Source organism: Gossypium hirsutum, chromosome A11 (genome assembly GCF_007990345.1).
Source record: "Gossypium hirsutum isolate 1008001.06 chromosome A11, Gossypium_hirsutum_v2.1, whole genome shotgun sequence".
Lineage (NCBI taxonomy): Eukaryota > Viridiplantae > Streptophyta > Magnoliopsida > Malvales > Malvaceae > Gossypium > Gossypium hirsutum.
This window is the reverse complement of record NC_053434.1, coordinates 110633242-110705330: the sequence shown is the minus strand read 5'-3', so window position 1 is coordinate 110705330 and position 72089 is coordinate 110633242. Positions and strand designations below refer to the sequence as shown.

General features: G+C 35.8%; 1 protein-coding gene and 1 pseudogene across 1 annotated transcript; both read left to right on the top strand.

Annotated features, from left to right (window-relative positions):
* Positions 1-25719: 25719 nt before the first annotated feature.
* Positions 25720-27137, top strand: LOC121209870 (uncharacterized). The gene is made up of 2 exons (XM_041081726.1): positions 25720-26210; positions 26328-27137. The coding sequence occupies exons 1-2, from the start codon at positions 25740-25742 to the stop codon at positions 26454-26456; spliced, it is 600 nt and encodes a 199-aa protein (XP_040937660.1). The 5' UTR covers positions 25720-25739; the 3' UTR covers positions 26457-27137.
* An 8684-nt stretch (positions 27138-35821) lies between these two features.
* LOC107904568 (protein argonaute 4-like) lies at positions 35822-36680 on the top strand (annotated as a pseudogene).
* Positions 36681-72089: the final 35409 nt, after the last annotated feature.

Sequence of the window (72089 nt, the reverse complement as noted above, 5' to 3'; positions counted from 1 at the left end):
ACTCCCCTGTTCTGATTTGTAAAAATCATTAAAAATTGTAAAAAAAATTAATTAGGAGTCATAATATATATGTATGGATTCCTTATTGAGTCTATTTTTAAGAGAAACAAACGTCTTGGTTATTTGAATTCTGTACATGGAGAAATTTGGTTCGTAGTACACAGAGGTTAGAGTAGCCGAACCCTGAAATAGGGGAGACTTCAACTAATAAAATGTACTAATTGGCCCAACCAAAAATTCTAGAAAAAAATTAGTAAGTAGATATATGAGCCTAGATTTGGGGAAAATTTACGGATTTGGATTTCGAGTTTTGTAACTCGAGATATGATTTTTTTTACATATGTAACGCAGTTGGACAGCTTGTCTGGAAAGTGTGATATAAATTGTTTAAATTTGTTTAAGTGCTCAAATAAGTTTAGTAATACCTCGTGCTCGACTCCAGCGACGGTCTCGGGTAAAGGGGCATTACATTTATTGGTATCAGAGCTTTGGTTTAGTCGATTCTCGGAACGAATTTGATGTGTAAAGTGTTTAAAAATACATGCCATATAAATCGTGATAGTGTGATGTGAATGATTCGATCTAATTACTAATTTTTGTTATAGATTGTAAAGATGTCTGATAGACTCGATGGTGCTAGTCAGGAAGAGGAAGTTAATAGTAGAATACAGACTTCTGAGCAGGGAACAAGTGGTAATGTCCCGATTTCTTTGATGAGAGAGGAAGAACTTAAAAATATGATTTACGGATTAATGAATCAGTGGTATCATGAAACAATACAAGGAAGAAGTCAGGCACAACAACCTCCTCCTCCCCCTACTGTACCACCAGTTACAACCCCGGTTGCTCCTCCTTTAATAGATGAATCTAGCAAAAGAACACCAATTGAAAAACTCAGAAAGTTTGGAGCTGAAGAATTTCGAGGGAGATCGGACGATGATCCGGTTAAAGCAGAGTATTGGGTAAAGAGTTTGGAGAGAGTTTTTAAACAGATGATGTGTTCTCCGGAGGACTATTTGGGATGTGCAGTTTTGCTATTGAAAGAAGAAGCGTATAATTGGTGGGAAACCATTGAGGCAGTGGTACCTGCAGATAAACTTACCTGGGAATTCTTCCAAAACAAATTTAAGAAGAAGTATGTGGGAAAGAGATATTTAGATAAGAAGAAGAGAGAATTTCTTGATCTTCGATAAGGGAATAAAACAGTGGCCGAATATGAAAGAGAATTTGTGTATCTCAGTAGATATGCTCGGGATATTGTACCGACAAAGGAAGAAATGTGCATTAGATTTGAAGAAGGGCTTAATGATGAAATCAGAATGATGATTGGAGGTACAGAGATTCGAGAATTTGTGATTCTGTCTGATCGAGCTCAAAAGATGGAAGAAGTGTATAACAGAAAGATGCAAAGAGAAAGAAGAGGTAAAGAGGTATACAAAAGAAGTTTCTCTAGACCAACTTTGACTTTTTCGGCCAAAAAGTTCAGAGATGATTCTAGTCGACCTGTTACAATCCCGGAACGATCGAACAAAAGATGTACTTGAGTTTGGACGTTGATGTTCAAAAGATGGAAGTCGAGAAAGAGAGGAAAGAAAAAAGAAAGATTGAGGAAGATCGAGATGATCTAAGGGAGCATTACAAAAGGGCACAAGTAGCCTTGAGGAGGGCGAGAGTAGGAGGATCTTTGAATCAGTGGCAGAAGGAGGTTCAAGAAGAAAAGGATAGAGCCGAGTACTGGGAGAGGAAATTCCAAGAAATGCAGGGGCAGAATTTGACATTAGAAGAAGAGAATAAAGGATTGAAGACCAATGTAATAGAACTTGGAAAATCCCTGCGTTGGCACCAAAACCATAATTCTATGGTCGAGTTAAAGGAGCTAAAAAGCAAGGTTGAAGATTTGGAGGTGGCATTGCATGACGGTGAACTCCGGGTTGAGCAGCTCAAGGCGCAAGAGGATTATCTGAGGGGAGAGCTACATCAGGCTAAAGAACAGGTCAGAAAAAGGGATCATGTCATTGGTGAAGCCATAGCTCAGATTCGAGAGGTTGCTGAGTATGTGCAAGACTTGGCAATTCGAGCTGACGTATTGAGTCTGATGTATTCATCATCGTCGGATGTAGGACGAAAGTTAGCCCTTTTATTAGATAGAGTTAAAGCTTGGGCCTTAGGGCGAAATCGTATTTGTAATCCTCTTATATGTAAAGATATTCTTTTTCTAAATAAAATTTTCTAAATGAAGTTGAACCAGAATCGATATTCTTTTGCATTCATGCATTTGCATCTCATAACATTTCATCACATCATTTGCATTCAAAATTATAGAAAGACCCTGATTAGTTAAAGTTTACTTTCCAGAGAGGTAGAAAAGAGAGAGGTAGAAAAGAAAATCTGGAAATCACACATCCTTACGGCACTCGTACTAAAACTAAGAACATGGATCAAAGGTTTGAGCAATTACAAAAAGATATGCAAGATCAAATGTAAGAGCAGTTGGCCAAAATACAGAATGAAATGAGGGAGCAAATGCTAGAGGCTCAGAGAAACATGATGGCTGAAATGGTTTAGCTGCTGAGAGCCACTGATAAAGGAAAAACTCCCATGGCGATCACTGAAGAGGATAATGAAGGTCCTCCTCCGGGTTTTACTCCGCCTCATGTGCCCCTACAAACCGAGGCACCTCCTAGAAGGCCATCTGTCACAGTAAGGCCTCAATATGGGCCAGTGGATGCTAGAATCCCCATAAATTTCCCATCTGGGTTGGGAAATAATTTGGGTGATAGCTCGATCAACCCTATTACTCCTGATCTGGATTTAATGGAGAAGGAAAGAATGGCCACTGAATCCTCAAAACAATTGGAAGATCGTTGCAGGTGGTTAGAGGAGAAGTTTAGGGTTTTAGAAAGCGCTGGCAATCATCATGGGATTGATGCCAAAGACTTAAGTTTGGTTCCAGATTTGGTGCTTCCTCATAAATTTAAGATGCTAGAGTTTGAAAAGTACAACGGGACTACTTGCCCAGAGGCACACATAACAATGTTTTGTAGAAGAATGACTGGTTATGTGAACAACGATCAACTATTGATCCATTGTTTTCAAGACAGCCTAGTGGGAGTGGCGGCTAGGTGGTACAATCAGTTGAGTCGTGCAAGAATCAATTCATGGAGAGATCTTGCACAGGCTTTCATGCAACAGTATAACCATGTGACTGATATGACGCCAGATAGGATCACGCTTCAAAACATGGAGAAAAAACCTAATGAAAGTTTTAGGCAATATGCACAACGATGGAGGGAGGTGGCAATGCAAGTACAACCACCATTGTTAGAAAAGGAAACCACTATGTTATTTATTAATACTTTGAAGGCGCCATTCATCACACATATGATTGGAAGTACCACAAAAAGTTTCGCAGATATAGTTATAGCGGGTGAGATGATTGAGAATGTCGTGAGAGGCGGTAAAATCGAGGGGGAAGTGGCTAAAAGATCGGCCCCAAAGAGAAAGGACAATGAGGTGAATAGTCTCAACTCGAGGGCAATCACAGTTGGTCAACCCAAAGCAGCTATTGTCGAACAACAAAATACCCAAAGACAGGAATCGGGCATAATACAAAATTCGGAAAGAATGCAATTTACGCCTATCCCTGTGACGTATCGTGAGCTTTATCAAAGCTTGTATGATGCACATGCCATTGCTCCATTTTACTTGAAACCACTACAGCCACCGTACCCCAGATGGTATGATGCAAATGCTAAGTGCGAATATCATGCGGGAATATCGGGGCATTCGATCAAAAACTGCACAGAATTCAAGAAGGCCGTAGAGAGGCTTATCAAGATGGGAGTTGGGAAATTTGACAGTACCCCTAATGCCAAAAATTCGTTACCGAATCATGGCAATCAAGGAGTGAATGCCATTGATGAAACAAAGAAAAGAAAAATCAAGGAAGACATTGCTGAGGTGAAGACACCTATGAAGGTAATATGGGAGGAGATGGTGAAGAGATGTATACTGACCTCTAGAAAAGGAGGAGAAGGAATAAAGAACCATTGTGAGTTCCATGGGGAAGTGGGTCATATGATCCAAAATTGTGAAGAGTTCAAGATCATGGTACAAGGCCTTATAGTTAACAAAGAGTTGCAGGTTTCTGAAGGTAGTTCTTATGAAAGACAAATATGTGTGCTGGAGAATGAACGACAAAGAACCAACCAACCAAGAATTATTATTTCCTTGCCAGGGAATAATGAGGAGGGGTCGCAAACTAGGCCCAAAATAGTCATCCATAAACCTAATCCTTTCTCTTATAAGGATGACAAGAGGGTGCCATGGAGCTATGACTGCAATATAACAAAACCTGAGGGGGAGAGTATAGCTAGCGCATCCAGGGGCACGCAAAATGAAGGTTCTCATACACGAAGTGAGAAATGTTATGACGGGGGAATATCATAGTAGAGCCCGCAAAGACAAAAGATGTCGAGGCTGAAAGGGAGAAGGAGACTGAAGTACTCATCAATGAGCTGGTAAAGGAGGAAGAGGCTAAGGAGTTTCTAAAATTCCTGAAACATAGCGAGTATAGCGTGGTCGAGCAGTTGCGCAAGCAGCCGGCGCGTATATCAGTGTTAGCCCTACTCTTGAATTCTGAGGTGCATCGAGATGCATTGTTAAAGGTGCTTAACGAAACATATGTTACCCATGACATATCCGTTAACAAGCTAGACCGGTTAGTAAACAACATTAGTTCTGACAATTTCATTTATTTTAATAATGATGAAATTCCACCTGGGGGCATAGGGTCAACCAAAGCCCTACACATCACTACTCGGTACAAAGGATACACACTTCTAAGTGTACTCGTGGATAATGGGTCTGCTTTGAACGTCCTACCGCTATCAACCCTGAACAGATTGCCCATTGACAATTCGCATATGAAAACGTGTCATAATGTGGTAAGAGTCTTTGATGGAACTGAAAGAAAAGTAATGGGACGAATTGACATCCCTCTGGAGATTGGGCCGAATACGTATGAAGTTGATTTCCTAGTAATGGATATCAAGCCCTCCTACAATTGTTTATTGGGGAGACCATGGATCCACTCGGCAGGAGCGGTGCCCTCTTTATTGCACCAAAAATTAAAGTTAGTGACAGATGGTCGCTTAATAACCATCAATGCGGAAGAGGACATCATAGCGGCAGTTACCAGTAAGGCCCCTTATGTTGAGGCAAATGAAGAGGCTATTGAATGTTCTTTCCACTCTTTAGAGGTCATTAATGCCACCTTCATTTTGGAAGGAAGCGAAGTGCCGGTACCCAAAATGTCTGGAGCCACAAGGATGGCCCTACGAATGATGATGGAGAAAGGAGCATTGCCCGAAAAAGGGCTAGGAAGACAGTTGCAAGGAGGGGTTCAAATCCCAAAACTGATTGAGAAGAAGGACCGCTTTGGCTTGGGCTTCAAGCCAGACCACAAGCACAAGAGGCAGGAAATAGAGAAGCGCCAAGCGAGAAGAAAGGTGCGTTTGAATGGAAGAGAAGTGGAGTGGGAACCGATGACATTCCCACTTATATCCAAATCCTTCAAATCAGGAGGACTGCTGATAAAGGAAAGTCATCAAGTTAATGCTGTGCACAATGAAGGATCGGAGCAAGGAAGCCTCGAAGGCATTCGTCCTTACAAACCGGGGAGCTCTCTAAATAATTGGACTGCGGAAGACCTTCCTGTAGTCTTTAGGAATTTTTTAGAGTAATTTTCAAAACATGTCTGTTACTCTAGAAATAGGCTTATGTTCATCTATAATTATTTAAATAAAACATAACTTTTTATCAATTTAAATGAGTATTGTTCTATTTTTATCGACCAATATTCCTTCAAATTCTAGCAATTCTTATTCTTTTATTCATAGCACATAAACAATCATTCTTCGATTCATTCATTCTTTGTATATTCTTTCATACCCCCACAGGTCTCTAGATATCAATGATATGAGCGCTGATACTACAGCTCCTAATTTCTCTAGCGAGTAAGACATGGGTTTAGAGGAACCTCAGGATTTTGAAGATGTTCAAGATTGTGACGTATCTTTCGATCTGTTAAGAATGGTTAAGCAGGAGGAGAAGCAAATCATGTCACATGAGAAAGAGGCAATAGAGAATATAGCCCTAGAGGAAGGGAAGGAGTTGAAAATCGGAACCCTAATTGGCGTGGACACAAGGCATTGTCTGATTGAGTTGCTTCGAGAGTTTAAAGATATCTTCGCCTGGTCATATCAGGATATGCTTGGATTGAGTACTGACATTGTGGTATAGCGTCTTCCGATAAGACAGGATTGTAAGCCAGTCCAACAGAAGTTGCGAAGAATGAGGCCAGATATCGTTTTGAAAATAAAGGACGAAATCAAGAAGCAGTTTGATACGAGATTCTTGCAAGAAGTAAAGTACTCCGAATGGGTAGCTAACATTGTGCCTGTTCCTAAGAAGGATGGAAAAGTATGAATGTGTGTTGATTACAGAGACTTGAATAAAGCAAGCCCAAAGGATAATTTTCCTTTACCCCACATTGACACTTTAGTAGATAACACAGCGGGATATTCATTATTCTCCTTTATGGATGGTTTCTCAGGATACAACCAGATAAAGATGCATCCAGAGGACATGGATAAAACCACCTTTATAACCTTGTGGGGCACCTTTTGCTATAAAGTAATGCCATTTGGACTAAAAAACGCAGGGGCAACGTACCAAAGGGCCATGGTTAACTTGTTCCATGACATGATGCATAAGGATATTGAGGTATACGTCGATGATATGATTGCCAAGTCGCGTACGGAAAAAGAGCATATTGAGGTCTTGAGAAGATTGTTTGTAAGGTTGAGAAAATTTCAGTTGAAGCTCAATCCAGCAAAGTGTACCTTTGGAGCCAGATCCGGAAAGTTGTTAGGCTTCGTAGTCAGTGAAAAAGGAAATGAAGTCGACTCAGACAAGGTCAGAGCCATACGAGAATTACCTCCACCACATACTCAAAAAGAAGTTCGAGGATTCCTAGGAAGGTTGAATTCCATTGCTCGGTTCATTTCACAACTAACCGAGAAATGTGATCCTATCTTTCGCCTCCTCAGAAAGCACAATCAAGGTATTTGGGATGGGGAATGCCAGAATGCTTTTGAAAAGGTCAAGCAATATTTGTTGAATGCTCCGGTATTGTCTCCACCCAACCCAGATAAACCATTAATACTGTACTTATCAGTGTTCAGTAATTCTATGGGATGTGTGCTTGGTCAGCATGATGAGTCAGGAAAAAAGGAGAAGGCAATCTATTATCTCAGTAAGAAATTCACTGACTGTGAGATGAGATATTCACCGATTGAAAAGTTATGTTGTGCTCTGATTTGGACAACTCGGAGATTAATACAGTACGTGCTATACCATACCACTTGGCTCATCTCAAAGCTTGATCCATTGAAATACATGATGGAGTCAACGGCTCTGAATGGAAGAATGGCGAGATTGCCAATTTTGCTTTCAGAATTTGATATAATCTACATAAGTCAGAAGGTTATAAAAGGAAGTGCGGTAGCAGATTTCTTGGCCAGTAGGGCTCTAGAGAATTATGAGCCATTGAACTTCGATTTTCCAAATGAGGAGTTGATGTGTATAGCAATGACTGAAAATTCTTCTTGGAGGCTCAATTTTGATGGAGCTTCTAATGCAGTCGGAAATGGAATTGGGGCAATCTTGGTATCTCCGAATGGCGATCATTATCCTTTTATGTGCAAGTTAGACTTTGATTGCACAAACAATATGGCTGAATATGAAGCATGCATCATGGGACTTCAAGCAGCTATAGAGCGAGGTATAAAAACCCTAGAAGTATATGGAGATTCGGCGTTGGTTGTTTATCATCTTAGAGGTGAATAGGAAACAAGGGACCCTAAATTGATTAATTATCGAAAGGTAGTCTTGGGGTTACTTGAGGAGTTTGATGACATCACCTTCAATTATCTCCCACGAGACGAAAATCAGATGGCAGATGCTTTAGCAACCTTGGCCTCAATGATTAAGGCGAATAAAGAATAAGAGATAAAACCAATTCAAATGAGTGTCTACGAGGCTCCAGCACATTGTTGCAACATTGAGAAGGAATAAGAGGATGATAACCCTTGGTATCAGGATATATTACGATATGTGAGGGATCGTAAATACCCTGAGTCGACCAATGAAAATGACAAACGAACGTTGAGAAGGCTAGCTTGCGACTATGTCTTGGACGGGGATATCCTGTACAAGAGAAGGAAAGACCAGGTACTTTTGAGATGTGTTGATGCTATGGAAGCTAAGCTAATTTTAGAAGAAGTTCATGAAGGCGTATGCGGGACACATGCAAATGGGTTCACAATGGCTAGACAAATCATGAGATTTGGATGTTATTGGTCTACCATGGAAGGGGATTGTATCAACTACGCCAAGAAATGTCATAAATGTCAGATTTATGGAGACAAGATACATGTACCACCTTCACCTTTACATGTTATGACTTCTCCATGGCCCTTTTCCATGTGGGGCATGGATGTCATTGGACCAATATCACCGAGAGCTTCGAATGGACATCGATTTATCTTTGTAGTAATTGACTACTTCATAAAATGGGTAGAGGCCACTTCTTACGCAAATGTTACTAAGTCGGCTGTGAGTTGATTTTTAAAGAAAGAGATCATTTATCGGTATGGGATGCTTGAAAGGATCATATCAGACAATGCATTGAACTTGAACAACAAAATGATAGCAGAAGTTTGCAACCAGTTCAAGATTAAGCATCACAATTCTTCCCCCTATCGTCCAAAAATGAATGGGGCAGTAGAAGCTGCCAACAAGAACATTAAGAAAATAGTGGGGAAGATGACTGAGACCTATAGAGATTGGCATGAGAAGTTACCGTTTGCACTCCTGGCCTATCGAACATCTGTCAGAACCTCTACTGGGGCAACTCCATTCTCGTTAGTTTACGGGATGGAAGCAGTATTACCTATTGAAGTAGAAATACCTTCTCTTCGAATTTTGACAGAAGTAAAGTTAGATGAAGCTGAGTGGGTTCAATCCCGGTATGACCAGTTAAACTTGATTGAAGAAAAGAGGCTAAAAGCCATTCGATATAGTCAGATGTATCATAAGCGAATGATGCGAGCTTATGACAAGAAAGTTCGACCAAGAGAATTCCATGAGGGAGACCTTGTACTGAAAAAGATCCTTCTTATTCAAAAGGATTTTGGAGGAAAATGGATGCCGAATTGGGAAGGGCCGTATGTCGTGAAGAAAGCTTTCTCCGATGGTGCATTGATCTTAGTAGAAATGGATGAGAAAAGTTTACCTAATCCAGTGAACTCGGACTCAGTTAAAAAATACTTTGTCTAAAGAAGAAGAGAATCTAAGGTGAAAACCCGCAAAGGGCGCCTTGAAAAAAAATCAAAAACGGAGAGGCCAAGGTGAAAACTCGCAAAGGGCACCTTGTGTCCAAAAGGGTTTTGAGTTGAAAACCTGTAAGGGCAGCTCAAATTTTGAAGAGTACACAGTGATCTTGTTGCAAAGAGCAAAGAATGCTACAAACTGGGGCATCAACAGAGTACTTGGGATCTTTTAAACACATTTTGAACTCAAGAAATACTTCATGGAGCTGGTGTATAGGCACTCAAGCGGTGATATCTGGAGGATCTAACTTCTATCTTATTTTCCATCTTTAGATTCTATTCCTTCCTAAAGATAAGCCTTCAGATTAATTTCCTTTGTATTCTTTCTTCTTAATTCATTCAAATCCAATTATTCTTAAAGATTTATTCATCTTCCATGTTGCATTGAAATAATGATAGATGAACTAAATATGTTTACAAACGAAGTTTTGTGCATTACTCTGAAATTTCTAGACAATACAAGAAACTAAAACAGGACAATTGTTTGAGAAATTCACGTAAGTAAAGGATGAAGGAACGTGAGGAATTTCTTTCATCCAGTCTAAAGGGAAAATGAACAAAATCAATGATTCAATTTTAAGAAAAGATTATTTTACAAACATCCTCAGTGGATCGTAGCATTGGAGGAAGGGTACATGCCTACAGGTTGAGCAAGAATAATGCTTTGAAAAAATAAATGAAGGAATGAGTGGTGATGTCTAGGATTGGGGTCATATTCATAAAATTTTGCATCATAACATGTTTAATTAGGAACATTCGACTCTTTTTGATCATGACATCCTAATTATCAGGCATAATCATTCTATAGGATGACGCGCCTTAATCCCTTAAGCAGTAGGGTAATAGGCCGCAGCATAACAGATCTGGCCTACAGATGTTATACTGAAGCAGATCCAAGATGGTTTGGCATCCTTGTGTTTACAAGGAGCAAATCGAAGACATAGCTGATTTGGCTTTCACGTGATTACGATGAAGCAAATCTAAGATGATTTGTCGTCTCTGTATTGTCAGAGAACAAATCGAAGTTTGGCATCTTCACTTTGATGGAGAGCAGACACATAGCATATCTCACCTTCAGATGATTCCACTAAAGCAGATCCAAGATGGTTTGGCATCCTTGTGTTTACAAGGAGCAAATCGAAGACATAGCTGATTTGGCTTTCACGTGATTACGATGAAGCAAATCTAAGATGATTTGTCGTCTCTGTATTGTCAGATAACAAATCGAAGTTTGGCATCTTCACTTTGATGGAGAGCAGACACATAGCAGATCCCACCTTCAGATGATTACACTGAAGCAGATCTAAGATGGTTTGGCATCCTTGTGTTTACAAGGAACAAATCGAAGACATAGCTGATTTGGCTTTCACGTGATTACGATGAAGCAACTCTAAGATGATTTGTCGTCTCTGTATTGTCAGAGAACGAATCGAAGTTTGGCATCTTCACTTTGATGGAGAGCAGACACATAGTAGATCTCGCCTTCAGATGATTTCACTGAAGCAGATCCAAGATGGTTTGGCATCCTTGTGCTTATAAGGAACAAATCGAAGACATAGCTGATTTGGCTTTCACGTGATTACGATGAAGCAAATCTAAGATGATTTGTAGTCTCTGTATTGTCAGAGAACAAATCGAAGTCTGGCATCTCCACTTCAATGGAGAGTAGATACATAGCAGATCTAACCTTCAGATGTTTATACTAAAGCAAGATCCAAGATGATTTGGCATCCTTGTGCTTACAAAGAACAAATCGAAAACATAGCAGATTTGACTTTCAGATGTTCCCACACCAAAGCAGATCCAAGATAATAGATCTGGCATCTCCATTTCGATGGAGAGCAGATACATAGCAGATCCAACCTTCAGATGATTTCATTGAAGCAGATCTAAGATGATTTGGCATCTCCGTATTGTCAGGGAACAAGTTAAAAACAGCAGATTTGGCATCCCTGTGCTTATAGGGAACAGATCGAAGATAGCAGATCTGACATTCCTGTGCTTATGGTGAAGCAGATCGAAAATTTCAGCATGGAATCCCTGTGCTTATAGGGAACAAGTTGAAGATAGCAGATTTGGCATCCCTGTGTTTATGGGGAACAGATCGAAGAAGCAGATCAAAAACTCAAGACTCGGCGAGCCCGGGCAAAATTGGTCCTTTTATAGTCTTTGCTCTATTCTTGTTACACAACAACAAGCAAAGAGGGGCAGCTGTATGGCCCAAATTTTGCCCGGGGCCCAATAAACCAAATAAATAAATACTAAACCCAAACCAAATACCTAACCCTAGCCCAATTAGCCCAATACCCAAAATAAAAAAAAACCCTGAATCACCTAATCCCATTACTCTAGTTACATTGATAGTGCAAATAGCACTTCTCCACCACTCCATACCTGCAAAAGAAGACAAAAAAGGGCAGCAAAGAAAAACAATAGAAAATGAAATTCTTTGTATTTTTTTTCTTTGGATTTTGGGCTATAAAAGAGCCCTATGTTCATTGTAACAAAGGGGGGGATTGGAGAGAGGAATCTATTGTATTTTGGAGAGAAGAGATTTTTTTTTTTGAGATTCAAGAAGAGATTTTTTTTTGAGATTCAAAAGGGGATTTTTCTTTTTTTGAGATTCAAGAACAAAAAATCAGTATATCAATAGCAATCAAAAAGGTTCAAAGGGTTTCATTATATTCACTCCAATCGTAGTAAGAAATAAGGGATAAAATCAAAGCTGCGCGTTTTGGGTCAAAGGGCTATTGTCCGTTTTAGTCCTTCCCGGTTATTTGCGTGTGCGAATGAATCCCCTCTTCTTTTATTTATTATGGATTTGCCCGAAAATATTGCTCTCAGATTCGATTATGTCCTTCCTATTATTTTTTTATTGTTTCTGTTTACCTTATTTATATTATTATGTTTGCATTTATCTCTTATTTCATTCTAATACTAGTATTATTAGCACTTCTATTGTTTTTACTATTAATTAATGTATGTTTATTATATATGTACGTATGAACATTTCTATATATAAATATTATTTTTATTACGTCATTTTAATATTATTATTATATCATATTTACTTTCTACATTTTAATATTATTAATATTATTATTATTATTATTATTATTATTATTATTATTATTATTATATGGTAGTGTGTATTTGCATTATATGTATATATATATTGATACATAATATTATTTTTGTTTACTTTACTTTAATATTATTATTACCTTCACTCCATTATTATTATTACTATTATTATATTTTACTATCATTATTTTTCATACGTATATATGCTACTGTTTATATTATTATTACTATAACTACTATATTTTTTTTACTACCTCTATTATGTATTACTAATATATTATTACTACTATTGTTACTGTTATTATCATCACTTGTTATTCTCATCACTATTATTATAATTTATTATTGTTACTTATTATTTTACTATTATTATCTAATATATCATCATTATCATTATTTTCATTATAACTTAATAGATTATTATTATTATTATTATTAGCACTACTTTTATTACTATTATTTAATATTTTTTTTACTATTATCGTCGTATTGTTACTATTACTATTATATTATTATGTTATTATATCTTTCACTATTATTATTGTTGTATTTTTTTATTATTGTTATTATATTTTCCTTTATTTTTGTATTTACTTATACGTTATTATTTTATATTAACTAATTTGATAACTGTATATTTTTTAGCATATTTATTTTATTTACATATCATTACTTTTATTATTATTTCATCATCTATTCTATTTATAGTTTTTTTTAAAATAATTTCAAACATTTAGCTTATTCATTATTTCCCTTTCTTATTATTTATTTGACTCATTTATCTTACCTTCGTATTTATCGTTAGTATTCATATTTGTGTTTATGTTTATCCTGTTATGGTTATCAATTTTTATTTGTTATGCATTCTTTATTATCTCGTTTCATTACGAATTTAGGTTTTATCCAACCCGATAGTGATTCTTTCACTAAAGTAAATATTTTGTATTTGGTAATCCGAGACAATCGTGCCCTAACTTACTGGATTTCGATTTTTTTCTCTCACGTTTAACCTAAATAATGGCATATTCTTTTAAATCATAATACGAGTGTTAAATAAAATACTTGCTCTCTGATATTTGAGGTGTTGTGTCCTAACTCACTGGATATGACATCTTATTACCTCGAGATAAGATTTTTTTTTTTTACAAATAAGACGATGCTTAGTGTTTGGAAATTTCGAGAAAGTAGTGCCCTAACTTATTGGGTTACCACTTTTCTCGTTGAATTCGAATAATTAAGCACCCTTCTAAGTTTTTTAAAGGTTTTCTAAATGCAAGCCAGTATCTTGGAATTTCAAAGCAATATGTCCTAACTTATTGCATATAGCGTTTTTCTGTTTCGAGATAGGAATTTCAAAAAAGGTTAACTTAATGTCAATACTTTGACGCGAGTGAATCTCAATTTTCAAAGTTAAAATATTTTAAAGAGGACTACATCTTAAAATTTTTTTTCTTTTTTTTTAAATTTCCGTCATTAAAGACATTTGATAATCAATTAGGTACCAATTTTTTGGGCGTTACGAGGGTGCTAATCCTTCCTCGTACGTAACCGACTCCCGAACCCGTTCTTTTAGTTTGTGGACCAAAACTAATTATTTTAGAATAAAATGTTTTAAAGGTGATCCAATCACACCTAAAAAGATTGGTGGCGACTCCCGTTTTCGTTTTTTAAAATCAGTTCCCATTTTTTTCAAAACTCGATTTAAAAATGGTTTCGACAACCTTGAAGTACATTTGTGTGAAACTATCAAGCATTTTCCCACTTAATATGCTGGAAGGACTTCAGAGACTAAAAAATCTACAAGTAATGGAGTGTGCCTCATTATAGAAGAATTATTTGAACACAAATTCACTGAGGCAGAAATAAACACCAAACTGTATTTCCTCAAATGACATAATATGCTACCAAAACTGAAGAGTTTCTACTCTGGGCTGCATACCACCGAATGGCCATTATTGAAAAAATTGGATGTTTATGGATGTGACAAAGTGGAGATATTTGCTTCAGAATATTCAAGCTCCCATGAAACACCAGGACAGCATCCCTTATTTTGGATCAATATGGTATGTGAAACATGTCCACAAGATGAATTAATTTTCTATTTCTTATTCTAACATAGTAATTAGTAAAAGTAGTCGTGCATGTTTTACTTTCTGCATAAATCCATCCACATCTAATCCATAAGCATTCTCTCGATAGCTACCCTGATCTGAATTCTAATAGCATGCATGTTTACTAACTAAAACGAAGGGCCAAGGATGAAAATAGTATTAGTATTAAGCAATGTTGACAGCTTCAGGAGTGTCTGGTTATGTAATAAACTGTTGGCACAATTCTATACCCTTTATCTAATTTCATCCTTGCTATCCTAATCTGATTTCAAATAGTATGCATGTTTACCATCTAAAACGGAAGGCCAAGCATGAGATTTGTATTAGTGTTATGCGACATTGAGAGTTCAAGAGTGTCTGGATATGCAATAAACTCATTGCCATAATTCCATTTCCTTTATCGAAATTAATCCTTGCTTTTGTTTAACACATTTGTCAACTGACCAGGGCACATTCCCTTGTTTATAAGAACTGAGATTGGAAAGTAATGGCAACATGAAAGAGATATGGCATGGACAACTTCCAGAAGGGTGTATTTTAAGCTGAAAGTTTTGGAGCTCTTAAATCTTCAAAATATTGTTGAGAGTGATGCTTCCATTAATGAAATATTTCCATGTGAATATTTAAATAACCTTAAACATTTAAAGCTTCTTTACACTTTATTGTTTACCTTCCAAAACCCTTTTGCTTCTTTTTTTTTCTTTGAAGAACTATTAAAATCATTGTTTTTTTCTGTTTAAAAATATATGAAAATAAGAAAATTTTACTATTTATATTCTCTAAATAATATCATTTATGTCAACAAAATTTGTGGGTGTTACAAAATCTCTGAATGATAAATGATTTTATCTTTATGATATATTCATAATATATAGTAAATTTTATAAATAATTATAAAATAGTAATATATGATGCAATAATATAATAAATTATTGATAAATCTAAGCTATTATTTAAATTTCTGTTTGAGTTAGTGTTACGAGTCAATCGGGCACCAAATCAATTAAAAAAATTACTCAAATATTTCTTTGGAAGTAAAATAATTATATTATTTGAAGATATTTTTATCATTTTATTTTAACAAAAATCATTTGAAATATACTTTACTTTGTCTTAATTCGTTCTAATGCCTTTGGTTTACTTATTTTAATTTAAAGATTTCAAATGAATAGAAATTTATGACATTTTGCTTATTCATTATTTCTTTTTTTTTTCCTTAAATTTAATAAGGTTGATAAAGTAACTGACATTTAAAAAAATATTAAAGTTTATATCTTACACTAAAAAAATAACTGTAACTGAATTTTTTAAATAGAAAACAATTTTTTAATAAAAAAAAGTACATACATATACTTTTACAATGATTAGTTACAGTTTTTAATATAACATTTTTTTTGAAAAAATACAACTCTTTAACATGTTTTAAATTGTTTATGTTTTTAAATTCGCTTAACCTTGCATAAATTCGAATGTGATAAATTGTTTATGTTTGTATAAGGTGATAAATGCTTTGGCATTTGTGTTGTTTCTTTTAAAGAGAAGCTACTTCAAATTGCTTCAATAATGTTGTATATTTAGATTTGGAGATTTTACTAGAGGTGTGCATGGCCAGGCTACCCGGCCCGGCCCGAAGGCCTGCTCGAAATGTGAGAGGATTTGGGCAAAAATATAGGCCCGAAAAATGGGCTTGGACAAAAAAATAAGGCCCGTTTAAAAAATGAGCCGAGCCTCGGGTAAGGTATTTTTAGTCCGAGCCCGGCCCGGCCTGGCCCGAATTCACTAAAGGACAAAAAAAATCTGCATATATATATTTTTATTTTTGAATGTTATTTTCTTGTTGTTTTCTCTATATTTTGCTACCATTTTACTATTATGTTGCTATTATTTTGTTGTTATTGTTTGGATATTGTATAAAATTTATTTTATTGTTAATTTTCTTATTATTTTAAAGGCATTTGTTAATTTTTTTATTATTTTAGAAGCATTTGCTTGTTAAGTTGCATTCATCTTAGTGTTATTTAAGTCTATATATTTTTCAAAATTTATTTTCAATTTGTTGGGAAATATTTATTTTGATATTTTTAGTATTTTTGATGTATTATATATATTTAAAAATAATATAAAAAATTAATACGGGCGGGCCAGGCCGGGCTCTGGTTTTAGTATTTTTATCCGGGTTGGGCTTGGACAAAATTTTAGGCCTATTTTTTGGGCTGGGCCCGGCTCGAGCCCTATAAATGGGCATGATTTTTTAGTTGAGCCCAACTAGAACCCGGCCTGGCCCGGCCCGGCCCATGAACACCTCTAGATTTTACCAATAAAGGCCCATTTCTTACTTTATTTACGGAAATGGGTCACTTTTTTTATTATTTACCGGAATTAGCTAAAAACACTAAAGTGCGTCCACGTAAGAGCGTTTTAAGGGGAAATTTCAGAAAAAACGCGTCCCTAAAGAAGCGTTTTACCATGTCAGCACAAAACACTCTTACGTGGACGCGCTTTGCTGACGTGGCAGAACGCTCCCTCAGGGATGCGTTTTAGCCTGTGTTTTTCTAGGGTTAGGACTATTTGCGTGTTTAGTGTCTAAGGTTTATGGGTTTAAAGTTTTAAGATTTATGCTTTAAGATTTAAGGTTTTGAGATTTAGGATTTAAGGTTTAGCCACGTCAGTGCGTTTTGTGCTGACATGGCAAAACGCTCTTTCAGGGACGCGTTTTTCTGGAATTTCCCCTTAAAATGCTCCTACATGGACGCGTTTTAGTATTTTCGGCCCATTCCGATAAATAATAAAAAAGTGGCCCATTTCCTATTTCCATTTCCGTACATAAAATAGGAAATGAGCTTTTATTGGTAAAATAATCTTTGATTTGATGATTGAGTCAAATGTGGGTTGTTATATATTTTTATATATATATATATATATATTAGTTTTTAACATAATTTGATTTCTTTACATTATTATGTTATTAGTCTAAGTTAAATTGTTAACAATTTTTATCGAAATTTTGATGTCAATTTTTGTTAAAAATACTATTCAAATGGGATTTTTTTTACCATAACAAATTCAAATGTAGAGTTTTAAGAAAAATCCGAATCGGTATTTATGACATTATTTTTATTATTTTTAAAAATAATAAAAATCTATATTTTAAATGTCATTGTATATTTTTATAGAAGAATTTTAATAGTGGTAACAATTAAATCTATATTTTTAATTTCAAAAAGTAAATAAATTAAAATTTTAAAAAAATAGGAATGTTAAATTCTGAATACACTAACCGTATAAAGACTGAAAATATATATTTTATCTTTTAATTTTTTACTCTATAATTTAATTTAAATACACCGATACAAATTGATATTAACCAAAAATGAGTTGAAACACATTAGAATTTTGAGCAAAACAAAATATAAACTATTTTGTAGAACCGAAACGATACGAAATCAATTATGAAGATACAAATGTTTAGCTGTCACGTGCCATTTCATGATACCCACACGACCAGCCTCCTCAATTATTGAACAAGCTGAAAACAAAATAAGGTTGAAACTTCAAAAGATATTTATACTATCCTTGATAAAAAATATTACTACTTCTACTCAAATTTCCCTAAATTGCCCACGGATAAAAATATTTTATATGTTAATTTATTTGAAAAAAATTATTTAATAATAGATATAGGTGAAATGATAATAAACTTGTATTATAATATTATTCAACATGTATTGAATTTATAAATTCTTTTATTTAAAAATTTCAAAAGTATAAAAATATATTATCATAATGATCTTTTTTAGTTTTATTTAATTTTTTACGTTAATTTTATTTAATTAATCATAACTAACTAGAACTAAAATAATATTAAGAAGAAATTACTTAAGGTTCGAAAGTGTATAAAATAGGATAAATTATACCGATTGTTCTTAAGCTTTGATTAAAATTATATTTCAGTCATTTAACTTTCGAAAGTTATATAAATACCATTAAAGGTATCAAAATATTATATTTTTGTCAATCATTTGTTAACTTCTGTTAAGTGGGTGATGTGGTACATTAATTTAAAGGTTAATAATCAATTTAGCCTATGAACTATAATTAAAATATCAATTTGATAATTTTAAATTTTTTCTTAAGAATAATTTTAAAAAAATTAAAGAGTAGAATACTTAGATAGTCATCTAAGTTTTAGCGCGTTCCTATTTTGGTCACCAATTTTCTTTTTGTTAATTTAGTCACGCGTTAGATTAATTGTTATTTTTAGTCACACTATTAAAATGTCTTGGTCACTAAATAAAATGTTGACATGATCGTCTTTTAATTGGCATAAAAACAAATTTAACCCTTAATACTTTACACATTTTGTCTATTTGTTCCTAATTTTAAAAATTCAACAAATTTAATCCTCAATATTTGCTTATTTTGGCAATTTAGTCCAAATTCAAAAAAAATTATACTTTTAAAAACTTGAAAATATATAAAATTTATTATAAAATGACATAAAAATATAAATTACTAAAAATATGGATAAAATTACATAAAGGATTAAATATGAATTTGGTTGAGGGATTCAAATAATTATTTCTTTAATTTTACTAATTTTTTTAGGGATTCAACAAAATTTAACCCTCAATTTTCCTTGAATTTTTTGAATAAATATTTCTTTTTTTTTCTTTAAACCTCACCCAACTAAACGAATCTTTTGAATTACTTTTTTGAATCAGTCACTACCAAATTCTACTAGAACCATGATCAAATAGTTGGTTGAGGAATTCAAATAAAAAAGCCTTTAATTATAGAAACATCTTTGGCTCCATTTCAATGGCAAAATGCAGGGCTTTGAGGGATTTAGATGCTTAAGACTAAGTGACACCTCATTAATCGATTTTTTCTCATTAAAAGAAAATGCAAAACAAAGTTTGGGTATGTTTGTAAAAAAAAAAAACTTTCGATGTGGGTTTAGCGGTGAGCGCTCAATGATGAAGTGGTGATGTAGTTTGTGTCTAGTAAAGTTGGGTATCGATTTGATATGGTATTTGAGATTGTGAGGTTTGGGTGAGAGTATAAGAATAATGAAAAACTTGAAGATGATTGGGGAAGGAAATGAGGGGATGATCGTTGTTTTACAAAGTTTGATCTCTTTTGTTTGCTTGACCAAAAAATCTAGTAATAGGATAAAATATTAAACTTGTTTTCTTGTAAATTTTTTAATTGCAATGTTGTGCGGTTGCATATATCAAAAGTATGAGCATTTTGTGGATTATTTTAATGATTTTGAATTATAACTAAGAAAACTTTACTTATTTTGAGTTTGGGTTTTGATTGTTTATTTTTTTGGGGATGTTTTATATTTTTGAATATATTATTTATAAATTTTTAGAACTTAGACTAAATTAAAAAATGTGCAAATATTAAAGGTTAAATTTCTTGAATTTTAGAATTAGAACCAAATAGCAATTAATCCATTATGTAATTATATATATATATTAAATATTTTATATTTTTATGTCCTTTTATAATAAATTATATATATTTCAAGTTCTTAAAATTTTTAGATTTGGACTAAATTGAAAAATATGCAAACATTGAGGGTTAATTTTGTTTATTTTTCTAGAATTAAGACCAACTTGACAAAATGTGTAAAGTGTTAATGGCTAAATTTATTATTATATTAATCAAAAGACTAACACGTTAGCATTTCATTCAATGACCAAAACATTTTAATGGCGGAGTGATTAAAAATGACAATTAATCTAATGGAAGTAACAAAATTAACAACAACAAAAGAAATCGGTGATCAAAATAGGAGCGCAACAAAACTTGGGTGATTATCTAAATAGATTACCCTTTAAAAGATTTAGAATTATTATTAAATGTTTTTTATAATTATCAAATTAATATTTTAATTATAATTTAAAGGCTAAATTGATTATTAACCTTTTAAATTATTGTGTCAGGTCACAATTTTGCCAATGCTAGTCTGGCTGAACTGAACACACTGTCTCATTTGTCCACTTTAGAAGTTGAAATTCCGGACGCCAAGGCTGCCCCAGAGGACTTCTTTCAAAAGTTGCAAAAGTTGGAAAGATACAAGATTTTCATAGGAAAGGAATGGGAGCGGTTTGGCAACTATCAATATTCAAGAACCTTAAAACTCAGGCTAAACAGAAGCATTGATGATTTGGATCATGGAATTAAGAAGTTGGTAAAGAGAACTCAATATTTAGAATTGGATGAATTGAAAGGTGTGAAGATTGCACTGAAGGAGTTAACAGATGAGGAAAGGCTACCACATTTGCAGAATCTGCATGTCCAAAATAGTTTGGATATTGAATCTATCACTAATGATAGAAATGAATTTCCGGGATTGCAGTCCTTGACATTGCAGGGTCTTCCTCAACTCGTTAGCTTTTGCTCTCAAGACAAAATCGATGCTACCTCATTGCCTCAACGTGAATTGCCACTTTCCGGAGAAAAGGTATCTATAATTCAATATCTTTCAAGGCTTTCTTTCCTTTTTCTGAATCATGCCGTATTGCTCTTGTGTTGTTGCTTAGTTATGTGGGATTTTTTTTTTCCCTTTATCTGATCATATGATGGGTTCTTCTGTCCCCAATACTCTCAACATATTTTATATTTACTAGAAAATTTCTATTATATGACACTTTTTTTTTGATCGGCAGACTTTATTATTTGGTAATTGCAAAAATAGAAATATATATATATATATATTTACAATATTGATATGAAAGTAGAATTAACTATGTGTATGGTTGTAGATATCGTTCCCTTGGAGAAATTGCAGTTATCATCGCTTAATGTTACAAGGGTATGGCAGAACCAGTCGTCAAATGTATCTTTTTACACTCATGAGAAGTTAACCACATTGAAAATCGAGGGTTGTGGAAACATAAAATACCTGTTATCATTTTCTATGGCTAAATATCTAGTTCATCTCAAATATTTTGAGATAACTAAGTGCAACTGCTTAGAGGAGATAATTTTTTGGGAGGATATAGAAGAAGAAGCTCAGGTTACCATGACTTGATCATTATTTCCTCAGTTAAAGTCCTTAGAGCTAAAGGATCTTCAGCATTTGCGTGGATTTTGCTTCAATTCTCAAAATAAAGTTATTGAATTTCCATTTATGAAGTCAATGACAATATACAACTGTCCAAACTTGGAGAGCTTCATATGTAGATATACAAGGGAAGGGAAGCAACAAATCTCTAGTCAAGGTGATCTGTTTGACAATAAGGTGGGTTAATTCTTAAATTTTAGGTTTACTCATTTTCTCCTTGTTGACTTTGGCTTTAATGTTTTAATGGAAAGAAAATTGAAGAGATGAAAAATTAAAGTAAAAAGATAGAAAACATTTATTTTTGGTTCCTATAATGTGGTCGATAAGATAGATGAAAAAATTAAAAGAAAAAAGTAAATTTCATTTTAGTCATTTTTTGGTACAGTTGAAAATGACTTTTTGAAAATACATATTTTAAGACTAACAAACATTTCTCTTATTTATTATTTCAATTTAGAATAATTGGTTTGTATGCATTAGAATAAAAAACGAGCATTTCTTTTATTTTTTCCTCTCAGATTTTTAGAAATTTATTTATTTTCTAATTTCATTATATTGACATGATTGCAGGTTGCATTTCCCAATTTGGAGAAAGTGATTATTTCCTTCTTGAGAAAGATGAAGATGATATGGCGGAACCCACTTCCACCAAATTCATTTCCCAAACTACAAGTATTGGTTGTTGAAGGATGTGATGAGTTGTTAACCATTTTTCCATCTAATATGCTGATAACATTTCAAAGGTTGCACCGTCTATTCGTACATAATTGTGGTTCCTTACAACAAGTATTTGAAATCATGCATGAAGAAAACGAAACCGCTTTACCTGCAACCGCGCAACTAAGAGAATTGCATATTGTAGAATTACCAAAGTTGAAATATATTTGGAAAAATGATCCCAAAGGAATTTTTTCATTTAAAAAAATCTGTGCGATAGTTGTTTGTGACTGTCAAAGTTTGAAGAATGTATTTCCAGCCTCAATAGCCAAAGACCTACCAAAACTTGGTTATCTTGCAATATCTCATTGTGGAGTGGAGGAGATTGTTTCCAAATTAGAGGAAGGATCAGATTCAGAAACAGCAGTCAATTTCGAGTTTGATCAACTATACGACCTTATACTTTGGAAGCTACCAGAATTGAAATGTTTCTACCCGGGTAAGCATACCTCAAAGTGGCCAACGTTAAACAAGTTGGAAGTAGTTGAGTGTGGGAAAATGAAGATATTGGGTACACATCTGAACACTAACAATGGACAACTTGACTCCCCAATCCATCCACCACTTTTCTTGGTTGAAAAGGTATGAACTCTAAAAACTTTTTATTACTCTAATTAACAAACAAAGGAAATTCTCTTAAATTCTAAATCATGAACCTAAACCATAAATCATAAATCCAACAATGGACTCTAAAATCTAAAATCTTAGATTAAACTCTAAACCATCAAATTAATTTACTATTATTATTGGTCTTTTATTTATTTATTGATTAACAAAAAAATTTATGATAAATAAGGTTGAAATATTATTTAGAAAAATTAATTTACTGATGAAGAGAGTAGTAAGAAGTTTTTGAAAATATATGATGTTTCATTTATGTAACAGATGTTATTCTTAGTTCGAAGATGAACATATTGACTCCAAAATTGCTTTCTGATTGGTTTTCAGGTCATCCCTAGACTACAACATTTGACATTAGATAGTGATTACATTGCAATGATAAGTGATGGTCAATTTTCAAGCAGCCCTTTTCATGAAATAAAAGCTTTTGAAGTGCATGGCCACGCTGCTAAATCAATTGATTTCCGAATTTCTTTCCTTGAGAGATTCTACACTCTTGAAAGCCTTATTATCACTTATTGTGAAATAAAAGAGCTATTCTGTTCTGAAAGAGATATCAGTAATGAGGAGATGTATGCTGGGCGTTTGTCAACAATTAGAAACTTAAAATTGGTAGCTCTTAATAATCTAAAAAATTATTTATGGAAGCAAGATGTACAAGTGGACCATATTCTACCCAAACTTGAGACTCTTGAAGTTCACGATTGTGACAATTTGATCTGCTTAGGATCATCCTCGGCATCATTTCAAAATCTCACCACATTGGATGTGTGGAATTGCGAAGCAATGAAATACTTGGATACATGTTTAGCAGTCCAAGGTATGGCCCAACTTAAGAAGTTGAGGGTAAGAGACTGCATTTCAATGAAGGAAATAGTTGCAACTGAGGGAGGTGAAGCAACTTGTGACATTATTTTCAGCAGGTTGAAAAGTTTGGAACTTGTGAATCTACCGCGACTTAAGAGCTTTTGTTCTGGCAGTCACACATTTAGATTCCCATGTTTAGAAGAATTAATTGTGAGTGGTTGCCCTGAATTGGAGATATTTTGTAAGGGAGTTTTAACTAATCTACCATTATTGCAAAAAGTAGTATGTGGAAAAGATAATGGACATTGGTGTAGTGACCTTAACAACACCATCCAAGAAATGTATTCAATAAAGGTACTATTGTATATTCCATAATATCACTCTTTCATTCATATGGTTTGGGTTGGCTTCGTTATAACCTTTATGAACTTTAATCCTTGTTTCTTTGTTGGATTTTGTAGGCTGGGTTCCAAGATATCGAGTATTTAGTCCTCTCTGAATTTTCCAGGTCAATTGAAATATGGAAGGAGAACGTTCATGGAAGTTTAGATTTCAAGAAACTTAAGGTTTTAGAAGTTTATGAGTGTAATACCATGACATACATATTTAGCGTATCGATGGCTTTAGATCTTGTGCAACTAGAAGACATAAAAGTGAAACAATGCCCTATGATGGAGCAGATTATCAAAGGAGCAGAGGAAACAGAAATGGATATACTCTTGTTACCCAGGCTTCAGGAGATAAGACTTGAGTCATGTTCAAGGTTGACAAGTTTTTGTATGGGAAGTATTACCCTGGAATGTCCATCTTTATATAAAATCGCAGTAGATGATTGCCCAAAGATGTATGCAATGGCATCTACAAGTGAGCAAGAGGATATAGAGATAGTTGGCAGAGAAAAGACACCCTTTTTCAATCATAAGGTTAGTCTCTTCTCTTTTGTTTAATGTTTTAACTTTTTAATTTATTTGGATGAAAACTTAAATTAAATAATAGAATAAGAAACTAGGGTACATATTTTCTACGGATAGAAACTAAAAATGTCTTATGTTAAAGATTGTTCAAATTCAATGTTATAACTAGTAGTGTAAGAGTATGTTATGACAATGCAAAAATGTAATAAATAATAGTTTTTAATGATAATTCAAATGTAATAAAATTAATTCCTTATTTTGAGAAAAAATAGGAAAAAGAAGTCTGACCATTAATGAAATAATTGTTTTTAATGATAATTCAAATTGTTTTGTTTCGTTTTAATAACAAATGCTTTAGCATTAATCAATGAGTGTATGTATTTATCATCACAAGCATGCATAATTCATGCAATGAGGATTTTGTCTGCAGGTTTTATGTGCCCACTTGAAGTAGTTGAAGCTATCATCAACTAACATCAAAAATTTATGGCCTGATAAACCAGACAGGGCTATATCCTCTAATGTTCTTAACTTACAATGCTTATTTGTGAAGCGTTGCCACAATTTGGAATATCTATTCCCATCCTTTTTTAGTCAAAAATTTTGAGCGGCTCTATCTACTTAGTCTTCACAATTGCGAGAACATGGAAGAAATAATCTTTACAGATGGATTAGCAGCTGCGGCAGAAGATGGTATACCTCAGATTTACTTGTTCACTAAGCTATATTTCCTGAAGCTCGGTAGGCTTCCAAAACTAAGGACATTCTGCCATCAAGAAAACTCAAGAGACCAATACTCTCTTCAACCAAAAGGTGATATTCTTCTTTTGTTTTTTTGTAGTAATTTTACTTTTCATATCTATGTAGAATTCTAACTTGTTTTCCTCATTAACAACTTAAATAATTCTCGCAGGTTGCGTTTCCTAGCTTATGCTGTTTGAGAATTGTAGGCATGGGAAAGTGTAGAAAGATATGGCATGATAAACTCACTAAGGATTCATTTCATGAATTAACCTTTCTTGAGGTGGAACAGTGTGACAAACTTTTGAATGTTTTACCATTTGATATGGTGAAAAGACTTGAAAAACTAGAAGGTCTGGAAATATCGGAATGTGAGTCGGTAGAAGAAATAATTGGACTCGCTGACGATCATGGACTCGACTCAAATGAATCGATTAAGCTCAAATCAACTACCGAGTTTCTGTTTCCTAAAATAAGACAGCTGATACTTCATAAGCTACCCAACTTGAAGGGTTTGTACTCCAAGGTGCATACTACAGATTGGCCATTGTTAAAACAATTGGAGGTGTGTGAATGCAGCAAGGTGGAGACATTTGCTGGGGAGTATATCAACTTTAGAGAAACACAAGGAGAGAACCAGTCCGTTATCTCTGTTCGACAACCCCTATTTTGGGTCACTAAAGTAAGATCTCATAAACGAAACTGAATAAAAAGTCAATCTAAACAGATTTGCATATTTTAGCAATCACTTTAGAAGATTTGCTTTTATTTAACATATATATGGTTCTTAATTTCTTAGGAAACATTCCCCAATCTAGAAGAATTGGTTTTGGTTCGGAATGGCAATATGAAGGTATGGCATGGACATGGAGCAGACTTGAAACAATATTGTCCCAAACTAAGAAAGTTTGATTGTCCCGAAACATGAATTACTATATCAGATTGTTTCATTTAGTTATTACCAAACCTTGAATCCCTTTCTTTTGGCAAAGGGCTGCCTTCAATGAATTATTTCCATGTGAAGGAGTAAGAGATGAAAACGAACGTGCAGGAGCACTTGCTTGCTTGAAGGAGTTAAGGTTGTATTATCTTCCTGAGTTGACACATATCTAGAAGAGCAAACTATCACTTGCAGAAGTTTTCTACAAGTGTTGGGATGTGGCAAATTAAAGAATTTAGTGCCATCTTTTGTGTCATTCAAACATTTGACAACTCTAGAGGCATCAAAATGCTATGGATTCAGAAATTTAGTAACATTCACAATAGCTAAAAGCATGATGTAACTCAAAAGAATGGGTGTTACTGATTGCCAAATTTTAGAAGAAATCATAGCTTTTCTACACTGATGAAGTTGTTAGAAAGGGGCCTTCCATGAAGCACATGCACCAGCATGCATGCCAAGAAGCTCAGGCTAAGACCAGAAGCTGCTGAGTCAAGTGCTGTTGTTGTTCATTTTGTTCTATTTTGTGATTTTAGTTAATGTAATGCATTCTAGTTCATTTGGAACTATGTTTGTTTGATGATTGATGTAATTAGGTGGTGATTGAGCTGAAAATCAGCTTTGTTTTGTTGTACAAGTTAATTTACCAAGTTTCAATGTGTCTTAGTGGAGTTAGGTAGATGTTTAGTGAATTTGGCTTGTAATGACCAGCTTATGTCTGGTATATGTAATGGCTATATGCCAATATTTTCTTTTTAATGAAACATATCGAATTTCATTCATATGCTCTATTTTTGTTCTTGTTTTCGATTCTGTTCTTGTTTTCATAGCAAATTTCTACTCTTGTTTCTTCACCAAGTCATGAGGCTTGTTGCACAAGCTCTCGACTCTGCTTGCTTATTTGTTCCAAGTTTCAACAATTGGTATTAAGAGCTTTTGTCTTAGAGGACCTGTTTCATTTTCAACTTAAAATCGAATGGCTTCTTCAGGATTTTCTGCAGCAGCACCACCAGTCTTTAATGGTGAAGGGTTCCACATATGGGTGGTTAAGATGAGAACTTACCTACAGGTTTTTGATCTGTGAGAAGTTGTAAACACTGATGCTGAGTCAACTCTACTCCGAGCCAATCCCACAGTGGCTTAAATCAGACAGCACGTAGATGAGAGAACCAAGAGGCATAAAGTCGTGTCTTGTATTCAGAACTGTGTGTCTGATGTTATCTTTACCAGAATTATGACTTGTGAGACTCCAAAACAAGCCTGAGACAAGCTCAAGGAGGAGTTCCAAGGCACAGAGAGGACAGGGCAGTAGCAGTTGCTAAACTTGAGAAGAGACTTTGAAAATTTAAATATGAATGAAGAAGAGACAGTGAAGCAATACTCAGATAGAATCATGGCTGTTGTGAACAGCATAAGGTTGCTAGGAGAACAATTCAATGAGGCAAGAATTTTGGAGAAGGTGCTCTCAACATTGCCTCAAAGATATCAGGCTAAAATCTCATCCTTGGAGGATTTGAGAGACCTTGCAAGCATCTCCCTAACTGAGCTCATTAATGCCCTCTATGCTCAGGAGCAAATGAGAGCCAGCAGGATGGAGGAGCACCAGGAGGGTGCTTTTCAAGCCAAGGGCAAAGCAACCTCAAGCACCTAAGCCTATAAATGTAAGAAGAACTGGAGAAGCAGGCCTAAGCCTGATGCTGCAAGAAGAGGAGACCAACTCTGCAGATTTTGTAAAAGGCCTGGTCATCCAGAGGCCAAATGCTGGTTCAGACCAGATGCCTTGTGTCAACATTGCAAGAAGAAAGGGCATGTTGAAAGGGTCTGCAAAGAAAAAGGCAGACCTGGGCAAAATCAAGGACAACACAAGAATGAGGAAGCTCGAGTGGCTGAAGATAGTAGTGACCATGAAGAGCAGGTCTTTGCTGTGTCATGTTTAGCTGGTCAGGGCAAGGGCTCAAAAGGATGGTTGTTGGATAGTGGCTGCACAAACCACATGTCACCAGATGCAACCATTTTCAAAACCTTGGATAGAAGCTGCAGGACCAAGGTGAAAATAGGTAATAGACAATTCATTAAGGCTGAAGGAAAGGGAAATGTGCTAATATGCACTTCCACAGGAGAACAAAATCATTACAAATGTGCTGTTGGTGCCTGAGATTGACAGGAACCTTCTCAGCATTACTCAGCTGCTAGAAAAGGGTTACTCAGTTGTGTTCAAGGGCCAGGAATGTCAAATCACTGATCCAAATGGATCAAGCCTCATGACAATCACAATGACTGATAAATGTTTTGAAATCAACTGGCCAAGTGACCCACACTCAGCATGTGTTACCTCAATAGAAGAATCCAAGCTTTGGCATCAAAGGCTTGGTCATGCCAACTTTAGATCGATGGCTCGAATAGTTAACAAGGAGAAGGTTGAAAACTTCACCAAGTCAGTCCAAAATAAATATGTTTGTGAAGTTTGTCAGATGGGAAAGCAACCCAGACTCCCATTTCCTGCAAACACAACCTGGAGAGCATCAAACAAGTTGGAGCTGGTGCATACTGATGTATGTGGCCCCATGAAGACTGAGTCACTCAATGACAATAGGTACTTCATTCTTTTTATTGATGATAGTACCAGATATTGTTGGATTTTCTTTTTGAAGCACAAGTCTGAGGTAGCTCAAGTATTCTTGAAGTTTAAAGTTGCAGCTGAAACAGAAACAGGGTGTAAACTTAAGACCATCAGGTCAGACAATGGAGCTGAGTATGGCATCAAACACCAGCTAACCAATGTCTATACACCTCAACAGAATAGGGTTAGTGAAAGGAAAAAATAGAAGTCTGATGGATATGGCCAGGTGCCTTCTATTCCAGAAGAATTTACCAAAGACCATGTGGGTTGAAGCAGTTAACACTACTGTCTACATTTAGAACAGGCTACCAACCAAAGCATTGGAATATAAGACTCCATTTGAGGCCTGGTTCGAGTTCAAGCCATCTTTGGCTCATCTAAAAGTGTTTGGTTGCCTATGCTACAGCCTTATACCAGCTGTAAAAAGGGAAAAACTATCCAAAAAGTCTCAAGCTGGCATTTTGGTGGGATACAGCATGGCCAAGAAAGGCTATAGATCCTAGATCCTTCAAAAAACAAAGTCTATATAAGCAGAGATGTAATCTTTGATGAAAAGGCATGCTGGAACTAGGAAACAAATGAACCAAAGGCTGTTTCTGAAGAACTCATGGCAGATCAGCTTGAATCTGATCAAAATGGTCCTGATATGGACATTGATGATGAACCTGTCAGGGGAATAAGGACTTTGGCTGAAATTTATGAAAGAGCATATATGGCCACAGTTGAACCAAGCAGTTTTGAAGAGGCTGAGACACGTCAAGGATGGAAACAGGAAATGGCTGATGAGATTGCCATGATTGAGAAAAACCAGACATGGGAATTAGTTGCTACACCAGCTAAAAGAAAAGTTATTGGGGTAAAATGGGTCTATCGAGCCAAACAAAATGCTGGTGGAAGTTTGAATAAACTGAAGGCTAGATTGGTTGTTAAAGGGTTCAGTCAGATATATGGCCTGGACTACCTGGAAACATTTGCACCAGTAGCCAGGCTAGACACCATCAGGCTACTGGTTGCCTTAGCAGCTTAGATGGAGTAGAAGATCCATCAGCTTGATGTGAAGTCTACTTTTCTCAATGGTTTTCTAGAAGAAGAGATATATATTGAGCAACATCAATGCTTTATTGTGTCTGGCAAAGTGAACATGGCATACAGGCTTAAAAAGGCCTTATATGGCCTGAAACAAGTTCCTAGAGCCTGGTATGCTAGGATTGACAGTTATTTGTTAAGCCTGGGATTTGAGAGAAGCATGAGTGAGCCAACATTGTATGTCAAGAAGGAACAAGCCGAAACACAGCTAATTGTGTCCCTTTATGTTGATGACCTTGGTGACAGGAGGAGACCAGAACATATTGATTGATTTCAAGGCCAAAATGAAAGACAGGTTTGAAATGTCAAATTTGGGGTAGATGACTTACTTTCTTGGAATGGAGATGCAGCAAACACACACTGGAATCTTCTTGAGACAGAAGACATTTGATGCAAAGATCATAAGCAAAATCTCTATGGAGAATTACAAGCCAACAAACACACCTATGGCTGTTGGAATGAAGCTATCGAGTCAAGGGGATCATGAACAGGTCAGTGAGTCTGCCTATAGGAGTCTAGTTGGCTGCTTATTGTATTTGGCAGCAACCAGACCAGATATCATGTTTGCTATGAGTATGTTATCAAGGTTTATGCATTGCTGCAACAAGTAACATCTTCAAGCAGCAAAAAGAGTGCTAAGGTACATCAAAGGTACCTTGAGCTGTGGATTACAATTTAGCAGAAGTAAAGACCTGAAGTTGATAGGCTACACTGACAGTGACTGGGCTAGTTTAAAGGATGATATGAAGAGTACTTCTGGTTATGCATTTACATTTGGTTCAGCAATGTTTTGTTGGAGTTCAAAGAAGCAATCCATAGTAGCTCAGTCAATAGTAGAAAGCTGAGTATGTTGCAACTGCAAATGCTGTTAATCAAGCCATTTGGGTAAGAAAAATTCTAGCTGATTTGAACCTACATCAAAGGGAAGCAACAGAGATTTATTATGATAACATGTCTGCTGTTGTAATTGAAAAAAACCCTGTCTTCCATGGTAGAACTAAGCACTTTAGCATCAAGCTACATGTGCTAAGGAAGATGGAACAAGCTCGAGAGGTGGAGCTGATTCATTGCAATTTAGAGGAACAAATTACTGATATCTTTACAAAGGCCCTTAATGTGTCAAGGTTCATCAAACTAAGGAAGGAGTTAGGAGTTAGCAGCATGAAAACCAAGGAGGAGTGTTAGAAAGTGGCCTTCCATATAGCACATGCACCAGCATACATGCCAAGAAGCTCAGGTCAAGACCAGAAGCTGCTGAGTCAAGTGCTGTTGCTGTTCATTTTGTTCTATTTTGTGATTTTAGTTAATGTAATGCATTCTAGTTCATTTGGAACTATGTTTGTTTGATAATTGATGTAATTAGGTGGTGATTGAGCTGAAAATCAGCTTTGTTTTGTTGTACAAGTTAATTTACCAAGTTTCAATGTGTTTTAGTGGAGTTAGGTAGATGTTTAGGTGAATTTGGCATGTAATGACCAGCTTATGTCTGGTATATGTAATGGCTATATGCTAATTGTAGACACTCAATTTTGCCCGGGCCCAAAAATAAGTCCAAAAATAAACCCCCCCAAAAAAAAGAAGTCCAAGATTATAAATATAATTTGGCCCGATCGGAATGGCCCATTACTTGAAAAGATTTAAGGTCCATCTACAAGCTTGACTCATATGGAAATATAATCTTCAATGATATGCAAACTTAGATGTGATATGCAATATTAGATATGACACAATCTTAGATATGAATGCAATCTTAGAAGATATGATTTTGTAATCTTTGAGATTTAATTTATAGATACCTTTTAATCTTAACTGTTGATGTAATTGATCTGTACCGTTGGATTTTGGGGAGGCTCAACTATAAATAGAGGCCTCTCCCCTCATTGTAAAACAACTTGACTACACTTGAGTTTTGGGAAGCAATAAGAATTCTTGAGAGTATTCACTCAAATTTCTCTCCCTCTTGCGTTCTTATTTTCTACGGTTTGTTCTTATTTATTCTTTGTTCATCTTCATTTTCAACCTTTTTATTTAATCCCTATCTCCTTAATTTTTTTTAATTCTCTTTTATATTTTATTTTTTAATAATTTTAGTATTTATATCAAATAATTTTTTTATTAAATTCTATATTATTCATTGTTTTAAAAAATATATTTCATTTAATTGAAAAAGTTTTTTCTTAAATAAGGCAATGTTTGGTGTTTAGAAATTCGGAAAATAGTGTTCTAACATGCTGGGTTGCGATTTTTTTCGTTTGACTAAATAACCAAATATCCTTTTAATAAATTTTCAAAATCATGAGATAATTTTAGTTACGAGGATTTAAAACACCGTGTCTAACATGCTGGATGTGATGTTTGTATACTTTTGGAACAAAGGAATCTCAAGTTTCAACTTTAAATTGTTCAAGTTTTAAAATCTTTTCAAATTTTCTGACATTAAGACAAAAAATTATTCAATTTGGTACCAATTTTGGGCGTTACGAGGGTGCTAATCCTTCATCGTACGTAACCGACTCCCGAACCTATTTTTCTCATAATTTTGTAGACCAAAATTAATGTTTTAAGACAAAACATTTTATAAGGTGATCCAATCACACCTAAAAAGATTGGTGGCGACTCCCGTTTTCATTTTTCAAAAGTCGATCCCCGTTTTTAAAATATTCCTTTAAAAATAGGTTTCGACAGCTTGGCGACTCCACTGGGGACGTATAAGAGAGTCAAGCCAAAAATTGATTATTTTCTGTCTTAATGTCGGAAATTTGGAAAATTTTTAAAATGTCATTTTTTACATGTGTTTGTTGCATATGTTTGTTATTGTTTACGCACACATTGCATTCGCATGACCATTGTGGTCACACCCTTAAGTGGGAGTAAGAAGCTATGCTTTCGTGAGGTTTTCATCTCCGCATGGGCTAGTGGATTGCTTCCGGGATACATCCGTACCTATGTCTTCGTGAGATTTTCATCTCCGCATGGCCATAGGGAAATGTGTCCCCCTGAACCGAACTTGGTCCATATGAGCCTATAATTGGTGAGGATCAAGGAATCTGCTGGTTCAGGTACCCTTGCTTTAGAACCGAACTACATATAGTGAACTTTAAGTGCTTGCCCCAGGTAGTATGATGATGACCTTTAGTGCCTACCTTTATAAGTTCTTATTTATTATATTTTTTTATATATGTGACAATGACTTGTTTTTTCTTATTTTGCTATCATTGCATGTCATTTATCATTAAAAGATGTCGATTCAAGGTTCGATTTCTGAGTTAGAAAGTTTTGTAATGGGGAACGAATATCTTAATAAAGTGGAGGACAACTCTTTCATTTGTGCTTGGTCAGAGAAAACCCAGATAGAAAAAGGAAATAGTGTCACCGAAGGATACACATCAGAATTATGGGACTACACTCTCATTAGTGTGATGCAAAATAACCTCCAAGAGTTAAAGGAAATATAGGATTAATGGAGTAATGAAGTCAAGCAGTTGTTCTACAACAGTTATGGGGAATTGCAGTATTTGCTTGACATGAAGATAGATAGACAATTCAAGGTGAGCATGGGGAGTACTGATGGACACTTCTACCATTACAGACGAAGATAGTCACCTTGTGGATGGTAAGGGTATAAGACCTACAAAATTGAATTGGATGGAAAGAATTTTGCTTATGATGGTAGAAAGGCTTACTTACTATAGGACTGCTACCAAACAACAAGCTGGAATTTACTGTGGTACTTTAGGATGTTGTACCTATCAGAAATAATGGAAATGCAAGCCCTAATGGCCGGGACAGCCCAAATGAGCATGAAAGAAAGAGATTAAAGAAGATCGTATTGCTTAAAGACCTTTAAAGTGGAGATTAGCTATGCTGCGAAGATACCCATGCAAGCAATTCAAAATGTTCTGTGGGGGCAGAAATTTGAAGACTCTCAAGAAGCACTGAGGATGTTTGACATCATTTTAAGGCAGTATGCTGTGAAGCTGGAATGCCTACTTGTTCGCCAATCTTTCTTTCAAGGTAATCAGAGCAACTTCACAGACATTGGAGGAGGTGTCTTTGGTTGTAGAGCTTACTTCATAGGTGAAGCCGTAATTCAAATGCAAGAGATAGCTGATCATTTACAGATACTGGTAGAAAAGGCGAGCACGTTGAGCACAAATATGAGCTACAGTCTTATCGTGGTCAAAAGTTAGTTTTGTTATTAGATAGGGTTAAGACTCTGGGCCTACGGGCGAAAGCGTATTTGTAATTCGTTTTATGAAAAGATTTTTGTTCCTTAAATAACGTTTTCTAAAATGAAACTGAATCAGAATCGATATCCTTTTGCATTCATGCATTTTCATCTTATAGCATTTCATTGCATCATTTGCATTCAAATTTATAAAAAGACCCTAATTAATTAAAGTTATTAAAAAGAGAAAGAAAAAGAGAGAGAGAGAGAGAAGAGGGTCACGACTGAGTGAAAAAGAAGTTGAATGGGAATTAACGACGTTCCCTTACATATCCCCGACTTTTGTGTCAGGAGGGATAGTTTACCCAGAGAAGGAGGTATTTGGAAATGAAAATCATCCCATCAATGTCATACATGAGGAAGGGGCTGAACAAAGAAACCTTGAGGGCATTCGCCCTTACGAACCGGGAAGTTCTTTAAACAATTGGACTGCAGAAGAACTTCTTGTAATCTTTAGGAATTTTACGGAGTAATATTTAGAACACTCTTGTTGCTCTAAAGCCTAGGAGTAATGAGATTTCTTTTGAGAAGTGGGCTCATGTTCAGACATTTTTATTTTCAATAAAACATACTTTTATTATTTATCCGAGTAAATATTCTTTCATTCTGATTCATTTGACCTTTGACATTCTTTATAAATTTTCATTTCATGTAAATAGTCATTCTTGAATTCATTTATTCCTTGTATATTCTTTTGTGTGCTTATCATAGATCCCTAGATATCAATGACACGAGCAATGATACTACAGATTCAGAGTTCCTTTTAAGTACGATATGTGTTTAGAGGAATCTCAGTACTTTGAAGGTGTCAGAAATTGTGACTTGTTTCTGAATTTGTTGAAAATGGTTTTTACCCCATGAAGTGGTGGTAGGAAATATAGCCTTAGAGGAAGGAAAGATTGCGAAATTGGAATTAGCTGAGGAGACAAAATAAGACCTTGTTGAGACTATTATGGAAATTCAATAATGTGGTCCAAAGACGCATGCAGGAGGATTTGCAATTGCCAGGATAAACATGAGGTTTTGGGGCACTGTTGGTCCACCATGGAAAGGGATCGCATCAGTTGTACAATGAATGCCAAATTTAAAGGAGTCAAGACTTATGTGGCATGTATGTTATGGGCCCGAGCTCGTCAAAAGTTTCAAGCTGACAATGACTCATCTTTGTGGACGTCAACTACTCCATTAAGAGGGGGAGATAGCTTCATATGCCAATATTACAAAGTCAAAAGTCATCCATTTCAAAAAAAAAGATTATATATAACTGCACAATGCCAAAAGTTTACAGTCTTTTCAAAGACAATGCGCCATACCACAGTACAACAAAGGTTGCCAAAAGAAAAAAAAAAGAAAAAAATAAATTACAGAAGATGACCGAGACTGGTAAAAATTGGCATAAGAAACTACCGCCTACTCTCTATGCTTACGCTGGGGAAAACACCTTCAATTCCAGTTGTTTCAAAGGTTCCAACCATCATCCTTGGAATGAGTGCATTGTTTGGCTTTCCTGAGCAGCCTGATGTACCGTCAATAGCTGCGATGGTTAGCTCCAGGCGGTGGCCATTGATTTCCAGCTATGGGGCATCAGGCCGTACACAATCTCTGAAGCTTAAAATGATAGATTCTTTCTTCAAAACTAGTGTCTGACAAAGTGGATGACGGTATCATGAAGGAAGCTCTCTTAGACTTCTATACAAGTTCAGGGAAGAGGAAACCTGATCAAATCATTACCTTCAGGGATAGGGTTAGCGAGTCTCAATTCAATCAAGTTTTGATCAAGTTATTGAGGTTTGAAAGTTCCTTGACGAGAAGTGGAACCCTAAAGATTGTGGTTATTGTTGTACGAAAAACCATCATACCAAGTTTTTTCAGCAGGGATCTCCTGACAATGTGCTACATGGTACTGTCATTAACAACAAAGTATGCCATCCAAAGAACAATGATTTTTTCCTTGGTACCCATGCTGGAATGATTGGAATCACGAGGCAGACCCACTATTATGTTCTCTTAGACCAGACTGGGTTTTCGGCTGATGATCTGCAAGAGTTTGTTCATTCTCTATCCTATATGTATCAGAGGAGCACCACAACCATATTTGTTGTGGCTCCTATTTGCTACGCTCATTTGGCAGCTTCACAGTTGGGGGCAATTTATGAAGATTAGGAATACTTCAGAAACATCATCGAGTTATGGTAGGATGTATGCTCCGGGAGTAATCTCTGTACCTCAGCTTTCCAGGTTGAAGGATAAAGTCAGCAACTTCATTCTTGTCTGCTGAGAATTATTGAACCATCTTTTTAGGGTTTGACAAACAACAGCAAGGACTACTGCTGGGGCAATCCCTTTCTCATGGGTTTATGAATCAAGATTTTTTCCTCCAAGCTTTGATGGAGTCAAGAATTGAATACCTCTAGTAAAATTAACTTGAAAGTATTCATCCTAAGCAAACGTACCAAGAATGGATGACACAGACTTATGATAAAGAAGGTTCGTCCAAAAAGATTTCATAAGGGAAACCTTATGCTGAAAGAGATCCTTCTCATGTAAAAGGATGCCGAATTGGGAAGGGCCATATGTTGTGAAGAGGGCTTTCTCTAGAGGTGCACTAATTTTGACAGGAAATGGATAGGAAGAATTTATCTAATCCAGTGAATTCGAACTTGGTCAAGGAGTACTTTGTCTGAAGGAGAAGGGAAGCCAAGGTGAAAACTCGCAAAGGGCACTTTGGGACTTCTATTTTAAAAAAAAAGAAGAAAAAAGAAAAGAAAAAAATAAAAAATAAAAAAAAGAGAAAAAAGAAAATGGAGAGGCCAAGGTGAAAACCCGCAAAGGGCGCCTTGAGACCAAAGGGGTTTTAAGTTGAAAACCCAAAAGGGCAGCTCAAATTTGGAAAGTCATGCAGTGACCTTGCTATGCCGGATTTGACGAGAAGTGAAGTATGTTACATATCGAGGCATCAACGAATTACTTTGGATCTTTTAAACACATGTTGAACTCAAAAAAGTCTTCATGGAGCTGGTGTATAGACGCTCAAGCGGCAATATCTGGGGCATCTGATTTCTGTCCTATTTACTATCTTTGGATTCTTGTTCTTCGCAAAGATATGTTCTCAGGATAATCTTTTTGCATTCCTTCCAATAATTTGTCCAAATCTAATTATCCTCAAGATCAATTTATTTGTCTCCCATTATTCATAAAGCATGTTGCATTGAAATAATGATAGATGAACTAAAATATCTTCACAAACGAAGTTTTGTATATTACTCTGAAATTTTCTAGATAATACAAGAAACTGAAACAAGACAATTGTTTAAAGAATTCCCATATGGGTTGGAGATACTCGAGAGATTTTCTTTTTCAGTCCAAAAGGCGGTTGGACGTTTTAAGCAATATTGATCTTAAGAAAGGATCATTTCATAAACATCTTCAATGGGTCGTAACATTAGGGGAATGGTATAGTAGACCAAATTGATGGAGAAGATTCGAGGCATACAAGCAAAGTATGGTTGATATGTCGAGAAGAACGAGGTGGAAAACTCGATAGATGAATGAGTGATGGCGTCCGAAATAGGAGTCATTTTCATAAACATTTTGCATTGTAATATGTCTAATTAGGAGCATTTGACTCATTTCGATCATGGCATCTTAATTATTTGGCATAAGCATAAATTCTAGGAAATTAATTTTACAGGTGGATTCCCAGTGGACAATGTAGCAAGATTGATTGAAAATTACAAAATTCAGCGCCTTAATCCCCTAAGTAGTGGGGTAACAGGCTAAAATTGCAGATCTTATCTCCCTAAGCAGTAGTGGAGCAGATCGAAGACCCGCCTTAACCCCATAAGCAGTAGGGTAACAGGCTAAAATTACAAATCTTATCTCCCTAAGTAGTAGCGAAGCAGATCGAAGACGATGCGCCTTAACCCCCTAAGCAGTAGGGTAACAGGCTAAAATTGCAGATCTTATCTCCCTAAGCAGTAGTGGAGCAGATCGAAGACCCGCCTTAACCCCCTAAGCAGTAGGGTAACAGGCTAAAATTACAGATCTTATCTCCTTAAGCAGTAGCAGAGCAGATCGAAGACGATGCACCTTAACCCCCTAAGCAGTAGGGTAACAGGCTAAAATTGCAGATCTTATCTCCCTAAGCAGTAGTGGAGCAGATCGAAGACTCGCCTTAATCCCTTAAACAGTAGGGTAACAGGTTAAATTTGTAGATCTTATCTCCCTAAGTAGTAGTGGAGCAGATCGAAGACTCGACTTAATCCCCTAAGCAGTAGGGTAACAGGTTAAAATTGCAGATCTTATCTTCCTAAGCAGTAGTGGAGCAGATCGAAGATGCGCCTTAACCCCCTAAGCAGTAGGGTAACAGGCTAAAATTATAGATCTTATCTCCCTAAGCAGCAGCGGAGTAGATCGAAGATGATGCGCCTTAACCCCCTAAGTAGTAGGGTAACAGGCTAAAATTACAAATCCTATCTCCCTAAGCAGTAGTGGAGTGGATTAAAGACTCGCCTTAACTCCCTAAGCAGTAGGGTAATAGGCTAAGATATAGCAGATCTGACCTTCAGATGCTTACATCGAAGCAGATCTAAGATGACAGATTTGGCGTCTCTGTATTGTCAGGAAGCAGATCGAAGATAGTAGATTTGGCGTCTCTGTATTGTCAGAGGGCAGATCAAAGATTTCAGCATGACATCCTTGTATTTATAGGGAACAAGTTGAAGATAGCAGATTTGGCATCCCTGTGTTTATAGGGAACAAATCGAAGATAGCAGATCTGACATTCTTGTGCTTACAGCAAAGCAGATCGAAGATTTCAGCATGGCATCCCTGCGTTTATAGGGAACAAGTTGAAGATAGCAGATTTGGCATCCTTGTTTTTATAGGAAACAAATCGAAGATAGCAGATTTGACATTCCTGTGCTTACAGTGAAGTAGATCGAAGATTTCAGCATGGCATCCCTGTGTTTATAGAAAACAAGTTGAAGATAGCATATTTGGGCATTCTTGTGTTTGCAAGGAACAAATCGAAGACATAGCAGATCTAACCTTTAGATATTTATACTGAAGCAGATCTAAGATGATTTGGCATCCCTGTGTTTACAAGGAACAGATCGAAGACATAGCGTATTTGACATTCCTATGCTTACAGTGAAGCAGATCGAAGATTTCAGCATGACATCCTTGTGTTTATAGGAACAAGTTGAATATAGTAGATTTGGCATCCTTAAAGACATAGCAGATTTGGCTTTCTCGTGTTTACGCTGAAGCAAATCTAAGATGATTTGGCATATCTATATTGTTAGGGAACAAATCGAAGAAGCAGATTTGGCGTCTCTATGTTCAACGGAGAGCAGATCTAAGATATCAACATGACAATCATGAGTTTGCAAGTAGCAGATTGAAGACCAGGAACCGATAAGACTAGGCAAATTTGGTCTACTTTTATAGTCTTTGCTCGATTTCTATTACATAGCAATGAGAAAAGAGGGGCAGCTGTAGACACTCAATTTTGCCCGAGCCCAGAAATAAGTCCAAAAACAAAACCCCCCCAAAAAAAAAGAAGTCCAAGATTATAAATATAATTTGGCCCGATCAGAATGGCCCATTACTTGAAAAGATTTAAGGTCCATCTACAAGCTTGACTCATATGGAAATATAATCTTCAATGATATGCAATCTTAGATGTGATATGCAATCTTAGAAGATATGATTTTGTAATCTTAGAGATTTAATTTGTAGATACCTTTTAATCTTAACCGTTGATGTAATTGATCTGTACCGTTGGATTTGGGGAGGCTCAACTATAAATAGAGGCCTCTCCCCTCATTGTAAAACAACTTGACTACACTTGAGTTTTGGGAAACAATAAGAATTCTTGAGAGCATTCACTCAAATTTCTCTCCCTCTTGCGTTCTTATTTTCTACGGTTTGTTCTTATTTATTCTTTGTTCATCTTCGTTTTCAACCTTTTTATTTAATCCCTATCTCCTTAATTTTTTTTAATTCTCTTTTATATTTTATTTTTTAATAATTTTAGTATTTATATCAAATTATTTTTTATTAAATTCTATATTATTCATTGTTTTAAAAAATATATTTCATTTAATTGAAAAAGTTTTTTTCTTAAATAAGGCAATGTTTGGTGTACGACCCAATCCTTGCCCGGGCCCAATATGACCCCAAAACCCAACAACCTCCAAAGCCCAAACCTAAATGCACCTACCCAAACCTAGCCCAAAAAACTAAACATTTGCAGCAGCAAAAACCCCAGCCCCTCTTTCAGCCGTCGCTCCTCAAGTGCTTGGGTAGCATGTTCAAACGCTTGACCATCACGTGCACCACCCACACCTGACACACCTGCAACAGAGACAAAAACAATAGTAAGAGAAAGCATGCGAGGGATGGGGGAAAGAATAAACAAAAGAATGAAAACAAAAAATAGGAGATGAATGTTTCGTAGATCGACTTTAAAAAGCCAAAATCTATCATTTTAAAGGGGAGATTCGATATACAAAAATGTATCACGCATATTAAGCAATCAAAAAGCAAAAAAGGAGAAAAGGTTGATTTCGATTTCTATTTTCATGTTCTTTTCGTATTTTTTACATTTCATATCATATTTTTTTAACATTTATTCTCTAAACAAAAAGGAAGTAAAACAATTACCTGGACCGTACCGGAGTCGCGTCGTCGGAGCCTCATCTCCGTCGGCGGAGCCGATTCTAAAGGGGGTAAAAGGATCTCCTTCCTTCTTGTCTTCGGGCTAAAGGAAACGTGGCCTTTGAATGGCTCTGAAACGGGCCCAAAAACGTTCCTTGTGGTTTTAACCACCACCCATGGTGGAGTCGGGACGACGGCGGCAAGGATGGGTCTTAAAACCCTAGCCAAAAGGAGAGAAACGGGGGGAGAAAAAGGGAGAGAAAGCAAAAAAAAAAGCTTTCTGTTTTGTTTAAAAAAAGAGCTGGAAATGTAGTAAAAAAAAGAGAAGATTTTGATTTAAATGATGATGTTGAAGTGACGTTGTTTGGTATAGCGGGAGGTTTGTGCACTCTCCCTAAAAGGAAGATTTATGCAATTAGTCCTTCCCTTTTCAACCCCCATTCAATCAGCTCAATTTTCTGTTTTCTTTTGTTTTTAAATTTAGCCCTCAAATCCTATTTGGTTTTCGTTTTTATCCTTAACTAACTTTTCAGTATTTATACTTTTATGCCTCGAATTTTAATTTATTTTTAGCCATGACCTAAATCTATTTAATTCACTTATTAACCTATTTTTGTTTGTTTCATTTACATATTATTTCAAATATTTTATATGTTACTTATTTACATCTATTCTAACTTATTTTTATGTGTTGATTGTTCACATTCTTATTATTTATCTTAACTTGCTTTATGTATATATATGTTACCCTAATCTATTTTGTATGTATTATTTATCTTAAACTTCGTATATGCTATTTAATTATATCGTTTTATATGATAATCGCGTTAAATTTTTTGTATTATTTGTTATAAACTTTTCTACTATTATTAATTTTAAAATTTCATATGTTATTTATATTAAACTATTGTATATATCTTTTATATGTTAATGATTTTAGATTCTTTTATTGTTATTTGTTTTGAACTTTCTATATATTACTTATTTTTTTAAAAAAATTTTACTTTGTATTATATTTATATATAAATTTTCATTCAAGCTCTTTTATACATTTTTATTTTATCATATGTATATATATTATTTATATTAAACCCTTTTTTATCATTGTTATTATTCTTATTTTTATTGCTATTATTTTTAATATTATTATTGTTATATTTAGTATTATTATTGCATACATCATAATTATTATTGCTGTTATTATAGTTTTTTTTTTACACTTACGTATTTCTTTTATATATAATACATTGATTCCATTTCATCATTTTTATTATTTATTCGTTTATACTTTTATATAATTTCAAACTTTGAATTCTTTATTATTTGTATCATTATTTTATTTAATACAATACTTATTTATATTTATATTATTATCATTCTTTTAAATTACAAATTTGTGTGCTTTCTATAGTAAAGCAACATTCTGTATTTGGAAATTTAGGAAATCGTGCCCTAATTTACTGGGTTTCTATTTTTCTCGTTTAACCTAAATAACGGCATATTCTTTTAAATCATAATACGAGTGTTAAATAAAATACTTACTCTTTGATATTTGAGGTGTTGTGTCCTAACTCATTGGATATGACATCTTATTACCTCGAGATAAGATTTTTTTTTTGCAAGTAAGGCAATGCTTGGTGTTTCGAAATTTTTAGAAAGTAGTGCCCTAACTTATTGGGTTGCCACTTTTCTCGTTGAATTCGAATAATTAAGTACACTTCTAAGTTTTTTAGGTTTTCTAAATGCAAGCCACTATCTTGGAATTTCAAAGCAATATGTCCTAACTTATTGGATATAGCGTTTTGCTGTTTCGAGATAGGAATTTCAAAAAAGGTTAACTTAATGTCAATACTTTGACGCGAGTGAATCCTAATTTTCAAAGTTAAAATATTTTAAAGAGGACTACATCTCAAAATTTTTTTTAATTTCCGACATTAAAGACATTTGATAATCAATTAGGTACCAATTTTTGGGCGTTACGAGGGTGCTAATCCTTCCTTGTACGTAACCGACTCCCGAACCCATTCTTTTATTTTGTGGACCAAAACTAATGATTTTAAAACAAAATGTTTTAAAGGTGATCCAATCACACCTAAAAAGACTGGTGGCGACTCCCGTTTTTATTTTTAAAATCGATTCCCATTTTCCAAAACCCGATTTGAAAATGGTTTCGACAGCTTGGCGACTCCATTGGGGATGAATAAAAGAGTCAAGCCGTGTAATTGCTTATTCTTTGTCTTAATGTCGAAAATTGAAAATTTTAAAATTTAATTCTCTTTGCATTACATGTGTTTGTATTATTGCATGTGTTGCTATATCCTGATACGCACTGCATTTGCATGACCGTTGTGGTGACACCCTTAAGTGGGAGTGAGAAGCTATGCCTTCGTGAGGTTTTCGCCTCCGTGCAAGATAGTAGATCACTTTCGGGATACGTCCGAACCTATGGTTTCGTGAGATTTTCATCTCCGTGTAGCCATAGGAAAATGTATTCCCCTGAACCGAACTCGATTCAAATGAGCCTATAATGGGTGAGAATCGAGGAATCTGCTGATTCAGGTACCTCAAACTTTAGAACCAACCTCATATAGAAAAACCGTAAGAAAACAACTTAGTTAGGATTAAACCTTAGATATTACCCTTATAAACTATCGTTGAGATTTATTGATATCATGCAATACTGACTACTTCTTTTCTTTTGTTTGCATGTCATTTTACATTTATAAAGGTATCGATTCACGGTCAGTTTCTAAGTTAGGAAGTTTTATTATGGAGAACGGACTTCTTGATCGAGTGGAAGGCAATGTTAACGTCCATAGATGGTCCGAGCAAACTCAACTAGAAAAGGGAGATAGTATAGCTGAGGGATACATATCGGAGTTGTCAAATTACACTCGTATTAGCGTCACGCAGAATAATCTCCAAGAGCTTAAAGAAATTTGGGATCAGTGGGGCAATGGGACCAAGCAGTTATTCTACGATAACTATGGAGACTTACCTTACTTGCTTGATGTTCAAATAGACGAGCACTTATTCCGAGCCCTTGCTCAGTTTTGGAACCCGGCGTACAGTTGCTTCACTTTTGGGGAAGTAGACATGGTACCTACTGTGGAAGAGTACACTGCTTTACTTTGTTGTCCCCGGTTTCAGAATGATAGGATCTATTCCCGAGGTCCCTGTGTCCCTACCTTTTGGAAGAAATTGATGATTACTACGAGGATGAGCGAGCAGTGGGCCACAGCCCGAATTATAGAAAAGGGTGAGTGCAAGTGCATTTCGTGGGATGCTTTGAAAGATTTGATTCTGACACACCCTGATGAGACAAAGAAGGTAGATGTTTTTGCCTTAAGTTTATATGGATTGATGGTTTTCCCTAGGGCTTTGGGATATGTGGATGAGGCAACCACCGATCTTTTTCATCGACTCAGTAAAAAGGTCACTTCTGTCCCTGCAATTTTGGCGGAAACATTTAGGTCTTTAGGTGCATGTAGAAGGGCTGGTGCTGGCAGGTTCATAGGGTGTGCTCAGTTGCTTTTGGCTTGGTTCTACAGTCATTTTCGGTTGATAGATAGGGTGGTTTGTCGAGTTTTCTTTGAGGATTACTCACCGTTGAAAGATATAGTAGCTTCAACTAGGAGAGTTGATGTTCCAGAAGAGAATTAGACAGCGCTACTTCAGAACCTTCAGTCGAAAGATGTCGAGTGGAGGACTCCGTGGATGACGCCTGGTGAGGTTCTTTACCGATGCGGTAGTTTTGATTGGGTACCCCTATTGGGAATTTGGGTGCCATTGGCTATGCCCCTTTGCTCGTACTGAGGCAGCATGGATTGAGACAGTTCATACTAGCGACTCAGGGGTTGGCTCAAAGTGAGTTTGTATATAGAGGAGCCAATTACAAGAGGAGGGTTAGTGAAGTTTCTAGTGCTTGAAAGAAGACTTGTCGATTGAGAGGAGTAGCTATTAGCCTCGCTACGACACCGGAATACATAAAATGGAGACGTAGAAGGGTTAATGATAATATCCCTAAGCCAAGTATGGAAGGAGCTCGACCAATGGAGGAATATTTGCAAGTAAGGCCCTTAGAGTTAGAAATTATAAAGCAGGAGTTCGAGAGACAAAGCTTGGAATTCGAGAGGAGGGTAGCAAAGCTCGAGGAATAAAAGATGTACTTGAGTTTAGAAGTTGATGTTCAGAAGATGAAAGTTGAGAAAGAGAGGAAAGAAAAAAGAAAGATTGGGGAAGATCGAGATGATCTAAAGTAGCATTACAAAAGGGCACAAGTAGCCTTGAGGAGGGCGAAAGTAGGAGGATCTTCAGATCAGTTGTAGAAGGAGGTCCAAGAGGAAAAGACTAGAGCTGAGTACTGGGAGAGGAAATTCCAAGAGATGCAGGTGCAGAATTTGGCATTAGAGGAAGAGAATAAAGGATTGAAGACCAAGGTAATGGAACTTGGAAAATCCCTGCGTTGGCACCAAAACCATAATTCTACGATTGAGTTAAAGGAGCTAAGAAGCAAGGTTGAAGATTTGGAGGAGGCGTGGTATGACGGTGAACTCTGGGTTGAGCAGCTCAAGGCGCAAAAGGATTATCTGAGGGGAGAGCTACACCAGGCTAAAGAACAGGTTAGAAAAAGGGATCATGTCATTGATGAAGCCATAGCCCAGATTCGAGAGGTTGCTGAGTATGTGCAAGACTTGGCAATTCGAGCTGGCGTTTTGAGTCTGATGTATTCATCATCGTCAGATGTAGGACGAGAGTTAGCCTTTTTATTAGATAGAGTTAAAGCTTTGGGCCTTGGGGCGAAAGCGTATTTGTAATCCTCTTATATGTAAAGATATTCTTTTTCTAAATAAAATTTTCTAAATGAAGTTGAACCAGAATCGATATTCTTTTTGCATTCATGCATTTGCATCTCATAACATTTCATCACATCATTTGCATTCAAAGTTATAGAAAGACCCTGATAAGCTGAAGTTTACTTTCTAAAGGTAGAAAAGAAAACCTGGAAATCACATATCCTTACGGCACTCGTACTAAAACTAAGAACATGGATCAAAGGTTCGAGCAATTACAAAAAGATATGCAAGATCAAATGCAAGAGCAGTTGGCCAAAATGCAGAATGAAATGAGGGAGCAGATGCAAGAGGCTCAGAGAAACATGATGGTTGAAATGACTCAGCTACTTAGAGCCATTGATAAAGGAAAAGCTCTCATGGCGATCACTGAAGAAGAGAATGAAGGTCCTCCTCCGGGTTTTACCCCGCTTCATATGCCCCTGCAAACCGAGGCACCTCCTAGAAGGCCATCTGTCACAGTGAGGCCTCAACATAGGCCAGTGGATGCTGGAATCCCCATAAATTCCCATCTGGGTTGGGAAATAATTTGGGTGATAGCTCGGTCAACCCTATTACTCCTGATCTGGATTTAATGGAGAAGGAAAGAATGGCCACTGAATCCTCGAAACAATTGGAAGATCGTTGCAGGTGATTAGAGGAGAAGTTTAGGGTTTTAGAAGGCGCTGGCAATTATCATGGGATCGATGCCAAAGACTTAAGTTTGGTTCCAGATTTGGTGCTTCCTCATAAATTTAAGATGCCAAAGTTTGAAAAGTACAACGGGACTACTTGCCTAGAGGCACACATAACAATATTTTGTAGAAGGATGACTGGCTATGTGAACAACGATCAACTATTGATCCATTATTTTCAGGACAGCCTAATGGGAGCGGCGGCTAGGTGGTACAATCAGTTGAGCCGTGCAAGAATCGGCTCATGGAGAGATCTTGCACAAGCTTTCATGCAACAGTATAACCATGTGACTGATATGACGCCAGATAGGATCACACTTCAAAACATGGAGAAAAAACCTAATGAAAGTTTTAGGCAATATGCACAACGATGGAGGGAGGTGGCAATACAAGTACAACCACCATTGTTGGAAAAGGAAACCACCATGTTATTTATTAATACTTTGAAGGCGCAATTCATCACACATATGATTGGAAGTACCACGAAAAGTTTCTCGGATATAGTTATGGCGGGTGAGATGATTGAGAATGCCGTGAGAGGCGATAAAATCGAGGGGGAAGTGGCTAAAAGATCGACCCCAAGGAGAACAGACAATGAGGTAAATAACATGAACAACTTCAATTCCAGGGTAATCACAGTTGAACAACCTAAATCAGCTACGGGTGAACAACAAAGTACTCAAAGATAGGAATCGGGTACAAATAGAATTCGGAGAGGATGCAATTCACTCCTATCCCGGTGACATATCGTGAGCTTTATCAAAGCTTATACGATGTACATGCCATTGATCCGTTTCACTTGAAACCGTTGCAGCCACCATACCCCAAATGGTATAATACAAATGCTAAATGTGAATATCACGCGGGAATATCGGGGCATTCAATTGAAAACTGCACTAGGTTCAAGAAGGTCGTGGAGAGGCTCATCAAAATGGGGGTTGTGAAATTTGATAGTACCCCTAATACTGAAAGCCCGTTACCAGATCATGGAAATCAAGGAGTGAATGCCATTGATGAAACAAAGAAAAGAAAAATCAAGGAAGACATTGCTGAGGTGAAGACACCTATGAAGGTAATATGGGAGGAGATGGTAAGGAGAGGTATGCTGACTTCTAGAAAAGGAGGAGAAGGAATAGAGAACCATTGTGAGTTCCATGGGGAGGGGGGTCATATGATCCAAAATTGTGAAGAGTTCAAGGTCATGGTACAAGGCCTTATAGTTAACAAAGAGTTGCAGGTTTCTGAGGGTAATCTTATGAAGGACAAATATGTGTGCTGGAGAATGAACGACAAAGAACCAACCAACTGAGAATTATTATTTCCTTGCTAGGGAAAAATAAGAAGGGGTCGCAAACTGGGCCCAAAATAGTAATCCATAAACCCAATCCTTTCCTTACAAGGATGATAGGAGGGTGCCATGGAGCTATGACTGCAACATAACAATACCTGAGGGGGAGAGTATAGCTAGCGCATCTAGGGGCACGCAAAATAAAGGTTCCCATACACGAAGTGGGAAATGTTATGACGGGGGGAATATCATAGTAGAGCCCCAAAGACGAAAGATGTCGAGGCTGAAAGGAAGAAGGAGACTGAAGTACTCATCAATGAGCCGGTAAAGGAGGAAGAGGTTAAGGAGTTTTTAAAATTCCTGAAACATAGCGAGTATAGTGTGGTCGAGCAGTTGCGCAAGCAGCCGGCGCGTATATCAGTGTTAGCCCTACTCTTGAATTCTGAGGTACATCGAGATGCATTGTTAAAGGTGCTTAACGAAACATATGTTACCCATGACATATCCGTTAACAAGCTAGACCGGTTAGTAAACAACATTAGTGCTGACAATTTCATTTATTTTAATGATGATGAAATTCCACCTGGGGCATAGGGTCAACCAAAGCCCTACACATCACTACTCGGTACAAAGGATACACACTTCCAAGTATACTCGTGGATAATGGGTTTACTTTAAACGTCTTGCCGCTATCCACCCTGAACAGATTTCCCATTGACAGTTCGCATATGAAAACGTGTCATAATGTGGTAAGAGCCTTTGATGGAACTGAAAGAAAAGTAATGGGATGAGTTGACATCCCTCTGGAGATTGGGCCGAATACGTATGAAGTTGATTTCCTAGTAATGGATATCAAGCCCTCCTACAATTGTTTATTGGGGAGACCATGGGTACACTCGGCAGGAGCGGTGCCCTCTTCATTGCATCAAAAATTAAAGTTAGTGACAGATGGTCGCTTAATAACCATCAATGCGGAAGAGGACATCATAGCGGCAGTTACCAGCAAGGCCCCTTATGTTGAGGCAAATGAAGAGGCTATTGAATGTTCTTTCCGCTCTTTAGAGGTTATTAATGCCACCTTCATTTTGGAAGGAAGCAAAGTGCCGGTACCCAAAATGTCTGGAGCCACAAGGATGGCCCTACAAATGATGATGGGGAAATGAGCATTGCCGGGAAAAGGGCTAGGAAGACAGTTGCAAGGAGGGGTTCAAATCCAAAAACTGATTGAGAAGAAGGACCGCTTTGGCTTAGGCTTCAAGCCAGACCACAAGCACAAGAGGCAGGAAATAGAGAAGCGCCAAGCGAGAAGAAAGGCGCGTTTAAATGGAAGAGAAGTGGAGTGGGAACCGATGACATTCCCACTTATATCCAAATCCTTCAAATCGGGAGGACTGCTGATAAAAGAAAGTCATCAAGTTAATGTTGTGCACAATGAAGGATCGGAGCAAGGAAGCCTCGAGGGCATTCGCCCTTACGAACCGGGGAGCTCTCTGAATAATTGGACTGCGGAAGACCTTCCTGTAGTCTTTAAGAATTTTTCAGAGTAATTCTCAAAACATGTCTGTTACTCTAGGGCCTAGGAGTAGTAAGATTATATTCGCGAAATAGGCTTATGTTCATCTATAATTATTTAAATAAAACATAACTTTTTATCAATTTAAACGAGTATTGTTCTATTTTTATCGGCCAATATTCCTTCAAATTCTAGCAATTCTTATTCTTTTATTCATAGAACATAAATAATCATTCTTCGATTCATTCATTCTTTGTATATTCTTTCATACCCGCACAGGTCCCTAGATATCAACGATATGAGCACTAATACTACAGCTCCTAATTTCTCTAGCAAGCAAGACATGGGTTTAGAGGAACCTCAGGATTTTGAAGATGTTCAAGATTGTGACGTATCTCTCGATCTGTTAAGAATGGTTAAGCAGGAGGAGAAGCAAATCATGCCACATGAGAAAGAGGCAATAGAGAATATAGCCCTAGAGGAAGAGAAGGAGTTGAAAATCGGAACCCTAATTGGCGTGGACACAAGGCATGGTCTGGTTGAGTTGCTTCGAGAGTTTAAAGATATCTTCGCCTGGTCATATCAGGATATGCCTGGATTGAGTACTGACATTGTGGTACATTGTCTTCCGATAAGACAGGATTGTAAGCCAGTCCAACAGAAGTTGCGAAGAATGATGCCAGATATCGTTTTGAAAATAAAGGACGAAGTCAAGAAGCAGTTTGATGCGGGATTCTTGCAAGAAGTGAAGTACTCCGAATGGGTAACTAACATTGTGCCTGTTCCCAAGAAGGATGGGAAAGTACGACTGTGTGTTGATTACAGAGACTTGAATAAAACAAGCCTAAAGGATAATTTTCCTTTACCCCACATTGACACTTTAGTAGATAACACAGCGGGATATACATTGTTCTCCTTTATGGATGGTTTCTCAGGATACAACCAGATAAAGATGCATCCAGAGGACATGGATAAGACCACATTTATAACCTTGTGGGGCACCTTTTGCTATAAAGTAATGCCATTTAGACTAAAAACGCAGGGGCAACGTACCAAAGGGCCATGGTGAACTTGTTCCACGACATGATGCATAAGGATATTGAGGTATACGTTGATGATATGATTGCCAAGTCGCGTACGGAAAAAGAGCATATTGAGGTCTTGAGAAGATTGTTTGTAAGGTTGAGAAAATTTCAGTTGAAGCTCAATCCAGCAAAGTGTACCTTTGGAGCCAGATCCGGAAAGTTGTTAGGCTTCGTAGTCAGTGAAAAAGGAATTGAAGTCGACTCAGACAAGGTCAGAGCCATACAAGAATTACCTCCACCACGTACTCAAAAGAAGTTCGAGGATTCCTAGGAAGGTTGAATTACATTGCTCGGTTCATTTCACAACTAACCGAGAAATGTGATCCTATATTTCGCCTCCTCAGAAAGCATAATCAAGGTATTTGGGATGGGGAATGCCATAATGCTTTTGAAAAGGTCAAACAGTATTTGTTGAATGCTCCAGTATTGTCTCCACCCAGCCCAAATAAACCAATAATACTGTACTTATCAGTGTTTAGTAATTCTATGGGATGTGTGCTTGGTCAGCATGATGAGTCAGGAAAAAAGGAGAAGGCAATCTATTATCTCAGTAAGAAATTCACTGACTGTGAGATGAGATATTCACCGATTGAAAAGTTATGTTGTGCTCTGATTTGGACAACTCGGAGATTAAGACAGTACATGCTATACCATACCACTTGGCTCATCTCAAAGCTTGATCCATTGAAATACATGATGGAGTCAACGGCTCTGAATGGAAGAATGGCGAGATGGCCAATTTTGCTTTCAGAATTTGATATAATCTACATAAGTTAGAAGGCTATAAAAGGAAGTGCGATAGCAGATTTCTTAGCCAGTAGGGCTCTAGAGGATTATGAGCCATTGAACTTCGATTTTCCAAATGAGGAGTTGATGTGTATAGCAATGACTGAAAATTCTTCTTGGAGGCTCAATTTTGATGGGGCTTCTAATGCAGTCGGAAATGGAATTGGGGCAATCTTGGTATCTCCGAATGGCGTTCATTATCCTTTTATGTGCAAGTTGGAATTTGATTGCACAAACAATATGGCTGAATATGAAGCATGCATCATGGGACTTCAAGCAGCTATAGAGCGAGGTATAAAAACCCTAGAAGTATATGGAGATTCGGCGTTGGTTGTTTATCAGCTTAGAGGTGAATGGGAAACAAGGGACCCTAAATTGATTAATTATCAAAAGGTAGTTTTGGGGTTACTTGAGGAGTTTGATGACATCACCTTCAATTATCTCCCACGAGACGAAAATCAGATGGCAGACGCTTTAGCAACCTTGGCCTCAATGATTAAGGCGAATAAAGAAGAAGAGATAAGACCAATTCAAATGAGTGTCTACGAGGCTCCAGCACATTGTTGCAACATTGAGAAAGAAGAAGAGGATGATAACCCTTGGTATCAGGATATATTACGATATGTGAGGGATCATAAATACCCTAAACCGACTAATGAAAATGACAAACGAACGTTGAGAAGGCTAGCATGCGACTATGTCTTGGACGGGGATATCCTGTACAAGAGAAGGAAAGACCATGTACTTTTGAGATGTGTTGATGCTATGGAAGCTAAGCTAATTTTAGAAGAAGTTCATGAAGGCGTATGCGGGACACATGTAAATGGGTTCACGATGGCTAGACAAATCATGAGATTTGGATATTATTGGTCTACCATGGAAGGGGATTGTATCAACTACGCCAAGAAATGTCATAAATGTCAGATTTACGGAGACAAGATACATGTACCACCTTCAGCTCTACATGTTATGACTTCTCCATGGCCCTTTTCCATGTGGGGCATGGATGTCATTAGACCAATATCACCGAAAGCTTCGAATGGACATCGACTTATCTTTGTAGTAATTGACTACTTCACAAAATGGGTAGAGGCCACTTCTTATGCAAATGTTACTAAGTCGGCTGTGAGTCGATTTTTGAAGAAAGAGATCATTTTTTGGTATGGGATGCCTGAAAGGATCATATCAGACAATGCATTGAACTTGAACAACAAAATGATAGCAGAAGTTTGCGACCAGTTCAAGATTAAGCATCACAATTCTTCCCCCTATCGTCCAAAAATGAATGGGGCAGTAGAAGCTGCCAACAAGAACATTAAGAAAATAGTGGGGAAGATGACTGAGACCTATAGAGATTGGCATGAGAAGTTACTGTTTGCACTCCTGGCCTATCGAACATCTGTCAGAACCTCTACTGGGGCAACTCCATTCTCGTTAGTTTATGGGATGGAAGCAGTATTACCTATTGAAGTAGAAATACCTTCTCTTCAAATTTTGAAGGAAGTAAAGTTAGATGAAGCTGAGTGGGTTCAATCCCGGTATGACCAGTTGAACTTGATTGAGGAAAAGAGGCTAAAAGCCATTCGACATGGTCAGATGTACCAGAAGCGAATGATGCGAGCTTATGACAAGAAAGTTAGACCAAGAAAATTTCATGAGGGAGACCTTGTACTGAAAAAGATTCTTCCTATTCAAAAGGATTTTAGAGAAAAATGGATGCTGAATTGGGAAGGGCCGTATGTCATGAAGAAAGCTTTCTCCGGTGGTGCATTGATCTTAGCAGAAATGGATGGGAAAAGTTTACCCAATCCAGTGAACTCGGACTCAGTTAAAAAATACTTTGTCTAAAAAGAATCTAAGGTGAAAACTCGCAATAGGCGCCTTGAGATTTTAAAAAAAAAAAGGAGAGGCCAAGGTGAAAACCCGCAAAGGGCACCTTGTGACCAAAGGGGTTTTGAGTTGAAAACCTGAAAGGGCAGCTCAAATTTTGAAGAGTACACAGTGATCTTGTTATAAAGAGCGAATAATGCTGCAAACCGAGGTATTAACGAATTACTTTAGATCTTTTAAACATATTTTGAACTCAAGAAAGACTTCATGGAGCTGGTGTATAGGCACTCAAGCGGCGATATCTAGAGGATCTAACTTCTATCTTGTTTGATATCTTTAGATTCTATTTCCTCTAGAAGATAGGCTAGCAGATTAATTCCCTTTTGTATCTTTTTGATAAATCATTCAAATCTAATTATTCTTAAAAATTTATTTGTCTTTCACTATGTTGCATTGAAATAATGATAGATGAACTAAATATGTTCACAAATGAAGTTTTGCATATTACTCTAAAATTTCCAGAAACTAAAATAGGACAATTGTTCGAGAAATTCACGTAAGTAAGTGATGAAAGAACTCGAGGAATTCTTTTCTTCCAGTCCAAAAGGAAAATAGACAAAGTCGATAATTCAGTTCTTACAGACATCCTCAATAGATCGTAGCATTGAAGGACGGCTTACAGGCTGAGCATGAATGAAACTTTGAGAAAAGAAAGGCAAATGAAGGAATGAATGATGATGTCTTGGATAGGGGGCGTATTCATGACATTCTGCATCATAACATGTCTAATTAGGAACATTTGACTCACTTCAAGCATAGCATCCTAAATTATCAAGCATAATCATTTTACAGGTTATCAGAGACGGCGCGCTTTAAAACCCAAAGCAGTAGGGTAATAGGCTGCAGCATAGCAGATCTCGCCTTTAGATGTTTATGCTGAAGCAGATCCAAGATGGTTTGGTATCCTTGTGCTTACAAGGAGCAGATCGAAGACATAGCTGATTCGGCTTTCACGTATTTACGATGAAGCAAATCTAAGATGATTTGTCGTCTCTATATTGTCAGAGAACGAATCGAAGTTTGGCATCTTCAATTTGATAGAGAGCAAACACATAGCAGATCTCGCCTTCGGATGTTTATGCTGAAGCAGATCCAACATGGTTTGGTACCCTTGTGCTCACAAGAAGCAAATCGAAGACATAGCTGATTTGGCTTTCACGTGTTTACGATGAAGCAAATCTAAGATGATTTGTCATCTCTGTAGTGTCAGAGAACAAATCGAAGTCTAGCATCTCCACTTCAATGGAGAGCAGATACATAGCAGATCTGACCTTCAGATGTTTATACTGAAGCAAGATCCAAGATGGTTTGGCGTCCTTATGTTTACAAGGAACAAATCGAAGACATAGCAGATTTGACTTTCAGATGTTCCCACACCAAAGCAAATCCAAGATAACAGATCTGGCATCTCCATTTCGACGGAGAGCAGATACATAGCAGATCCAACCTTCAGATGATTTCATTGAAGTGGATCTAAGATGATTTGGCGTCTCTGTATTAGACGGGGAGCAGATCAAAGATAGCAGAAATCGCCTTCCTGAGTTGTAGTGAAGCAGATTGAAGCCGTCAAGAGGCCATTTAAAGAAGATCAAGGATCAAGAACTCAAAACTCGGCGAGCCCGGGCAAAATTGGTCTTTTTATAGTCTTTGCACCATTCTCGTTACACGACAATAAGCAAAGAGAGGCAGCTGTACGACCCAATCCTTGCCCAGGCCCAGTATGACCCCAAAACCCAACAACCTCCAAAGCCCAAACCTAAATGCACCTACCCAAACCTAGCCCAATTCAAAATACTAACCCAAAAAACTAAACATTTGCAGCAGCAAAAACCCCAACCCCTCTTTTAGCCGCTGCTCCTCAAGTGCTTGGGCAGCACGTTCAAACGCTTGGCCATCACGTGCACCACCCACACCTAACACACCTGCAACAGAGACAAAAACAACAGCAAGAGAAAGCATGCGAGGGATGGGGGAAAGAATAAACAAAAGAACGAAAACAAAAAATAGGATATGAATGTTTCGTAGATCGGCTTTAAAAAGCCAAAATCTATCATTTTAAAGGGCGGATTCGATATACAAAAATGTATCACGCATATTAAGCAATCAAAAAGCAAAAATGGAGAAAAGGTTGATTTCGATTTCTATTTTCATGTTCTTTTCGTATTTTTTACATTTCATATCATATTTTTTTTAGACATTTATTCTCTAAACAAAAAGGAAGTAAAACAATTACCTGGACCGTACCGGAGTCGCACCGTCGGAGCCTCATCTCCGTCGACGGAGCCGATTCTAAAAGGGGTAAAAGGATCTCCTTCCTTCTTGTCTTCGAGCTAAAGGAAACGTGGCCTTTGAATGGCTCTGAAATGGGCCCAAAAACGTTCCTTGCGATTTTAACCACCACCCATGGTGGAGTCGGGACGACGGTAGCAAGGATGGGTCTTAAAACCCTAGCCAAAAGGAGAGAAACAGGGGGAGAAAAGGGGAGAGAAAGCAAAAAAAAAGCTTTCTGTTTTGTTTAAAAAAAGAGCTGGAAATGTAGTAAAAAAAGAGAAGATTTTGATTTAAATGATGATGTTGAAGTGACGCCGTTTGGTATAGTGGGAGGTTTGTGCATTCTCCCTAAAAGGAAGATTTATGCAATTAGTCCTTCCCCTTTTCAACCCCCATTCAATCAGCTCTATTTTCTGTTTTCTTTTGTTTTTAAATTTAGCCCTCAGATCCTATTTGGTTTTCGTTTTTATCCTTAACTAACTTTTCAGTATTTATACTTTTATGCCTCGAATTTTAATTTATTTTTAGCCATGACCGAAATCTATTTAATTCACTTATTAACCTATTTTTGTTTGTTTCATTTACATATTATTTCAAATATTTTATATGTTACTTATTTACATCTATTCTAACTTATTTTTATGTGTTGATTGTTCACATTCTTATTATTTATCTTAACTTGCTTTATGTATATATATGTTACCCTAATCTATTTTATATGTATTATTTATCTTAAACTTCGTATATGCTATTTAATTATATCGTTTTTTATGATAATCGCGTTAAATTTTTTGTATTATTTGTTATAAACTTTTCTACTATTATTAATTTTAAAATTTCATATGTTGTTTATATTAAACTTTTGTATATATCTTTTATATGTTAATGATTTTAGATTCTTTTATTGTTATTTGTTTTGAACTTTCTATATATTACTTATTTTTTAAATTTTTTTTACTTTGTATCATATTTATATATAAATTTTCATTCAAGCTCTTTTATACATTTTTATTTTATCATATGTATATATATTATTTATATTAAACCCTTTTTTATCATTGTTATTATTCTTATTTTTATTGCTATTATTTTTAATATTATTATTGTTATATTTAGTATTATTATTGCATTCATCATAACTATTATTACTATTATTATAGTTTTTTTTTACACTTACGTATTTCTTTTATATATAATACATTGATTCCATTTCATCATTTTTATTATTTATTCGTTTATACTTTTATATAATTTCAAACTTTGAATTCTTTATTATTTGTATCATTATTTTATTTAATACAATGCTTATTTATATTTATATTATTATCATTCTTTTAAATTACAAATTTGTGTGCTTTCTATAGTAAAGCAACATTCTGTATTTGGAAATTCAGGAAATCGTGCCCTAATTTACTGAGTTTCTATTTTTCCCGTTTAACCTAAATAACGGTATATTCTTTTAAATCATAATACGAGTGTTAAATAAAACACTTACTCTCTGATATTTGAGGTGTTGTGTCCTAACTCATTGGATATGACATCTTATTACCTCGAGATAAGATTTTTTTTTTGCAAGTAAGGCAATGCTTGGTGTTTGAAAATTTCGAGAAAGTAATGCCCTAACTTATTGGGTTGCCACTTTTCTCATTGAATTCGAATAATTAAGTACCCTTCTAAGTTTTTTAGGTTTTCTAAATGCAAGCCACTATCTTGGAATTTCAAAGCAATATGTCCTAACTTATTGGATATAGCGTTTTGCTGTTTCGAGATAGGAATTTCAAAAAAGGTTAACTTAATGTCAATACTTTGACGCGAGTGAATCCCAGTTTTCAAAGTTAAAATATTTTAAAGAGGACTACATCTCAAAATTTTTTTCTAATTTCCGACATTAAAGACATTTGATAATCAATTAGGTACCAATTTTTAGGCGTTACGAGGGTGCTAATCCTTCCTCCTACGTAACCGACTCCCGAACCCGTTCTTTTATTTCGTGGACCAAAACTAATGATTTTAAAACAAAATATTTTAAAGGTGATCCAATCATACCTAAAAAGACTGGTGGCGACTCCCGTTTTCGTTTTTAAAATCGATTCCCATTTTCCAAAACCCGATTTGAAAATGGTTTCGACATTTGGTGTTTAGAAATTCAGAAAATAGTGCCCTAACATGCTGGGTTGCGATGTAATGGCGTAAATTCAATGTTATCGGAACAGTGGTTTCGTAACCACAAATCCGATTTAAAGAGAAATTTATTTCAATATTTTTGCTTGAAAATTTATATGATAGGAAAATCGTATGAAAATATTGATAGGAAAATTTTATCAATTTAGTGATTAGTTAGAAAAAGAAATTATTGAAGAAATTGGGTAAAATAAGGTATCGGGACCTTTATCTCATAAAACCGAGTCAAAAATAATTTTATAAATGTTTATGAAATGTTATTAATGTGGTATTAAAATTTCGTTAGGAAATTTTAATGTTTGGGTAGTGAATTAAATGAAAAGGACTGAATTGTAATAGGTGTAAAAGTTGCTAGAGTGATTAAATAGCTTATTAGTCTAATGAGAAAGGATATAAAAGGCAATTAGACCCAAAAGTTATTTGGGCTGGACGGCAAGGGTATGAAATCAGCAGAAAAATTGATAAATTAAGGGTAAAATTGGAATATTGCAAAATTAACTAAATAAAACTAGGACTAAATAGGAAATATCTAGATTTCTCTTCATTTCTCTTTAATTCCAGCAGCTAAAAACGCCATAGGAGGGTTCTCTAAGCTGGTATTTCATAATTTTTGCACCAAATCCAGAAGATTCAAATACGAAGCTAGATCGAGGAAAGGAAAAAGTTCGGGATTAATTGATTTTTACTGTTTACAAACAAGTATCAAGGTAAGTTCGTGTAACTTGAATTATATTCTGAAATGCTTGAGATTGTATGTTTTTTATGTGAATATGATTTGAGTTTTCATTGTATGAAAATTAATGAAACATTGATATATTTGATAAAATGGGAAGAAATGCCGTTTGAATGAAAGGAAAATTCGATGGATCTCTGAAAAGAAATTTACGGTAAAAAGGATCTAGCCCAGACGGGTGATCCGATCCTGATATAGCCCTCCCGAAGAATATGTGTAAAATGGATTTATCCCGGACGGGTAATCCGAATTAGGGTCTGAATTTAGCCTGGACTGGTAATTCAGATCCAAGCTCATTAGAGTAATTGTAGCAGGGGATTTAGCCTGTGCTGGTAATCCCGACAATACTCTATGAGTTTATATTGCAGGGGATTTAGCCTGGACTGGTAATCCCGCTGCAATGTTGAGGTTCGCGGGAGTGTGCTCTCTGAAATGGAAATGTGCGCACATGAATATGAATTGACGGACCCGGAATTGTACACTAAAAGTGTACCTCTGATAATCCATCGAAATTCCGATAAATTCAACGGGATAAATATGAAAAATAATAAGGGAATGAAAATCATGGTATTGATGAGTACATCAATCATGGTATATATATATTATTGATACATGGAAATTATTGTACTAACTTGAATGTTGAGTTTGTGCATGTTAGGGTAATAATGCATTGAATGGATATATGAATGTTTATTATATTGTATTGAAAATATTAGGTAAGTATAATTCTTGTTACATGAGCTTACTAAGCACAAAGTGCTTACCCCGTTTCCTTTTTTCCTGTTTTGTAGTGTTAAGAGCTCGGAGGTCGGATTTGGTCGGAGACACATCACACTATCAACCTCAGGATTTCGGTATATAAAGAAACTTTATTTTGGAAATCAATGGCATGTATAAGCTAACAAAGTAAATGTTAACGTGAAATGAATGTAAAGTTAGCCATTAGTATGGTTAACAAACCTGGTTATAGATATGTGATGACGTTATCTTATATAAATGCATGAATCTATCATGAAAATGTGTTGAATTGAAAAAAAAATTAAAAAAAATTAATTTGTAAACTCCGGTAATGCCTCGTACCCTATTCCGGCAATGAATACGGGTAGGGGTATTACATTTATTGGTATCAGAGCTACGGTTTAGCCGATTCTAGGACTGATGTAGCAAATACGGGATTAGCTATACATGCCATTTAAATTATTATTGATAGTGTGACATCTCCTGACCATTTAAAATGTGTTTTTCTTATAGTAATGTCATCCGACCGAGCTCAATCTGAGGAAACTGGGAGTCATGCTCTGGCTTCAGTACAAAGAGAAGAAACTAGTAGTAGAAGGCCCGAGACAGAGGGTCGAGGGGAGGAGGCAAAAACAACCTTCTTTCAAATGATGAATGAATGGTTTAATCAATACTTAAGAACTAACCCTGTAGTGCAGCAAGTTCAAGCTCCCCCTCCTGCTCCTTCACCGGTTCCCGAGATCCCACAAGGTACAGGTACTGAATCTGTCAGAAAAGGGAAAGCTCCAGTAGATAAAATTCGAAATATGGGGCCAAATAATTTCGAGCAGCAGTTGATGATGATTCCGAACGGGCTGAATTCTGGTTAGAAAATACTACTCGGGTTCTGGAAGAATTATCTTGTACACCAGAAGAATGTCTGAAATGTGTCGTCTCACTGCTAAAAGATACAGCTTACCATTGGTGGAATACTAAAGCTTCAGTTGTTCCGAAAGAAGAAATTACATGGGAATTCTTTCAGACCGAGTTCAGAAAAAAATATATCAGCCAGAGGTTCCTTGACCAGAAAAGAAAAGAATTTCTTGAGCTGAAATAGGGCAATAGATCAGTATCTAAATATGAAAGAGAATTTGTTCGATTGAGTAAATATGCTCGAGAATGGATACAGTCAGAAGTTGAAATGTGCAAACGATTCGAAGAAGGGTTGAATGGAGACATTAAGTTACTGAACGGAATTCTTGAAATTCGAGAGTTTGCTACATTGGCAGAGAGAGCTTATAAAGCAGAAGAATTGAGTAAAGAAAAGAAACAGACTGAGAGGGAAGCTCAAATTTTTAGTAAAAGACCGATGGGAAAAATCTCAGTTTTCTGCTTCAAAGAAATTGAAAAAATATCAGGATCGTTCTACTTCAGCCATTGGGTATTCGGGCAAAGAATGAGGTTCTCAACGCACTAATCCAAGGCCTTCTACTCCATCAGTGACCAGTGTTGGCAGTGTTGGCACTCCTAAACCGAGATGCCAGTACTGTAATAAAGCTCATTTTGGTGAATGCCGATTTAAGAGTGGGGCTTGTTACCGATGTGGTTCTTTTGACCATTTCCTCAGAGATTGTCCAGAAAGGGTTGAAAAAGAAGTTGAACATATATCGAAGCCGAGTAATCTAGTTTTGAGGGGTAGACCACCTCGACCATCCGGTAATGTCAGTGGTAGTCGAGGAGCTACAAAAGATACTATAGGTAGGCCTGAGGTACGAGCACCTGCTAGGACATATGCCATTCGTGCCACAGAAGATGCTTCAGCACCCAATGTTATTACTGGTACATTTTCTTTACTTGATACTGATATTACTGCATTGATTGATCCTGGTTCTACGCATTCATATATATGTGTTAAACTTGCAATTGTTAAAAATTTATCTGTTGAACCTACTGAATTTGTGGTTAAAGTCTCGAACCCCCTAGGCCAGTCTGTGTTAGTGGATAAAATTTATAAAAATTGTCCACTGATGGTAAGAGGTTATTGTTTCCCGGCTGATTTGATGTTACTGCCATTTGATGAATTTGACGTGATATTGGGTATGGATTGGTTAACCCAGCGTGATGCGGTAGTAAATTGTAAACAAAAATATATTGTGCTAAAATGTCAGAATGGTGAGTTGCTCCGGGTTAAATCTGATCAGACAGAGGGGTTATTTGATATGATTTCAGTAATGGCAGCATAGAGGTATGTCAAAAAGGGGTATGATGCTTACTTGGCTTATGTACTCGACACCAAGGTATCTGAGTCAAAGATACAGGCAGTTCCAGTGGTATGTGAATTTTCTGATGTGTTTCCAGAAGAATTACCAGGATTGCCACCAGAAAGAGAAGTGGAATTTTCTATAGATTTGATTCCGGGAACTACTCCGATCTCCATAGCTTCGTACCGGATGACTCCTATAGAATTAAAAGAGTTAAAGACACAGTTGCAAGAGCTTGTTGACAGGGGTTTTGTTCGACCGAGTCATTCACCTTGGGGTGCTCCGGTTCTGTTTGTGAAAAAGAAAGATGGGTCTTTGAGATTGTGTATCGACTACCGGCAGCTTAATAAAGTAACCATAAAGAATAAGTACCCGTTACCCCGGATTGATAATTTATTTGATCAGCTGAAAGGTGCTACTATGTTTTCAAAGATTGATCTTCGATCAGGTTATTATCAGTTACGGGTAAAGGAGTCAGATGTGCCAAAAATAGCCTTTAGAACCAGGTACGGGCATTATGAGTTTCTAGTTATGCCGTTTGGGCTAACTAATGCACCTGCAGTATTCATGGATTTGATGAACTGGATATTTAGACCGTACTTAGACAGATTTGTAGTAGTATTCATTGATGATATTTTGGTTTATTCTCGGGATGAAGAAGAACATGCAGAACATTTGAGAATTGTATTGCAAATTCTACGAGAGAAGCAGTTGTATGCTAAATTCAGTAAATGTGAATTTTAGCTTCGAGAAGTGAGTTTTCTTGGACACATTGTATCTGCCGAAGGCATCAGGGTCGATCCAAGTAAAATCTCAGCTATTGTCAATTGGAGTCCACCGAAGAATATATCTGAAGTTAGAAGTTTCTTGGGTTTAGCTGGTTATTATCGGAGATTTGTACAGAGATTCTCTATGATGGCTTCTCCAATGACTCGATTATTGTAGAAAGATGTAAAGTTCGAGTGGACTGATGAATGTCAACAAAGTTTCAACCGATTGAAAGACCTATTAACGAAAGCACATGTATTAGTGCAACCTGAACCAGGTAAGGAATTTGTTATTTACAGTGATGCCTCATTAAATGGTTTAGGTTGTGTTTTGATGCAAGAAGGTAAAGTAATAGCCTATGCTTCAAGACAACTTAAACCACATGAAAGAAATTACCCAGTACATGATCTTGAATTAGCTGCTATTGTATTTGCGCTGAAGATATGGCGGCATTACTTGTACGGTGAGAAATGTCATATTTATACTGATCATAAAAGCTTGAAATATTTGATGACACAGAAAGATTTGAATTTGAGACAGCGCAGGTGGCTTGAACTAATAAAGGACTATGATTTGATTATTGATTACCATTCGAGTAAGGCTAATGTTGTAGCTGATGCTTTGAGCCGAAAATCTCTGTTTACTTTACGAGCTATGAATACCCGGTTATCATTGACTGATGATGGTTCAATCCTAGCTGAATTGAGAGTGAAACCGACATTTTTACAGCAAATATGTGAAGATCAGAAGAATGATGAGAAGTTACAGGTTAAACGGGCACAGTGTGAGTCAGGTAATGATTCTGAATTTCAGATTGGTTCTGATGATTGTTTATTATTCAGAGGTAGGGTATGTGTACCTCAAAATTCAGAGCTCATACAGAAGATTCTACGCAAGGCCCACAGTAGTACTATGTCTGTACATCCGGGGAGTAATAAAATGTATAATGATCTAAAAAAGATGTACTGGTGGTCGGGAATGAAACGTGATATCTCTGAGTTTGTATCAAGGTGTTTAATATGTCAACAAGTTAAAGCTGAACATCAGGTACCTTCAGGGTTACTTCAGCCAATTACTATACCGGAATAGAAATGGGAAAGAATCACTATGGATTCTGTATCGGGGCTACCTTTGTCTCCGAGGAAAAAAGATGCTATTTGGGTGATTGTAGACCGATTGACAAAGTCAGTTCACTTTATTCCGGTACGTATGGATTATTCTTTAGATAAACTAGCTGAACTGTACATATCTGAGATTGTCAGGTTACATGGAGTGCCTGTCTCCATTATATCAGATAGAGATCCCCGATTTACGTCTCGTTTCTGGGACAAATTACAGGAAGCCTTGGGTACTCAGTTGTATTTCAGCACTGCATTTCATCCTCAGACAGATGGTCAATCTGAGCGTGTAATTCAAGTATTGGAAGATATGCTCCGATGTTGTATACTAGAGTTTGAAGGTAATTGGGAGAGGTATCTACCTTTGATTGAATTTGCTTACAATAACAGTTATCAGTCTAGTATTAAAATGGCTCCGTATGAAGCTTTGTATGGTAGAAAATGTAGAACACCGTTATATTGGACAGAGCTCAGTGAAAGGAAGATACATGGGGTTGATTTGATCTGGGAAACAGAAGAAAAAGTAAAGGTTATTCGAGATAGTCTAAAAGCAGCTTCCGATCGTCAAAAATCATATGCCGACCTTAAGCGAAAAGAGATTGAATTTCAAGTCGGTGACAAGGTATTTCTGAAAGTGTCTCCTTGGAAGAAAGTTCTTTGATTCGGTCGAAAGGGTAAATTGAGTCCAAGATTTATCGGGCCCTATGAAATCATAGAAAGAATTGGACTGGTCGCTTATCGATTGGCATTACCATCGGAACTTGATAGAATCCATAATGTTTTTCATGTATCTATGTTACGACGATATCGATCAGATCCTTCACATGTTATTTCTCTGATAGAAGTAGAGATTCAACCGGATATGACTTACAATGAAGAACCGGTCAAGATATTGGCACGGGAGACAAAAGAGCTTAGAAATAAAAAGATAAATTTGGTGAAAGTATTGTGGCAAAAGCACGGGATTGAGGAAGCAACATGGGAACCGGAGGAGGCAATGAGGAAACAATACCCAAACCTCTTTACTGGTAAGATTTTCGAGGATGAAAATCCTTAAAAGGGGGAGAGTTGTAATGGCGTAAATTCAATGTTATCGGAACAGTGGTTTTGTAACCACAAATCCGATTTAAAGAGAAATTTATTTCAATATTTTTGCTTGAAAATTTATATGATAGGAAAATCGTATGAAAATATTGATAGGAAAATTTTATCAATTTAGTGATTAGTTAGAAAAAGAAATTATTGAAGAAATTGGGTAAAATAAGGTATCGGGACCTCTATCTCGTAAAACCGAGTCAAAAATAATTTTATAAATATTTATGAAATGTTATTAATGTGGTATTAAAATTTCGTTAGGAAATTTTAATGTTTGGGTAGTCAATTAAATGAAAAATGACTGAATTGTAATAGGTGTAAAAGTTGCTAGAGTGATTAAATAGCTTATTAGTCTAATGAGAAAGGATATAAAAGGAAATTAGACCCAAAAGTTATTTGGGCTGGACGGCAAGGGTATGAAATCAGCAGAAAAATTGATAAATTAAGGGTAAAATTGGAATATTGCAAAATTAACTAAATAAAACTAGGACTAAATAGGAAATATCTAGATTTCTCTTCATTTCTCTTCAATTCCAGCAGCTAAAAACGCCATAGGAGGGTTCTCTAAGCTGATATTTCATAATTTTTGCACCAAATCCAGAAGATTCAAATACGAAGCTAGATCAAGGAAAGGAAAAAGTTCGGGATTAATAGATTTTTACTGTTTACAAACAAGTATCAAGGTAAGTTCGTGTAACTTGAATTATATTCTAAAATGCTTGAGATTGTATGTTTTTGATGTGAATATGATTTGAGTGTTCATTGTATGAAAATTAATGAAACATTGATATATTTGATAAAATGGGAAGAAATGCCGTTTGAATGAAAGGAAAATTCGATGGATCTCTGAAAAGGAATTTACGGTAAAAAGGATCTAGCCCGGACAGGTGATCCTATCCTGATATAGCCCTCCCGAAGAATATGTGTAAAATGGATTTAGCCCGGACGGGTAATCCGAATTAGGGTCTGAGTTTAGCCTGGACTGGTAATTCAGATCCAAGCTCATTAGAGTAATTGTAGCAGGGGATTTAGCCTGGACTGGTAATCCCGACAATACTCTATGAGTTTATATTGCAGGGGATATAGCCTGGACTGGTAATCCCGCTGCAAGGTTGAGGTTCGCGGGAGTGTGCTCTTTGAAATGGAAATATGTGCACATGAATATGAATTGACGGACCCGGAATTGTACACTAAAAGTGTACCTCTGAAAATCCATCGAAATTCTGATAAATTCAACAGGATAAATATGAAAAATAATAAGGGAATGAAAATCATGGTATTGATGAGTACATCAATCATGGTATATATATTATTGATACATGGAAATTATTGTACTAACTTGAATGTTGAGTTTGTGCATGTTAGGGTAATAATGCATTGAATGGATATATGAATGTTTATTATATTGTATTGAAAATATTAGGTAAGTATAATTCTTGTTACATGAGCTTACTAAGCACAAAGTGCTTACCCCGTTTCCTTTTTCCCTGTTTTGTAGTGTTAAGAGCTCGGAGGTCGGATTTGGTCGGAGACACATCACACTGTCAACCTCAGGATTTCGGTATATAAAGAAGCTTTATTTTGGAAATCAATGACATGTATAAGCTAACAAAGTAAATGTTAACGTGAAATGAATGTAAAGTTAGCCATTAGTATGGTTAACAAACCTGGTTATAGATATGTGATGACGTTATCTTATATAAATGCATGAATCTATCATGAAAATATGTTGAATTGAAAAAAAATTAAAAAAAATTAATTCGTAAACTCCGGTAATGCCTCGTACCCTATTCCGGCAATGAATACGGGTAGTGGTATTACATGCGATTTTTTTCGTTTGACTAAATAACCAAATATCCTTTTAATAAATTTTCAAAATCATGAGATAATTTTAGTTACGAGGATTTAAAACATCGTGTCCTAACATGCTGGATGTGATGTTTGTAGACTTTCGGAACAAAGGAATCTCAAGTTTCAACTTTAAATTGTTCAAGTTTTAAAATCTTTTCAAATTTTCTGACATTAAGACAAGAAATTATTCAATGTGGTACCAATTTTGGGCGTTACGAGGGTGCTAATCCTTTCTCGTAAGTAACCGACTCCCAAACCTATTTTTCTCATAATTTCGTAGACCAAAATTAATGTTTTAAAACAAAACATTTTATAAGGTGATCCAATCACACCTAAAAAGATTGGTGGCGACTCCCTTTTTTTTTCAAAAGTCGATCCCCGTTTTTAAAACATCCCTTTAAAAAATAGGTTTCGACACCAATGTTTTCTTTTTAATATATTGAATTTCATTCATATGCTCCATTTTTGTTCTTGTTTTCGATTCTGTTCTTGTTTTCATAGCAAATTTCTGTTTTTGTTTCTTCATCAAGTTACGAGGCTTGTTGCACAGGCTCTCGACTCTGCTTGCTTATTTGTTCCAAGTTCCAAAAGAAGTCATGGATGGCATCGTTTTCTCCCAATTCAAGTCTTTAGAACTTGGTAGACTTTCAAGGCTCTGCTCAGAGAATTAACCTCAGCAATATTTCCTTCATTGGAAGAAATATTCATGAGACTTGTGTCCAAAGATAAGGGCATTCTCCACTTTGACATCGGAAGCCGCTTGTTAACAGCTTTGAGGTGAATATAATTAGATATGTAGTGTTAGAGTTTACTTCTTTCCCTAGTTAAACACTTCTAACAAGTAATTATGTATGGTATTCTTACGTGTAAACTGATAAGTTCCCTCAAATGCTACTTTTGTCACAATTGAATTAGTGAGTCATACTTGTATTTAATTGAGAATGAACATTGTGAAGGGTTGAGAAAATTATTTAAGAGGAGAAAGGCCAATCTTATAATCACTAGTGGCACTGGCATTATTTTCTTAGGATAGAAAGAAAAAACTCAGAGATTCGCTTTCCTACTCTTTCCATTGAAAGGTAATGTCCCATTTTTGTTTTCTTGTATCATTACTTTCTTTCATGTCTTTTTTATTGTTCATTTTTCTTAAATATTTGATTCCCTATTCTTGTTGTACTACTTGTTTTTCTCTAGAAAACTAACCTTGCTTAGAGGAATAGAACATCACGGCTGTGGGAAACTGGAGAAAGATATGGCACAACCAGTCAACTAACTTTGTGAGTCTATATCTTACAGATGTGTTTGATTGAAGGGGGGAAAAACAGAACTTTGGAATACTTTTTCCATTTTCATGTAAGGGGATAAATGATGAAATTACATCGGATGCAAATAATAAACATGCCAGCAATTTACATGCAGTGACAATCACTCAATCCATTGCTATCGAAAGATCCTTAAATCTGTATTTTCCTAAACTTATTACATCCTTCTACTTTATAGGCTATTCATATTGAAGAGTTTCAGCTCAAGGATACATACTACAGAAAGGCCAAAATTGAAGGAAAAGTGGAGATATTTGCTTTAGAAAAGTAAAGAGTTTGAAAGAATCACAGAAATGATTTTGTGTTTCGTAAGGTATGAGTGTTAAAAATATCATACTTTTAGTATTGAGCTTAAGCATAAAAGTAGTTTAATGGCAGAAATTGATTATTTCACTTATCATTTTGGCGCAGTCGCTTTATAAAGAGTTATGGAAGATGCCCCTTTCATTGCGAGTTCAAATGCTGTCTACTAGAGTATGCTGCTTCTGCTCAGTTGCAGTCATTTTCATTGATCTAAAGTTGTTATTTCACTTTCTAACTATGTTACTCCAACTTTGAGTTTGAATGTCAGATAAGAGCATATTTCTAACAATGATGATATGTTCCGTTTCTTTTATATTCTTTTTCGTCTTTGAAATTCATATTTGTAAACCATGTTGTCTCATTGCGTAAATCCCCATACATTATTTGAAAAATATTTTTTAACAATCGATGAAAACCAAAGTTTCATGATTTTCCTAGTAAAGCAAATTCAATAAGGTAATAAGAAGCGACAATCAAATGGAGTCTTGATCAATTTGAGAGATCATTTAATGTAGTTGAAATAAATAAATTTTGGTTTGTTCGTTTAATTCATATTCAAGTTATTATTTTTACTTTTTCTTTTTGTTTATCATCTGAATATTTAGGATTAAGACCATTCCAATGCTCGTTTTCACCATGCATAAATTGAACCAACAATCAAGATAGGCACGAAAATGAAAGTTTCTATGAATACGAGTACCCCCAATACAACATTGTATAAAAATAGCTAATAGTATTGTGATATAAAAATAATAAAACATTGGAAATTATTATTCTATTTTGATAAAAATGTTTGAGAAAAATAAAAATTTTGAAATATCGAGTTAGGTCAAAATTGGATATGCTTTAATTTTTCTAGTTTAGTAAATTAACATTAATTTCTAATCAGATAAAAGTAAAGTTATGTTGGAGATATACTGAGTGGAAATGGGCAAAAAATTTAGTTTATATAATTAATTTCATTGAAAATTTTGAATTTTATTACATATTTTCTATTTCATTAGGGAGATTTAAAAAAAAAGTGTTACATTTTTTTTTATAGTTTGGGTTTTGGTTAGTTTTTCAGTTTTTCAAGCGCATGGGAGAAAGAGGATAAACCGCCGCCCATTACCGCCGCCGTCATATAACCTCAATTTGATTGGTCCCTTCTTTTACCTTGTTACTTATTTACTTATTTTGTTTTTTATTTTTTTATTTTTTATTATCATTTTTATTATTATATTTAGGTTTTTATTGATTTTTATTTATATTCTTATTATTTTATCTTTAGTTGTTTTATGATTATTGTTTACATTCTTATTTTTATTTTTCCGATTTCATACATTAATTTTTATTTATCTTCTTCTTCTTCTTCTTCTTCTTCTTCTTCTTCTTCTTCTTCTTCTTCTTATATATATATATATATATATATATTTATTTATTTATTTATTTTGTATCATTACTGTTATTGGTTTTGGTTTGTTTTTTTTTTATGTTTCACTATTGTTAGTTATTTTATTAATAGGCCTTGATTGTTTTTATTTCACTTTATCTTTATTATTATATTATTATTGTTTTTATCATACCGAGTGTTGGTGTTTTTTTTTTGGGTTAGCTGTTTAGTATTGTGGTTTAGGTTTTCACTTCGATTCGGTCTCTATTGTGTCGTCTATTGGCCTAGAATAGTTGTTTGCATTGATATGTTGTTTATGTTGATTTTTCCGGTTATCTGATTTTTTTTTACTTTTATCCTTTATTTTAGGGGCATAATGACCAACACACGTGGCAAATCTAAACTCGCCGTCCTTGCTTCGAAAAAGCGGAAAACTTCAGGCACGACATCATCGTCGGACGTTTTCGCTGATTCCTACCAGCTGTACCTCCACTTTTCACAGAGTCCTCAAGAGGACCTCTATCAGCATCTTTGATAGAGGCCACTGGGATTAGGTCGTTGCGTTAATTGAGCCGCTTTAGAGCAGGTCTATTTAGTTGATAAAGTGCGCGCCATCATTGCCACGGCTCCTTGGGATCGATTTTTCTCCATCATCTAGCCTATCTACTTGAAGTTTACTCACGATTTTTGCTTGACATTCCTATTATAGCAAGTGATGTCGACACACGATGAGCTGGGCACTATTACCTTTAGACTCAGTGGCATGACGCGTTATATAAGTGTTCTAGTGTTCGGAGTTGAATTAGGACTTTACACTGACGAGTTCATGAGTGATGAGAGCTTTCTCACTTTATACCGACATATCAACTACTAGCCTTCTCTATGTTGGGTAGACCTCACTGCGAGTACGATACCTTATGATACGAGTCGATTGAAGGTAACTTCTCTACCTCCGGCCTTTCGTTATATTCATGCCATCTTGGCTCACACTTTGACCAGTCGGAGGGAGAGCACTGGCATTGTTGGTACAACTCACGCTTATTTTCTATGGAGCATAGCTATGGGGCACACATTTGATCTTTCTTAATTCATTGCCCTAGCTATCTGCCATTAGACAGAGCGCGGTAGGAAGGGCCCTATTTGCTTAGGCCTTTACATGACTCACCTCACATGAAATTTTGACATCCTCGACACTTTAGAGTAGTCCTCCTTCTTTACCCTTGTTATGTTGATAACCCCGCAGGGGTTATCGAGTATGAGTTACATGAGGATGATCAAGTGACTTCGTGGAGTGGATTCTCCTCAATACCGATTATCTCATTTTGACCCTCAAGATGAGCATGAGGACTTTACTAATGATGTTCCTTTCCACCACAAGGATCCACCTCATCCTCCATCTTAGAGTCACCGTCCTGCTACTTCTGCTGCCACCTTAGCGGATCTCTCTGAGCAGTTCACTCATTTCGAACGACACTGTTTTGAGTGATTTGACAGTATTGATACGACTTTACAGTAGATCTGTTCGTACCTCCAATATCTTCTTAAGCGCCGGCACCTCAAGATCACGATGCCTTCAACGATGAAATCCATTGATTTTATTCTTATTTTATTTTTGCTTTTAGTTGTTTTATTTTTATTTTCTTAGACTTATTTCATTTATTATCTTTTGAACTATGTTTTTTTTATGGTTGTTTCTGATCAAGTTTGTAACCTCTTAAAATTATTTATTATTTGTGTTTATTTTCTTATTAGTTTGTCTGGAATCATGCACTACATTTAGATTTGCCTACAATTCCAATTTTCACCATTCTGGCAATTTCATCCAATATTCAAGGCAGTTTTAGTTTTCTTTCTCATGATATTCTACTTATACTGTGCTTATATCTGTTTGTACATTGAGGACAATGCACATCTTAAATGTGAGTAGGATATTTATATAATTATTATAAAATCCTTGAATTATTTCTTGTATTTAAGTAAATTTCTCATACTTGAATTAGAATGAATTTTTGTCGATTGGAGATTTTTGTTGATTTTTTTTTTGGATTAATTTGTAGATATTTGTGCATTGGTTAATTTAAACTTTAAGACGTGAAAGAATCAATCATGATAAGTTATTTTTCAAAATTAAAAATTTTAGGTTGTTTCCCTGAATTGAGGTATTATCTTGAAGTCTTAAATTTACAAGTTTGACATCAAAACCATGATTTTTTTGTGAGATTTTGAGCCTTCAGAACATACATTTTTTCTGTTCATTCTATTATTGGTTATAAACGTGTCAACTTGATTTGTTATTCTAGAACTTGATTCATATATCATCATTCCATTTTCTGCATTACCATTTTATCTTATTTCATTAAAATCACGTCATGAATTACGTTTAAACATATTTACCCATAGTTATTTTTACACTATACCCCCAAATAAAATAAATATCCATCGTTTTAAATTTTACATATGTTATTATAAAAAAAAAGGGAAAATTTTAAAAATAGGCAATATTTCGTATTTAGAGATTCGATGAGTCGTGACCTAACTTACGGGGTTTTTGATTTTCTCTTTGAATCTAAATGACCAAATATTTTTTAAAATTAAAATACGTGAGATTTAATATTAAAAAATAATAATAAAAGGCAAACTTATTTTCTAGAATTCGAGACGTTGTGTCCTAACTTACGGGATACGACCTTTTGTTACCTCAAGATAAGAAAGCCTTTTAACATACGTTTTGATCTATTTAAGGGATTTTACTAAAAAATATATACATTAATACAAAGAGGGATCGTATTTTAAATTCTTTTTAAGTTTTCAACTTTCGACATTAAGACATTAATTAATCAATTAGGTACCAATTTTGGGCGTTACGAGGGCAAGGGCGAAGCCAGAACAAATTTTTAGGAGGGCCAGATAAAATTTTAATTTTTTATAGTTTATATATTTATA

What these genes read in the sequence shown, in the direction of transcription:
- LOC121209870 (XM_041081726.1), top strand. Translation starts at nt 25,740, where the DNA reads ATGGGAAAGTGTAGAAAGATATGGCATGATAAACTCACTAAGGATTCA. An exon ending in CCCTATTTTGGGTCACTAAA is followed by an intron (nt 26,211 to 26,327) that starts GTAAGATCTCAT and finishes TTAATTTCTTAG; the next exon opens with GAAACATTCCCCAATCTAGA.